The sequence below is a fragment of the Azolla caroliniana genome, unplaced genomic scaffold (genome assembly GCF_043228905.1).
Source record: "Azolla caroliniana isolate FFs.n. ecotype wild unplaced genomic scaffold, voAzoCaro1.0.p SCAF_12, whole genome shotgun sequence".
In the NCBI taxonomy this organism is placed as follows: Eukaryota; Viridiplantae; Streptophyta; class Polypodiopsida; order Salviniales; family Salviniaceae; genus Azolla; species Azolla caroliniana.
In genome coordinates this window covers 12,438,598-12,510,686 of record NW_028230447.1, presented here as the reverse complement: position 1 = coordinate 12,510,686, position 72,089 = coordinate 12,438,598, and the positions used below count along the sequence as shown (strand labels likewise).

Below are 72,089 nucleotides of genomic sequence, written 5' to 3'. Positions count from 1 at the left end.
ATCCAGAGAGTGGCCAAGGAGTCAGTTCGTTTACAACAAAACGACTACCCGGACGAAGGAAGCAGCCTAAGCAGCCTTCGGTAAGCGGAATCCCTTCTCTAGGCATTGGCAGCGGGCGAAGGTGAATCCGAAGCATTTTTGGCTTTTGAATCGGATTCGAAAGGGGAATACAACGCACATACGAACTACCGCAGCAATAATGACACCCCAAACAGACCGGAGGAAGAGGAGTCGGATACCTTGCCGACACCGGAACCAGAATTGACAAGGCTGGAACCTCTGGCACCGGAAGTCGAGCACACTTCGGAACCAGAAGTCGAGGAAGAGAGACCTTTGACACCGGAAGTCGAGGAAGAGAGACCTCCAACACCGAAAGAGGAGCAGGAAAGACCTCCGACACCGACAGAGGACCGGGAAAGACAACCGACGCCGACAGAGGAGGAGGAAAGACCACCGACACCACCAGCCCGCGTACTGACACCGGACGACGATATGTCGTTCCAATATCCCAGATACCGGGATGATCTGGACGCGGAAGCCCACGTTCATGCATTTCAGCAGACTTGGGAGGCAAACCATGTGTCCCAACACTTAAATGCGACTGAAGCAGAACACTCAAAAATGGCAGAGTTCAGCATGACCCTGGAGGGACCGGCCACCAGATGGCACCGAACACAAGATCCCAGCACCATCCCCACGTTTGAAAGACCAAATTCTTGCATTTCTTTCACAAGGAGATGGACCAACGGGAAATGGTAGACCTATTTTACATTATTTAGCAGGAGCCAACGGAGAACATTCAACAGTTTGTCATCCGGTTCCAGTAGATCCATAGTCAGCTCAGTTGGGCACCACAGGAGGAAGAAACGAAGGCCATATTCTTAGCAGCACTCTGGGAACCCTTACGAACAGTGTGCACCGTCATCGATTTCCGCACCAGCAGCATAGATCAAGTGATCGACCGAGTTCGGGAAATGGAAAAATCAAGTTCATGGCTAACCATGGGCGCAGTTCAGCGTGCACTAACGACAAATGAGGACCTCCGCTTCCGGCAAGCAATTCAATATACGACATGCCTGAATGCCAGACATTCGGCGTTGAAATGCACCATGCGTTCCCAATGCTTGCTCTGCCACTCCAGAAGTCACACAATGGAACGGTGTGAGTATAACTTGCTAAATCGGCAAGCACCACCAGTCCGGAAAATTGAACCACAAAGCAACCGGGAGGAAGAAGAAGAACACTGGCGGCGAGAGGAGCGTTACAGGCCGGCACAAGATGTCTGGTATAGCGATCGAAGAGACGCTTATGACTGGTATGACAGACAGGATAGATACCGGGACTATAATGGACGGTACGAGAGATACAACCGGGATCACTCCCCTGGTTAAAACCAACGACGGGATGACTATGGCAAGTATGACGACCAGCCCCATCACGGTTACCGAAACAAAAAGAATTTCAACAAGAAACAACATTTAAACAAAAAGGGGGGTCATCCACGGGAACCGGAAAAGGGCGCTCCAAGCAGCCAACCGGACCAAAACCAAGCACTTACCACAGGACCTCAACCGGGTGCAGGCACAAACGCCGAATCCAGCAACACCCAGAAGGCGTACTGCCGGCAGGAAGGCCACTATAGTAGCCAATGTCCTGCGAAGAGCTACGAGAAGCAACCAACGGTGAACATGGTAGACGCGGAAGTCGCAGACGTACAACAAGTCACTACAAGATCAAAAGGCTAATCCACGGAGTGGGAAACTCAAGAAGCCATCAGGAAGCAGGAAACCGAATGGGTGAAGAAGGCAAACGAGCAGAATGCAGCAGAGCTCGAACAACAAAAGGAGAATGCCGAAGAGCTCACTGGCTTAGGGCAGCCCGAAAACCCAACATGGCAGGCGTTACAAGAATGCCAAATAACGTTGTCGTTAGGCCGGCTATTGCAACTGGTACCACGCTTCACGGTAGGACTAAAGACAGGAATGACGATAGTCGACACACCACTGGATCCGGCTTTCTTTTCAAATACGGAGGAAGGACCGGCGGTGGTAGACGAGCTGTCCAGCAATTACATCCATCGTGAAAGGAAAAGAACTACCCGACACGATTATCGATGGAGGATCTGGCGTGAACGTGATCAGCCTCCGAACATGTAACACTCTAGGAACCCATGACTGGGAACCATGCCCGTTTTGGCTTCGGATGGCAGACACAAGCTCAGTACGGCCGACCAAGTTAATACGTTCGAAGTGACCATCGGGGGTCACACATTTTGCATTTCCGCAGTAGTTCTCCAGCTACAAGCTTAGGGAGCTTACCCACTATTGTTGGGACGCCCTTGGTTAAAAACAACACACATCAAGCAAAACTGGAGGAAGAATATAATTACGTTCCGGCGTGGAAAAGCGAAAGTACGAGTACCGACTTAACCACGGTCCGGTACCGGAAAGGAATCGACGCCGCTATATGCAGAATGTGTCAACATGCTGGAAGGATTGGCGGACGAAGAGCTCGATCAGTAGTTATAGGTAAATCCGAAGATTGTACCGCTGTTCGAGATTAATGTAGCCAAAGCAGTATCACCGTACATACTGCAACCGGACGGGACCGATGAGGAACATGATAAAGAAGCAATCCGGGAATTACGGCAAGCACAAGAGGCACTGGAAAGAGAAATGGCAGTGTCGCAGCGCGTGAAAGCATCCCAACTAGAAGAGGTAAACCTAGGTACAACAGAGGACGCAAGACCGGTTCACATCACCAAGGAAATGACCCCGGAGAACAAAACGGCAATGATCACACTCCTAAAAGAATTTCGCGATGTGTTCGCCTAGTCCTATGAGGAAATGTGGGGACTCGATCCTCAGTTGTATCAACACCAGATACATCTGAGTAAAGACGCCAAACCGGTAGCGCAACGGCATTACCGGATGAACCCGAATTACGCAGCAAAAGTCAAAGAAGAAATCGACAAGTTGTTAAGGGTTGGCTTCATCCGACCGGTAAAGAAAGCCACATGGCTCAGTCCGATAGTCATAGTACCGAAAAAGAATGGTAAGATAAGAGTGTCTGTCGACTATCGGAAATTGAATGCGGCTACAGTAACGGACGCCTTTCCACTTCCATTCACGGATGGAGTCCTGGACGCGTGCGCCGGTCATGAGGTGTACAGTTTTCTAGATGGTTTCAACGACTATAATCAGATACGGATGCACCCCGCCGACCAGGAGAAAACCGCTTTTGTCACCGAATGGGGAGTCTTTGTTGCCGTAGTGATGATGTTCAGACTGAAAACGGCGCCGGCAACCTTCCTGTTACACTTGCGTGTTCCTCTAGTAGCTTTGATGTGAACCATTTTCCCTATACATGGGCACTTTTTACTCTAGTGCTGGCTAGAGGTTTTTTCCCCATGTTACCACATACATGAGTCACTCATATGTGGTGGTACTTAGTACTTAGGGATATATATTTCAGCCCCTATGTTTTTTAGGAACATTCATCAATAGAGAGCTATTCCAGCCATTGCCTTCCTTGTGTGCGTGCTTCTTTCTTTGAGCTTCTTGTGTGTTTCCCACCCTTCCTCACATACCCAACAGTGGTATCAGAGCCAAGTTCTTCATCCTCTCCATCTTCGGTTGTCCGCATCGCGGTGTCGCGGCGCGCGCGCACTTTTCATTGTGCAAATCAACTTCCGAATATAGAGAAGTGTATTTCAGCACTTGGAGCGCATTTTCAGCAGGTACCCTGCTGTTTTACCCCCATTTCGAAGCCGTTCGTGTAGTCGAAATCGTCATCCGAGTGATAGTTTGTGAGCTGCATTTTCAGCACTCATTTCCGATTTGTTGAGGTAATATTTTACCACTTTCTTGTTCTTTGGTAAAATGGCAAACAATGGTGATTTGTTTGGCATGCTTCAAGCTGAAGATAAGCTTGATGGGACAAACTATCCAATGTGGTCCTACATGATGAAACACGTTCTTGTTGCCAAACAACTATGGAACATAGTGGTAGATGTAGATCGACGCCCCGCCGGTCCTACTACTTCACAGTCTACTATCACAGATACAGGTTCATCTTCGAGCACAGTGACTTCATCTACTCCACCAACACAAGAGCAACTTAGATGGGATGGAAAAGATGCTCAAGCTCATGCATTGATTGCACTTTCTGTGAAGCGTCATATAGTTCCACATATTCGGTCATGCTCTACGTCCAAACAAGCATGGGACACTCTTGCTTCGTTGTATGCCGTGCGTAACGAAGCACGTGTTGCATATTTGAGAAAGCAACTTGAGGATGTATATATGGCTGAAAATGAGTCGGTAGATGTGTATGTGACACGCATTAAAGATTTGAAAGAGCAATTGGCAAACATTGATGAGATCATTTCGAATACATCACTTGTCTCTACGTTGTTGAAAGGATTACCCGAATCTTTTCAAAGCTTTGCTACTACTATTCGTTTGGTTGCAAAAGGGAATACGGATATGTACGCATTTGATGAGGTTGTGTCTCTTCTTTTGCAAGAAGAACAATCTAGAGTGAATAGAAGTGGTTTGATAGAGGGAACACAAGCACTTGCTATCTCACAAAAAGGAAAAGGCAAGCATGGTTCAGCTTTTGGTTCTTCAAAACCAAAGCCTCAACCTCCCTCTTTCACTTATTCCTCTAATGATGGTGATTTGCAAAAGAAGAAAAGATGCAAATATTGTCGAAAGGTTGGCCATACGATTGAAGAATGTAGAAAGCTTGTTAAGCGCAATGAGAAGAAGAAGGAATCCGGTATGACCATTTCTGAAAATGTTTCAAGTGCAAAGAGTGATGAGGCCAACATGGCTCAAGATTATTGGGCATGTGTTGTTACATATCATTATGATGCATCATTGCACTCTAAATGTATGGTTGTAAGTGAGATTGATTCGGATTGGTTCTTTGATAGTGGTGCTTCAAAGCACATTACTTCATGCAAAAGTTTTTTTGCATCCTTGAAAGATGCACCCAAAGGTGGACATGTGGTGTGTGCAAACAATGCCTCTTATCCTATCATTGGAGTAGGAGAAATTGAGCTTTCGGCTGCAAATGGAGGTGTTGTCATCTTAAAGAATGTATTGTATGTGCCCGGTATCAAGAAGAACTTAATTTCGGTTCCTTTGATTGCCAAAGCCGGACTTCATGTACATTTTGTTGATGATAAGTGCATGGTTCACGATTATAGCAATGGTGATGTTATCGTGATGTCCGGTACATTATGCAATGGCTTGTACCGTTTAGATACATACAAGAGGGCTTCTCTAAATGCCTTGGCTGTACATACTTCTTCCATGGCTGAAATGGAGCTTTGGCATGCTCGTTTTGGTCACTTGAACTTCAATAGTTTGCTTCACTTGCAAAAGAAGGATATGGTTATTGGGTTGCCTACACTTGAGTCCATTGAAAAACATGCATGTGAAGGTTGCATTCTTGGAAAAATGCATCGTGCTTCTTTTCCAAAAGATAGTCATACACACACTACAAGAAAATTACAACTTGTTCATAGTGATGTGTGTGGTCCTGTAAAGACTCCATCTTTTGGAAAGCATGTATATTTTGTTACCTTCATTGATGATACTACTCGTCATACATGGGTGTATCCTATGAAAGCAAAGAATGAAGTCTTTTCTTGCTTCAAATCATTTTTAGCTATGGCTGAAAATTTTTCCGCAAATAAGCTCTTGACTCTACGCACGGATCGTGGTGGCGAATATATGTCACATGAGTTTAATGCTTTTCTTTGTGAAAGGGGTATTTTACATCAATGTACGGTGCCATATACACCTCAACAAAATGGTGTTGCAGAACGCAAAAATAGAACACTCTTAGAGATGGCACGATGTATGGTTAAAGGAAAGCATCTTCCTAACAAGTTTTGGATGGAAGCGGTTATGTGTGCAAATTATGTGTTGAATCGTTGCCCTACAAAAGCGTTGAGAGTCATTACGCCATATGAGGCTTGGAATGGACATAAACCTATGGTTAGTCATATGCGTGTGTTCGGTTGTTTGGCATATGCTCTTGTGCCATCACAACAACGTCACAAACTTGATGACAAGGCAAAGAAATGCATATTTGTTGGTTATAGTGCGGAAAGTAAGGGATATCGTTTGTATCATCCATTGACGGACACAATTATTGTGAGTCGAGATGTGGTATTTGCTGAAAATTCAGCTTTCCCTTTTCTTGAATGCAAAAAACAACCAACAGTTAGCTCACAAGATGTGTTTGATACACTCATGCCTTTGTTCCAAAGTGCTGCGCTTGACCATGGACATGTAGACCAGCCAAGTGAGTCTCAAAGGGATAAAAATTTCCAGCAAATAAGTGTTGAAAATGCACGAAATGTCCAACCAAATGTGGCTGAAAATGAGCATGAAATTCAGCCCACGCATGATGTACATATTGAAGATGCATTACATAATGAACGTATGGCTATCGAGAGGTCACAAACTATGCCGAGGTGGCTGAAACAAACTTTGCAAGATAGCAAATTGAGTGCACCTTTACTTGGTAAAACAAGATCAAGCTCTCGCCATGCATCAGGTAATTTTGTGGATTATTCTATTGTTGCAATAGCATGTAATGAGGAGCCACTTACTTTTGAAGATGCATGTGATGATCCACATTGGATGAGTGCTATGCAATCAGAAATGGATTCCATTCATAAAAATGGTACTTGGGAGTTATGTGAATTGCCAAAAGGAAAGAATGTGATTGGTACTAGGTGGGTTTACAAGATTAAACGAAAGCCCGATGGTAGTATTGATCGCTACAAAGCTAGATTGGTTGCCAAAGGATATGCCCAACAATATGGCATTGATTATGAGGAAACTTTTGCACCTACTTCACGCATGACTACCATTCGTACCGTGGTTGCATTGGCTGCCCAAAGAGGTTGGAAAATGCATCAATTGGACATAAAAACAGCCTTTTTAAATGGTGATTTGCAAGAAGAGGTTTATGTGAAGCAACCTCCTGGATTTGCTACGAAAGAGAAAGAGCATATGGTTTGTCGCTTGCATAAGGCCTTGTATGGTCTCAAGCAAGCTCCGCGTGCATGGTATGAAAAAATCCATAAGCACTTGATTTCTCTTGGCTTCACATGTAGTCCGATTGAAAGCACACTTTATGTACGCAAAGATGGGGCTGATCTTCTAGTGCTCGTTCTTTATGTTGATGACATACTCTTGACTGGGTCATGTGATGCAAAACTCGATTTTCTTATGGCTGATTTGCAGCATACTTTTGAAGTCACTTATCTTGGTCTTTTGAGCTACTATCTTGGCATCCAGTTTGTATCCGTTGAGGGGGGAATGTTTATGCATCAAGGAAAGTATGTTGAAAAACCTCTTCAGCGTTTTGACTTTGAGGATTGCAAGCCGGTTTATACACCTGTGGAGACAGGATTTAGGTTCTCTGTTGAGGATTCTAGTGATGCGTTTGATACTTCTCTTTATCAACAAGCTGTGGGATGTCTTATATATGCATGCAATACAAGGCCGGATATACAGTATGCAGTCTCCCAATTGAGTCGATTCATGCATAGCCCTGGCACTAAGCATTGGCAAGCAGTGAAACGTGTGTTCAGATATCTTAGAGGCACTTTGAGCTTGGGTCTCTTTTATGGCAGAGATACTCAGCCATGCTTGCATGCTTTTACATATAGTGATTGGGCTGGTTGTTATGATACTCGCGTGTCCACTAGTGGTAATTGCTTTTTCTTTGGAAACTCATGTATATCTTGGTTGAGTAAAAAGCAACCTACAGTGGCGACATCAAGTTGTGAAGCTGAGTACAGGGCAGTTTTCACAGCTACAGTGGAGTGTATATGGCTAAGACGCCTTTTGATGGATCTTTGCATGGAGATTGAAGTTGCTACACGTATTCTCACAGATAGTCAGAGTGCATTGGCTGTTGCACGAAATCCTGTATTTCATGCACGGACCAAACACATTGAGGTGCATTATCACTATGTGAGAGAGCGCTTTCATGCAGGAGATATTGATTTGGTATATGTGCCTACACAAGATAACGTGGCAGACATATTCACCAAAGCTCTTCCACGAGAAAAGTTTGAAGCTTTTCGCAAAGCTTTAGGCTTATTGCCTTGTGGGGGCTGATCTGTCACTCCTTGTACATGTTCACATCATTCGCTCCAGGGGGGTTTGTTACACTTGCGTGTTCCTCTAGTAGCTTTGATGTGAACCATTTTCCCTATACATGGGCACTTTTTACTCTAGTGCTGGCTAGAGGTTTTTTCCCCATGTTACCACATACATGAGTCACTCATATGTGGTGGTACTTAGTACTTAGGGATATATATTTCAGCCCCTATGTTTTTTAGGAACATTCATCAATAGAGAGCTATTCCAGCCATTGCCTTCCTTGTGTGAGTGCTTCTTTCTTTGAGCTTCTTGTGTGTTTCCCACCCTTCCTCACATACCCAACACTTCCAACGGATCATCATGGAGATTTTCGGAGAATTCATTCTGGCGTTCATGCAAGTGTTCTTGGACGACTTCGTTGTTTATAGCCAGGAAGGGGATCACCTTCAGCACCTCCGACTATGTTTGGAGAAATATAGGGTTTACCGACTAAGCCTGAACCTGACAAAATGCGTGTTCGGAGTAACCAGCGGAGCGTTACTGGGCCACATAGTGAGCAAGGACGGTATCGCAGTGGATCCGGACAAAGTAAAAGCAATCCTGGAGGCACCGGCACCAGTCATGACAAAGACACTAAGCCGGTTCTTAGGACAAATTCGGTGGCATAGCCGAATGCTCCGGTATCTGGCAGACCTGGCTACACCATTGCATGTCGCGGTAGATCAGACACCGTCCCAATGGACGGACACAGAAGACAAGGCTTATCGGGCACTAAAAGTACTATTGTCACAAGCGTCAGTGGTGCAACCTCCGGATTGGTCTAAAGAGTTCCATGTGTTCGTTGACGCGTCCGACATCGCAATCGGGAGCGTGTTTATGCAACTTACAGAACCAAAGTGGTACCGGCCAGTGTATTATGCCAGCTGGAAGCTGTCCCAAGCGGAACGTAATTATTCCACAATGGAAAGGGAGGCCTTGGGTATGATCTACAGTGTCATCAAGCTTAGACACTATCTGTTGGGAAGGAAATTTTCCTTTCACGTAGATCATTCGGCGCTCCTCTATTTGGTGTCCAAAGCATCACTCACCGGTAAGCTGGCCCGGTGCACGTTACTATTACAAGAATTTGAGTTCGAGATATTCCATCGACCCGACATACAACATATGGTAGCAGACTATTTGAGCCGGTTAGATTCCAGCAAAACCGGTGACAGCGTCCTAGACGATTTCCCGGATGCAGAGCTATTTAGAGTCACAGCAGAAACGGCAACGGATGGTACGATCACAGAGGAAGACAAGTGGCTCACCAACATGCACCAATTTCTGAGCACCGGCTTACCTCCGGAGGAGATGAACTGAGACGAGAGGAAACACTTAGCTGTTCAAAGCCAGCACTTCTGTCTATTATAGGACACGATGCACCACAAAGGCACAGATGGCATATGGCGGCGTGCAGTGCGCAATGACGAAAAGGACATAATATTGCATGAAGCACACTGCGACGTGGCTAGAGGACATTATGCGGGAGACACTACGGCAAGGAAAATATGGCAGAGTGGACTATGGTGGCCAACAACATTGAAGGATGCAGTCCGGTACGCTAAAGAATGCGACCTATGTCAGCGAATGGGCCAACCAACCGAACAAGCCAGGATGCCTCACCAGCCCGTGCTACCGTTAGAACCATTTCAAAAATGGGGGTTGGATTTTGTCGGTCCATTCAAACCACCAGCAATGAGAACCGGCAACCAGTACGTGATTGTCGCTACGAAGTATTGCACAAAATGGGTGGAAGCCAAAGCACTACGCGACAACACCGTGGCATCCATGGCAAAAAAATTATATGAATACATTTGGTGCCGGTATGGATGTCCGATAGAGCTAATAAGTGACCAAGGTGGGCACTTCTTAAGGCAAGTGGTGGAAAGTTTGACAACATTCTATGTGGTGGTGCACAAACGGAGCACTCCCTATTATCCGCAAGCCAACGGATTAGCCGAGTCAACAAATAAAACACTACAGAACATCCTTCGAAAAATCTTCAATGAGAACCGGACGGATTGGGATACAAAGCTACACAGTGCACTTTGGGCCTATCGAACGGCATATAAGACAAGTATCCGCACAACACCGTTTCGCCTAGCATTCGGATTGGAAGCAGTGATGCCGGTCGAGTTCCAGGTACCGAGTTTACGAATACAGATTCGGGAACGCCTAAATGAGAAGGAATCGGAAGCGATCGGGTTAGCCGCGCTGTGCGAATTGGAAGAACACCGGCTAGCCAACATCATGCACCTAGAACTTGAGCAGTGGCAAAGGAAAGCATTCGTGGATCGTCACCTAAAAGGGAACGAAAAGATGTTCGGAATCGGTAAGCCGGTACTAGTATTCCAGACCCAGATGGGTAAGATGTCGGGGAAGCTACGGTTTCGGTGGACTGGACCATACTGGATCACGCGTGAGTTCAACGGTTCCTACTAGTTAGGGACACTCGCCGGTAAGGTTCTGGGTAAATGGGTCAATGGGTTCCAACTCAAACCATACAATGGACACATGCCAAGAAACACATTTGAACAAGTAAAGGCCGACACAGAACCAGACACCGGTAAGATGGAAGAGATGGCAACACATTTAGCAATCAGCAAGCGCGAAGCCGGTAACAGGGAGCACGAGCCGGCAAACGGCAAGAACGACACGACGGCAAGCAATCCAGCAGCCGACAAGTCCCACAATTCGGATAAGGGTCCGATGGGACCGGATGCGAATTAACCAAACTGTTTTATTATAAAAAAATAAAAAAAAAATCAAATCAAAGTAAATCATGCAAGGGTGAGGTGTGAACGGACACATGCAAGAACAAGGAGTGAACATGCACTTTGAAAAGGTACGTAGTGGGCTATTAATAGGGTATTAAACCATTTCCACATGGCACGTCATTCTATTCTAGTACACGACGTGCACACACGCGGGTAAGAAAAACAGGCACCAACATGCAACAAGAAATCCCCACCGCATAGAAGTCTTCACATTTCGCGAACAGAGGAGCACAAACGAAGACAAGCGATTGAAGATCATATGATGCGAGCCCACGCACACAAAGCCTCCTCACACACATCCCTCACCAGCGCTCACCGACCTTGAAGAAGCCATGGACTACCAAGCACTCTCTGAAGCAGCCAAGAAGTGGCTAAGGCAACACGACTTAGAAGGTTTCCTCACAATCATGGAGGCGCCACCACACTAGGAGGCGGAGAAGATAGTAAAGGAAATCGACACAGAACTGATCACGAAAGAGGCCATCCATGCTTTGATTGGCCTTTTGGAGGGGGGCATCTTCACTATCGACAACCCTAACCCGGAGCAGCTCCGAAAATATTTTGGCGAATACTCTTTGGCCAACAAGGCCTACAGGACACAGGGAAGCGAAGATACATTATTTCGAGAGATTGCCCATGTGCTCCATGAATTTGGACATGTATACCCTTGACCCCCGTGCATGCCTCAAAACCGAGCTGGCTTAATCATAGTAACGTATGAAGGTGTGAAGGTGGACTGGCCGGTACTGATTGCAGACGGCCTCTGTGCGGCCATCGACTCTGTAACAGGCAAGGAGGGTCGGAAAATATGGACTGCAGTGGCGCAATGGCTCACCCTATTGGCATCACCTATCGAGCCTGCCAAGACCACGAAACGAGGGAGAACGACCGAAGGCACCCCGAAAACGGCTTCGAAACGGCAGCAGCTGTTGGCCTCTAAGGCACCCAAAGGGAAGGCGGCCGACATGGACAAGGCGGCAAAAGAGCACACCAATAGGAAGCGACAAGCGGAAACGCGGGAGGAGACACCGGCACAACCAATCAAGATCTAATTTCACCGACCGGTTCAACAAGAGCCGAACCCCTTAGCAGCAAAAATCAATATCGGGACTCAGAAGGAGGAAGCGGAGGAGTAACCGTTAGAGCACCTCCAGTGGCGCCAGAAGGCAAGCACCGCAGAACAGGCTAGGGAGCGTTCGGACCCAAAGAAGGATGGAACGCCTCTACCCCGCACTGAGCATCCCACACAAAGGGTGGAACCGGAACCGGTTCGGACAGAACCGGTCACAGAGCTCCCTGCACAACAAGCTATACCGGCGGGTCAAGATACGGCAAGACCCGAAATTCAAGCGTCGGCAGTATAGTTGCCTCCTGCACCGGCAGGTCAAGCGCAATCAAAGGTGGAGCATTCAACGGAGGTGCAACCGGAACCAGAACGGCAAAGTGGTCACCAACCAGAGACAGAGTTGCAGCTCGACGCAACCGGACAAGACCGACCACTGGCTAGCGGAACCAACAGCCAACCCTCCGTGTAGACACAACAACAAGGTAACGGCAGCCAATGGCTCCGGTGGATTGGAGAACAGATTGTCAGAGTGGTGCACTACATAGAGGAGGAAGAGAAAGCGCAGATGGATTGGTTGCTAGTCACAACCAGAGAACTAGAGACGGCCCGATCGAGGATCCGAAGCCTAGAACAAGACTTGGACTTGGCCACAGAAGAATTGGCCAAAATGGCCTTAACCGAACCACAGATCCAAGCACCGGTGACTCCGGTAGATGTACAGAATAAAGACACACCAGCACCTGTACATAGTAATAAGACCCCGGAGACGGAACCAGTCCCGGAGACAGTGGCAGCGCAAGCAAAAGAGCTTACTGAATTGAAAGATGAATTGGCCGCACAAGAAGCATTACGCACCCAAGAAAGGGACTTGAAGAAAGCAGCAGAAGAAGAACAAAGAAGGACTGTTGAGAACCTCCGCCAGGCAAAAGAGAATCTACGGAAAGGACATCAGGCATATGACCGGCTTAAGGAGGAGAAAGAGAAAGTGCTGCAAGAAAAGGATAAGTTGCGACAGATGGCGGAAATGGAGATTGAAAGACTTAAAGAAGAACTCTGTCAACAGAAAGATCGGGAAGACTGCGCTCGCCAGCAACTCAACAAGAAGCTGAAGCTGAAGACCGATGATTTTGAGCACCTGCACCGGGACTATAAGCACTTGGATACGGAGCATAAGAAGCAGCATGAGAAGATGGCAGAGCTCCGGCGGGAAGTTCATCGAGCCGAGACAGCGCTAGCTGAAGAACGGGCTGAAAGAACAACACTACTGGAGGAAGCCACACAAGAATGTATGGAGCTCCATAAGCAACATTATGAATAAAAGGAAAGAGCGACAATGGTATTGCAGAGGTTGCAGAACACCCACCAAAACCAATTGTCACATTACCAGGAGCAGGAGGCGGACACGATGACGCTAATCAAGCAATTGAAGGAAGAACGGCAAGCCGCGGAGGACAAATCGAAGATGGGACTTGAGCGGATCCAATTCATTTTCCAGGCATGGAGGAACAAGACAAAACGCTTGATTGATGAAAGCTCCACGCAATGGTGGGAGAAATGGGCAAAGCACACAGCCGAGCTCCAGCTGCTAAGGGCGGACGCGGAAAACCGACAGAAGGATGGCGACAACTGCTACATGCTAACAAAGGAGGACTTCACCGCCGTAAGAGACGAGTTAGCAGAAGACTTTGTAACTCGAGCGGAGGAACAATCAGCAATGATCCGACAACTGGTAGCACAGCTGGACAATGATCAACTGGATGCTCAAATCCAGTTTGAAAGCTATGAGCAGACTAGGCTACGGCAAGAAGAAGCAAGGCAGGCGGCGACCGTCAACCTCAGTGATGAGGAGCCATCACCGGGGCAAGTCAACCGGAGTCAAATTTGGCAGAGCAGCTGATGGAGGAATCACCGCCACAACCGCCGGTACCGGGAGCCGAACAGACGCCACCCAAGGAGCAACAGTCGGAGGAGCTGGAGCCGGAGCAGCAGCAGCCACAACAACAACAACAACAGATTCCCGAAGAACCATTGGACACCCTGGAGCAGAGTATTCTGGATATCTTGGACAAAGGCTAAGGGCCGGATAGTGGGATTCGACGTACAAGGTACTGTCCCACAGGCGTGCCATGTGTTACCCGGCCGGCAAAGGAGTTAAAGATCAGAATGTGAAAGGGATTGTTTATTCGGAATCTATTATAATTAAGTAGTTTATGAGACGTGAACGGACGGACCGGAATCGATATGCCGATCCGGATCCGGACTGGTTCCGAACATATGCCGGTTGGCACCGTTTTGTACTCAGCACCGGTGACCTATATAAAGGCTCGGTTACAATGTAAAACTTTAACGGATAATTAATAGAGCTTCTTGTTTTATCTTTAAGTGTTGATTACCGTTCTGTACTAATTGTTCTATCATACGCGTGTATCAAGTCTAATGCCATATTGGTAAGTAACCAATTAAGTCTGCTTAATCATTGTGTCTTAAGTTATCTCGTTGTAGCACCCCTTTGGTGAAGTGTCTTCCATAGACACCCTGTGTTAGACCATTGTCTGGCCCTAAGGAATAACAATGGTTGTCATCTTTGCCACCGGAGCAAAGGTCTCTTCGTAGTCTACCCCGTGAGTCTGCACATACCCTTTTGCCACAAGTCGGAACTTATACCGATTGACGGTGTCATTAGCATTATGCTTCACCTTGAATATCCATTGGCAATTGATTGCCTTTTGATGGGGTGAAAAGGGGAGGAGATCCCATCTCTCGTTTTTGGAGAGTGCTTGCATCTCCTCATTCATGACATCGACCCATTGTGGGTCCTTCGCGGCTTCAAAAATGTTTCCGGCTCTCGGACTGTCACCACCTTCATCATGAATGCATAATGATATGCCATTTAGTCGCCATACATCTGAATGTTTTCGTTTGGGATAGTCCCCATACATCTAAATGTATTACATCTAGAATCCCTTTGCTCATGTTCCTCTCTTTTGGGAACGGTTGTCCGTGTTGCTTGCCGAACTGGCAGGCTTCACATACACCTATAATCTCCTTCTCGGTAAAAGGTTTGAGGTCTGATGATGACTCCTTTCGATTGCATTCCTTTGAGCTTCTGACGATTAATGTGGCCGATTCATTTGTGCCACAGCTCTATGTTAGTGTTAGCTTTACAACCCTTGGCAAACATTGTTGATTTCATCTTGTGATAATCGAGGATGAACATTTGGCCTTCTCTTAGACCGCAAGCGATAATTTGGCCTTCCTTTTCGATGAAGCAACCACCATCATTGAATCGAAGTTGCATGCCTTGTTCCACGATCTAGTTGACCGAGACCAGATTCTTTGTTATAGTCAAAACATGCAAGACATTCTTGATGTAGGTCTGATTGCCCTCTTCACCGAAAGGGACATTTTTGACATGCCTAATGGGGTGGATTATGTCATCCCCTATTTCCACATAGCCAAGACGTTCGGGTTTTCACAATTCTCGGAACCAATCTTCATGAGACGTCATGTGATTGGATGCACCCAAATTGTTTGCACCATTTCATCGTCGTCAAGGCATATCTGCACCATTTCATTGTCGTCAATGTTGACAGTGATGGACCTAAGGGTGTCGCACAACTCCTTGATCTTTAAGGTGTAGCTAGCGATCGACATGTCCATCTGTTGAATATTGTTCAACTCCTAACGGAGTTGAAGCTTGCGTGCAACCATGTTCGCCACAAAAATTCTCTTGAGGTTCCCCCACACCTCCTTCGGTGTTTTGGCCTCTCAGATATAGTCGAGCATGTGATCATGAATGCATGAAGCAAGGCAGTACAACACAAGACTCGTCGTTTGCTCCCACGCTGGGTAGTCAGCATGTGTTGGGTTGGGTTGTGTTTCTTGTGCTCCTTCAATATAAATAGCCTTGGCCGACAAGGCTGTTGGTGTTATATTGAAGGAGCACAAGATTTTTTCCTCTTCCTCCATCCGAGTTCGAATAGAGCATGTATCCTTCTTGCACATTTCTCCTCATTCGTATGTGATTTTCTTCAACCAGTAGCATTGACTAGAGATTGAATGAGGGAGGGTAGTGATGGACTCGAGGGTGTTGCACAACTCCTTGATCTTTAAGTTGTAGCTGGCAATCGACATATCCATCTGTTGAATATTGTTCAACTCCTGACAGAGTTGAAGCTTTCGTGCAGCCGTGTTGGCCACAAAAATTCTCTTGAGGTTCCCCCACGCCTCCTTCAGTGTTTTGGCCTCTCAGATATAGTCGAGCATGTGATCATGAACGCATGACGTAAGGCAGTACAACACAAGACTCATCGTTTTCTCCCAAGCTGGGTAGTCGGCATGTGTTGGGTTGGGTTGTGTTTCTTGTGCTCCTTCAATATAACTCCAATAGCCTTGGCCGACAAGGTATTAGTGCATCTTGTACTCCCAAGATGTAAAGTTGTTTCTGTTGAGTTTCTCGCTGGGAAGAGCGCTTCCCATCTGAGTATTCATGCTGACGACTTTGTATGGAGCGAGTTTTCTTCTTCTTCTTCTCTTGATACGAAGTGTGTAGGTTGCTGCTATAGCGGTTGGCCGGTTCTTCGTGAACGTAAGCTTAGACACACCACATGTGTATGGGCTTGAATCAGGCTACCAATTGCTCTAATACCATGTAAGAATCGGGAGTGATTCTGTGTAGTGGAAGGTGTGTCTAAGTCTACGTGTGAAAGTGAGTAGTGACTTTCGATGTTCAAGAACTTTACCAAGGAATGTTGCAATCGAGAGTGCACATTGTGGTTGTGAGAGGAATTCATGCAAGGATTGGGCTCGATCAAAGAGATCTAGAAAGCATGGTCGAATATGATCAAAGGCAGAGCATTGTATCAAAGTGTGATACTTAGTCTCGCAAACTTGTTTAGAGCAAAGTGTGCATAGCCAACCAATCTCATCACTTGTGCCCCAACACCCTATCTCACATCGCAATTCATGTGAGCTACGTCGCATGGAAGCAATGGTTCGAATGGAAAATAACGGTATGGGCTCTAACATGTATCGATGTGTACGGTTTCCCCATTCCTTAAAGAATATAGTTTTGTGGTTAGGTGCAACATATGTACTATAATGTGTGAAGCGTGAGCCTCCACATTTGTCCCATGTCACGATACATTGGCATTGCAAAAAGGCCTCATTTATAGAGGAATCTAGTGATGCATCATGAAGCAAGTGCCTCGCATCCCATCTACCAAACCATTTTTCTATATCTTGCATCTAACCAGAACACAAAAATTTGCTTTTATACGTCTTTTGGATCTTTTTGCTTGCTTCCCATGCAATTCTAGGAAATCGATGTGGGGGCCTTTTTTAAACCTTAACCATGTATTCAACAACCCTTTTCCTAGCCATGATCTCAATAAAAAGCGATCCCGTCTCAAGGAGGAGGAGGGTGTAGGGCGTTTGTTTCTTAACTTGTAGCAACTTTGTAAGAAAATGTTTTTGGACATTTTCAAACTTCCACATAGATTTAGGTATGATATCACCCCATACTTCCACCCCATGGAGAAGAACTGATGTCACCAAAATGTCGAAAATATATTTCTTGAGGACCCAACACTTAATATCGCCAAGATTGCATGTGTTCTCAAATGCATAGTATGCTCGCTTACCCGCTTCTAAGCGGCGTGTAGCACATTCATTCCATCTATGATTTGAAGGAACTTCAAGGCCAAAATATTTGAAGCTTTCCACACATTCGAGTGGCTCATTGTTGTACATAATACGTGGTTTATCACTTTTCTGGCTCTTCACAAGCATAATCTTTGTTTTAGAGTTATTAACGCTTAATTTAGTATGCATGCAAATATTTTCCAATGCCTTCATAAGCTTTTGTGCATCTCCAAAAGTATTTGTAAAAAGCACTATATAATCTGCATATAGCAAAAGCATTATATCACAACATTCCCAATGGCAACTTCTTCAACTCATTCTTCATTTGCAAACTTTGTAACCATTCTTCCAATTCATCAATGCATAGGCCAAAGAGTGTTGGTGAGAGTGGGCATCCTTGCTTAACACCAATAGTGCTTTTGAAAAAAATTGGAAAACAGAGTTATATAGAAAAACAAGAAAATTGTATTAACAAGGAGCAAGAATAACCAACTGTAACAAGGAGGAGGAGACAGGTGCTTATGTAGTCACCTTCTCTGTATGTTCTCTTTCTATAACCACCACTTACTAAAGAGAGGTGGAGACTTAACTACACTAAATATGTGTCATAGAACTTTAAGGTTCTATGACACACTAGTTACTATATTAGGAGGTGGGGTGTTCACACACTTGTTCCCACACTAAAGTTGAGTTTGATTCTCAACACCCACACACCTCAAGAAATCATTTATACATGCCCATACCCATATACAAGAATGCCTACACTCTCACAAATATAAACTTATATACATACACTCGAACCTACACATAATCACACACTTATCCATTCACAATTACACATATCTATACACATTTATATAAATTCGTATACACAGAGACAATCAAATAAACATGGTTATATACTAACACAGAAATATGCACACACATGAAAACACAAGCACACATGAATACAAAGGAAAGATCATGTAAACTTGTGCACATCCGTTCGTAGAAAGTTGGTAACTTGAGTCAAAGGTGAGGTTTCAACATGTCATATTCGATTGACTACTCTCAGAGAACTAGTTCGCACTTACAAAAGACATTAAAAAGGAATATGACACTCATCAACTCAATTGTCACACCCATCTTCCCTAGTTGAGGCCCTTAATAGTACTACTCACATTTCACATGCATACACGACATTTCATGAGAACGGTACACGTGGTACTATAAAAAATTACCATTGGCTCTATAAGCGTCAGATCACCACAACCTATTTCTTGAAGTAGAAGCAAAAACCCTTCCATGCCTCTCCAAAATCTCCTTGTATGCCGACCCCTCTTTGGGTAAAAGGAACACGCCCACCCCCATTAACTCGAAGCTTTCCTTCTTTTGTGAAGAGGTGATCGATACCTTTCAAGAAAACGAGAATTACAGCTTCTTGGTTCCATGTTGTTAATAGTACTTAAGCATTTAAATGTTCAGAATCTCTTATGGTTATATAATTAGTGCTCTCTTGGCAGCAATGTTTGGAATTGTTCAATTGATGACCCCTTGAGTGTAGAAAAGATAAGTAATTCTTTGACAACGAAGGTGATGGTGGCTTCCAGACAATTGCATTGGGATAGAAAAGAAAGTCTCAAGTTAGAGTTAAATCGAAAGGCAAGGCTCGACTTGGTAATTGTGGACGATGTTATTTAGAGTCATGTAGGCAAATGATGCTATTTTAAGTAGTTGGTTTTATATATGGCTATATTTGTTAATCATGGAATCATGGAAATATTGGTAATGTTAATAGTGAAAAATCGATATTTATGGTGCACACTAATGATGTATAACATTAGTTGGTTAAAGATAGAGCTTGGTTAGTGACGAAGGTTTTGAATACATTGCACATTATGCAAAATGTAAAATGGTGAGTGGTGTCAGGATGACACTCTCATCTTCCATTTCATGCAAAGACATTTCTTTGGCGCGCCATGGTGGGTGGGTTGTCTATGGGGATGCTTTAAAATAACACCTATTTTGATTGGTACAATGATACAGGAAGAAGATGCCAGAGATAGGTTCATTACATGCCTAATTCTTAAAGCTATTTGATTGTTATATCGCAACATTTTGACACCCTTTAAGTGGATTTTCATCGTGTGTGTTTTGTCACATCATCATATAAGGTTGTGTTTGATTATTTTGGGTATAAGGGGATGTGGCATTATTGTGTGTGTATGTGTTAAGTAACTGACATGAAGTGATTAAATTTATAAGTTATTTAAAGAAGTCTTACTTCTAAACATTTGTGTAAGTTCGTCTTGGCCTATTGCATCTAGGAAGCCAACTCCTTGTCAATGCATACCATTGACCTCTTGCAACCACCCCAAGGTGGTCCCCAACCACTCACTATTCTTTATTATTGAAGGTACTAGAATCCTTAGACGAGAAGGAGAAATAGTGTTACCCGTGCTTGGCCCCAATGCCCGTCACCTTTACTATACTATGCAGATGAGAGGAGTTGACATATACGACGTACAAGAGGACAATCTGGGTGACTACCCCTCTTGTCTTGGTAGGATGATCATTTTGGAAGAACTCAAATATGTAATTGGGTGTCATAATGTAGTGGGTGATGGCCATAGTCAAAGCATTGTCCTCTGGGTGACTGCCCCTCTTGTCTTGGTAGGATGATCATTTTGGAAGAACTCAAATATGTAATTGGGTGTCATAATGTAGTGGGTGATGGCCATAGTCAAAGCAGGCGATGCTTTGAAGTTGGCCGTAGTCTTTGAAAGTCTTTATTTCTTAAACGACTAGAAATATGTACATAGTGAGTAAGAATTTTAGGGTGGAGAGAGAGAGAGAGAGAGAGAGAGAGAGAGAGAGAGAGAGAGAGAGAGAGAGAGAGGTGCATACAATTGTGATTATGAGCAAAGTTTGAAAATAAATAGAACTAATAATAATAATAATAGTAATTAATAATGACGAGGATGAATCATGATAATTGTATATGGAGGAGGACCTGTTACTGCTACCCTTTGGGCCACGACCCTCCGGTTCCTGCACTTGCACTTGCACTCGCAATTGCAATCCAACCAACCCCAACCTTCTCAACCCATTCATTCGTCTTCCATCCATCCATCCATCCATCCATTAATTCTCTCAATTCATTTGTTGCATGGAACTAAACCCAATCCAATCATCCACAATCATAATCCATGAACAGGAAAACACCAAACATCACGATCATGCTGATGAATGATCCATCCATCCATCCATCCATCCATCCATCCATCCCTCCTTCCTTCCTTCCTTCCTTTCTTCAACTGCCTGCTTGCCTGCCTGCTACGAATCAATCATACATACCAGTGAGTGAGTATTTGACCCCCTCCCCCCACCGCCGCTGTCATCATCATCATCTTCTTCCTCTTTCAACATAAATTTCATTAAAATCTGAACGTATCCAGCCCTACCCCTCTTCTCTCTCTCTCTCTCCCGGAAAACAACAAAGAAGAAGAAGAAGAAGCAGCAGAAGAAGAAATCCATTCTTCGAGAACCACCACGAGAACCACCACCGCAGCAGTTATGAGTGATGAAGAAGAAGACTCGACGACTTACAATATGTCTGACAGATGGAGGAGGGATGATGATGACCACCAACTTACCACAATAACAACAACAACACAGGATCAGGAGGTACCTACCACCCATCCCCCCCCCCCCCGCCTTCTCTCTCTCTCTCTCTCTCTTTCTTTCTTATATCCATTCGTTCATTCATTCATCATCTTCACCACATTAAGCCCTCACACACACACACACACACACACACACAATCTCAAGTCCTGTTGGATGTTCTCTCCAGGCCCATTCCGACTCTCCTTCCCACCACCACTACAACAACAACAACAACAACAACAACAACAACATGTACGGCCCACCAGATTATGGCGAGGAATTGTATGGGAATGGTAAGTCAGTGTGAAGTGTTTATTGTTCACTGTTTCCTTATTATAATATATATATACCTGTAATCCTCGACATGCTTCCATCTCTATTTCTGTGTCTGCTACACCCACCCAAGTTTTTCTTTTTGTGGAGACGGAGACACATGAAGATAAAAAACTAGGAATGATTCATCTGTAATACATAATGTATGTACGTACGTTGCGTCTAATATATCGTGCGTGCAGCGTGTGAATAAATAAATGAGAGTAAGAAAGTTAGTGTGGTGCCATTCAGACGATTATCATTTTCATGATGATGATGATGATGATGATGATGATGGATGTGGGTCCTCCTCACCGCAAACTCTGGTTGATCTGAGGGTAGAGTTAGAGGAAGGACGCATGGAGGTCATTTCTTTCAGGGAGGGCGATTCTGCAGAAGAGGTGGCAGAACGTTTCTGCAGGCGACACTCTGTCGCCAATCGCCTGGCATCGGTTTCTGCGTTGACCCATGAAATCATGGCCAGGCTTCCGCTACCTCATCATGCTCCTCCTGCTGCCACCAGGTATATATATATATATATATATATAAATATATAATAAATAAATATATGTATATAATACCCCTCTCTTCCTACCTTCCTCTCTCACATTCTTAACATTTTTAGTTTAGGGTAGGATGACACAGCAGGGGTCCTCATCCAACCATCATTAGTGATGATGTCCATAATGTAATGTAGGCCATTTTCCTTCAAGAAATCCACAATATATATACATACATATATGGCCTACATTACATCATCATCATCATCATCATCATCATCATCATCATCATCATCATCGTGAAACTAGGGCTCTGTAGTATTTCATTTCATTTTGGAGGATCGGTTTAATTAAAGAATAGTGTGTTTGTGCTCCCTCCACCCAGCAACAGCAACAGCAGCAGCACGGAATGTGTTGACGCTAGAAGCGCTGATAAGGAAGGTCCAATATTGAAGAAGAAGATAGAGATGGAGGACGGGGAGGTAAGGAGGGGCAATACTACTTCTACTTTTTTGTATCATGGAAAGAGCAAAACGCCGAAGCTATGCACGCACAAGCTGTGCTCCCTCAAGGCTCTTCTTCAAAGTAGTGATGATAGCAATGGCAGTAGCAATCCCAACGAGAAGAAGAAAAAGAAGAAGAGCGGGATGAACAAGCCTACTAGCAGCGTAAGTGGTGATCACCATGTGCTACCTTCCTTTGCAAGTCTGGCAAGGCTCCAGCACAATAAGTTTGGCGCAGATCAGCAGCAGAAGAAAAGGATGGGAAGCTCATCCAAAACGGTAAGTACAATCAATCATACATACATACATACACATCCATCCATCCATAGAGGAGGAGGATCAGAGGAGGGTAGTTAGTAATTAATAATTAGTAATTAGTAGTAGGGGGTGGGGTGTGGTGTGTGTTGACGGCGGCGGCGGCGGCTACCGACCGTTGTCACAACCCAACCAGCAAAACTAAAGTTTAGGACGTGCTTTTCTTGCTCTCTAGTCATTCATTCATTCATTCATTCATTCATGGGGGTGTGTGTGTGTGTGTGCGTGTGTGCTGCATGCAGGGGATGGCAGAGGAGGCTGTGTTTACACGGCTTTACGCGGAGTTCCTCTGTCAGAAGCAGCGGATGGAGGAGGAGAAGAGGGTATGTCTTCAGCAATTCCAAGAGAAGCTGGACAAGGCCCGTCCAACCTACACCAAGGTCTTCTTCTTCTTCTTCTTTAACGTTTACAACACACACCCGCCCCTCATATATAACACTCAAACAACCTATGATTCTTATTATGTATGTTGTCCATGTCCGAGTTCCATCCAATCTGGCTGAACCCTTTGGCAGTAGCATCTCTCGACTCATTTTATTTAATGACTATGTGTGTATGTGTGTATGTGTGTATGTATGTATGTATGTATGTATGTATGTATGTATGCACATTCATTCACACATATGATGAATGATATATGTATGTGGCTAATTAATTTATGGCAACACTTACAAGCACCCAATACACTTATCTATTAATTACATCAGGATTCATGCTTGCTTTTGTAATGCATTCCACTCCACTCTTCCTCAGCTTCAATTTACTTGTGCAGAAAACAAAGAGGTTAATGTTTCTGAGAGGAAGGGCAGCCAAAAGATTTAAGAACTATGGTGAGCTCCTTTATCATGAAGCACTGTACAAGGATGCAGAAAGGAGGAGGATTGCAGAGCAGAGGCATCTAGAGGAAGAATCCGATGAGCTGAAAGAGATCACTGCAACACCTGAAATCAGGTAAGTCGTATCGGTGTGATGTTGTGTTCCTTTGAAGGTCGAATTCTTGCATCGGCTTTGATAGACCGGTCATGTCCTGTCTCTCTCTCTCTCTCTCTCTCTCTCTCTCTCTATGTGTGTGTGTGTGTGTGTGTGATTTGGAACATAGCAAGTATGCGAAACAATTGAAACGACCCGACAAGTTCTGGGAGAGGCTTTCCACGGATAAATCAAAGCGTCATCTTCGTGAACTGCAGCATGAGGTAAGTATGGGCCAAAACACACGTCTTCACGACCTTTTTTGTTTTGCTTCTTTTTGTTCCCTTGTCAGAAAACCTTCTAATAAACGTTTTCCTTGTTATCTATCTATCTATCTGCCTTTCTTACAGTCCTTGGAACTGAAGCTCATGGAATGCACATTCACACCAAGGATTAACAAGAAGGAATTGGGGCAACAAGAGGCAGGTAATGCAAATCGTTTCGACCAATTGTTTTGGGATGCTGAGAATCGCAGACATCGTCAAGCTGAGTATATGCAATGGCACCCTGAAGGGTTAGTAGAAGCTTTATGTTTCTTTCCAAGGAACGATTGTTTCCTCTATTCAGAACCAAGCTTTGCATTTAATGGTGAAGTTGCATTTATATAACTAGAAATTACTCTGAAGGCTGCAGTTATTTTAGTGCCTTATAGCGAATATCTATGCAAGTTTTGAAGCATGTATGCGAAATCCCGTCTAAATTGTGATGATATTTGGGTAATGCTGTGAAGAATTTTATTTTATTCAAACTCTTGCCATTGAGAAAATTGTCAATGCCCCAATTACACCAGGATCCTAGTTGAAGAAGATATTCTTTTTTGTATGCGATATTCAATCATTCGCAATCCCTGAATGCTGGTAAAGGAATTCACGACACATTTTCTTTAGTGGATGATGATGACACATTCCTGTTTGTGAAAGAAGTTTTCTTTAGATATTCCCTGCTATTTTGATGTTGAGAGAGCAGAATTAGCAACTTCATGGTTCACCTTGTGGAAATATTCATTCTATGAGAGTGTTCTGTTCCTAAGTGTGTTGATCCACTTCCTCAAGAGTTGTTTACTTGTACCAACCAACCTAATGGTCCCCATACCACAACCTCAACCTCAACCTTAGTCCACATTGGTTTTTTTGCTCATATGTATGAATGTCAGGTTACATTTTGAACCCTTGTTTTGCCAAATGTTGGTATTGCTCACAGATTGAATCCATGTTCATTAATAGCTCTCTCTCATAAATTAAGCTTAGAATTTATGCTTCACAGTGTGCATATTTTTGTATGTTTGTGAAAAAGGCTTTCTCTGCTTTGGGATGTTTTTGCAATATGATAATCTTTTTATGGTGGTAGGGTCACTTTCCGCCCTGTGATCAATCCTCAGTGCTGTCAAAGAAATATTTATGGCCAGGATCTGTCCCACAACAACAATGTATTTAGTCGACTTCTACAGTATGCTGCAAAACTATCCGAAAAGAAACAGAAATGGCAAAAGAATGAGACAAAACCAGTGGATCCAACAACAGGACAAGAGCTTTTTCACCCTCAGACTGGACGTAAACCTAATGGAGAGGTAATGGATGTTATGATGAATGTCACAACTGCTAACAAGATGCATTAATGTATGGGCTCCCACTCGTTTGCAGAGGAAAACAGAAGCTATGCCCATAGGCGACTTCCTCTATCAGCTCAAGTTTTCTCTGGACAGAAAAAGGCAAACACTTATGGAAAAGGACATCCAAAAGGCAAAAGAACTTGCTAACTGTCAATACATCAACCCAAATTCGTCGAAGTTGCTAGAAAGCAGAAGAATGCGTCGCATTAAACAGATCTTTGATCTCCTTGACACAGATAAGGTTTGAATCTATCCACCTTTTTCTTCCTGGAACCTCAAATACAGCAGCATATAATGTAAAGTTAAAAAAGTTTCATTACACACCCCAGGTCCTTACTATGTGTGTTGTATGTCTGAGCCCATCATGGATGGATTGCACGTTTCATTTCATTTTGCAACAATATTATCTCCACAGAACGCTGTTTTGGAGGCATTAAGGTCCTCCACTTTTCTTTAGGTTTGTGTGAGACAACATGCCCAACTCAACAACAACACAATATGTCTATGTTTCAGAGAATATATTGATTGTAAGACTTTGAGGTGCACACTATGATTCTAAGACTTTGTTGTTTACATACAAAATAATTCACTATCATGGGAGGGAGGGAGGGTCATCATATATCTTAACTCTCAATGTTTTCCAGCCGTTTGCCACTCCACTCCTCACTTTGAATGACTTTTTTGGCTTTGTTATGGCAGCAAAGGAAAATCCTTGTCTGTTATTTGTTACAACCACATCATATTCCTCCCCGCTCCATCATGTGGCAATTGAATCCCTGTGCAATGTCCTTGTCTCTCTAATGGTGGTGGCCTTGTGCTTCTTCTTTATGTTAGGCCTTTTTAATAATAGAACTCCTTGAGTGAGAAAGGAGGAGGATATATTTATTATGCTTACTATAATCCGAAATATTCCTATTGAGACATATCATGATGACACCTACGGGTGCATTCATGATACTCATAACGAAAGAATAATAAAACCATTAGGCCATTCTATCGTGTGCATCCTATATTTTTATTTTATAATCTGTGTGTCCTCAGGTTTTTGAGCAAGAAAAATGAACTGGTGGGTTAAGCAACATCACTTTACTAGGTGGTGTTGATTGTGCTTTCTCTGATGTCCCTTGACACACAATGTCTGCTGCTGTCCTCCTATATATATATTCAGGAAAAGCTGTAGAAGTACAAATACCAAAACCAGTTCCAAATTTCTATTGATAACTAGTGAAAATAGCCCCAAATATCTATATGTATAGAAAGCCATGACCTGATTGAATGGTCCAAATTCCTCTCTAAACTAGCAATGGAAGTGACTGTGGATTGTCACAGTGCAGTAGGAAAGGATCCTGCCTCATTCCTAACTCACTAATAAAATCTCTTATCCATATAATTTCCTTGCCGGCTTCCACGGCTTCCATATACTTAGCTTGTCGACCACAACCTTCTACAACCTTGACTGCCCTGCATACATCATCACGTACCCGGATGTGGACCGGTTGGTATCAACATCAGCCATGTCAGAGTCTGTGAACCCTTCTAGCACGGGGTTACTTGAGTTGTATGTAAGGCATACACTTGAGGTTCCTCTCAGGTATCTAAGTATCCACTTAACCACAGCCCAATGTTCCTTGCCAGGATTACTCATGAACTGGCTGACCATTCCCACAACATAAGCAATGTCCGACCTAGTGCATACCATTGCATACATTAGGCTTCCTACAACTAAGGCATATGAGATCTTGCTCATCTCAGCTTTCTCCTTCGTCTTCGGACATTGGCTTCCGTTCAGCTTGTTGTTTGTCAATAATGTCGAGCCGATGGGCTTCGCATCTTGCATGTTGAATATCTGGAGCACCTTTGTCACATATTTTTCTTGTGACAGCCACAACTTCATTGTCCTGTCCTGGACAATGTGTATACCCAGAATTTGCTTAGCCATACCCATATCCTTCATAGCTAAAGACTTTTGCTAGGCCCTTTTTCAAGCTTGCGATTTTTTCCAGGTCCTGTCCTACCACCAGCATATCATCAACATACAAAGAGGACAAGGAAGTCTCCTCGATCATATTCCTCCACGAAGACACAGTGGTGGTCAACGTGTGTCTTGTGGCAGCCGTGTTCGACCATGATGGATTCAAATTTCTTGTACCATTGCCGGGGCGCTTACTTCAGCCCATACAAGCTCTTTCTTAGCCGGCATACAAGATTCTCCTTCCCTTTTTCTACAAATCCTTCTGGTTGCTTCATGTAGATTTCTTCCTCAAAATCTCCATGCAGAAAAGTGGTTTTGACATCCAGTTGTACAACTTCTAAGTTCATGCTGGCTGCTATGCTTAGCACTGTCCTTATCGAACCAAATATTTCGTCGAAATCCACACCCTTTTTCCGCTGAAAATCCTTCACCACAATGCGGGCTTTGAATCTGGGTGGGTTCCCGTCTTCTCCCGGCTTCAGTTTGTCAACCCACTTGTTCCGGAGTGCCTTTTTACCTTTCGGCGACTCAGTCAATTCGTACGTGTGGTTCTCATGCAAGGATTCTATCTCATCTTGCATGGCATGTAATCACTATTAGTTGTGGGCATCTTTCTTAGCCTACTCGAAGCTTTCAGGTTCCCCCTCATCGGTTAATAATACATATTCTTGTTCTGGAAATCTGCTTGGGGCCCTTCTGTTTCTTAGGGGGTGTCTCCTGCCTTGACTTTCAGCAGCCGGCTCTACATCATCCTCTTCAACCGGCTCCTCATCTGAATCGGATCTGGCCCTTTGTTCGGATCCGGTTGGATGCCATCTGGCTGATCTAGTTCCTTGTCCAGCCGGCTATCTTTTGGACGGTCCGGCTCTGGCCGGCCCGTTATGTTCATCAGTCGGCATCCGTGTTTGTATGTACTTCAACTGGTTGTTCATTTCTGGCCAGCTGGGAGGATGATCCTATCTTCTCCATCTCCCAGTCTACAATAGTTTTTTCTTTCATAAAGACTATGTCCTGACACTTGATGACTTCTTGTCAATCAAGTCCCATAGCCGGTAGGCAAACTCATCTTCACAATAGCCGAGAAAAATACACGGCCGGCTCTTGGGATTCAGCTTTGCCCTCTGGTCCTTAGCTACATGCACATATGATAAGCAACCAAACACCCTTAGATGCCGGTATGATACATCTTTGCTAGTCCACATCCTCTGTGGGATATCCCCATTTAAAGGCACTGAGGGAGGCCTGTTTATTATGTAAACAGCCTTCATCAACGTCTCAACATCAACGCCTCAGCCCAATAGGTTATTGGCAACTTAGCACGAGCCAACATACATCGGACCCTTTCCATCACAGTCCGGTTCATCTTTTTGGTCATTCCGTTTAATTCAGGAGTGTTCGGCACTGTATACTCTAACTGGAGACTTTGTGACCGGCAGTGACAGTATTCTTCGAACTGCCCTTTGTACTCCCCTCCATTATCTGGCCGGACAGTCTTCAGCTTTTGTCCGAACTCCCTTTCAGTTCTGGCCTGAAACTCCTTAAATAGTGCCAGTACTTCATCTTTTGTCTTAAGCCCACAACTTACGGCTGAAATCATCAATGAATGTGACAAAATACTGTCCACCGGCATGTGATCTTGGATCCACATAGCACACAGCAGTGTATACAAGTTCCACGGCATGTTTCCCTCTCATCGGGGGCCTAGGGCGAAAGGCAGCCCTGTTTTGCTTGCCGGCCAGGCAACAGTCCACACATATTTATCCAGATCCACATTTTTAACCTCTGGCAGGAGTTCTTTCTTGGCAAGCATCTGCAATCCTTTCTGACTCATGTGGCCACAACTCACCAGTTGTGTCGGCTGCCACATTCACCTCGTTCCGGCATAGCTGTGCATCACATACAATGTATTTTGCTTTCGGATACGAGCCACAATCAGGTTTCCCTTGCAGAATTTCCACATGCCGTTTTGAAAGCTACCACATGTCTCCTCATTGAAGTTGTTGTATAGACTTATGTCTATAAAACATCTTACGTATGCTGTTGTCTTCAGATGCATGTCTTTGCCAAACTGTATTGGCAACCACAGGTCATACAAGCATGTCTCTCATCTTCGACTTCCAAACTAATAGTTTGAGCCGGTCAGCTTGAACATCCCTCCGATGGATTCGTCCATATTCATACAACTTGGGAGGTTATGAACCAAGCTCTAATACCACTTTGTCGTGAATATGGGGTCGGCCACATCCGAAACGCAAGCCGAGACGAAATTAACAAAGAAACAAAAGCACAAAAAAGAAACAATGACATAGAGATTTTAGTGTGGAAACCCTAATGGGAAAAAACACAGGAGCCCACAGACTCCGAACAGAATCACTATGATGTGTGTACAATGACTTAAGGCCACAACCTTGAGGTGATCTTCGTCTGAACATACGGACTCACACACATACAACTCTCTCTATGTTCACACAGTTCACACCCCCATGATGCTACACTGTCACACACATTTAATGTGGTTGCCGTAGGTGTATTTATACTTATACAGAAATAAGGTATATTTACACATATGTCCACTAATTGGCTTCGGCTGAATCGGCTTCCGGCTCTCAGCCGGATTTGCCCTCAGTCGACCAGCCGGCTCTCATTCTTAGGGAGTGTCCATCTCTTCTTGTCTGGACAGATCTGCTTACGCCGACCCTTAGCGGATCGACTGGTAGGCGATCTGGCTGATATCCTGTATCCGGCTCCATGCCAGGCCGGCTGATAGCCGGCTCCTTAGCCGGTTTTCTAACTCATTCTATCCGGAGGGACCAGTTATCCCAACAGGCATAACAGACATATCCTTTCCTCAGTAGGTGGTACCTATATCTATGTCCAACTAATGTGATGAGTTGCGGATCTTTCCAGTGGTGCAACTGAATCCATGAGTCAGGTGGATCCAAGGTGCTGTAGAAAGATAATTGTTCATGGATGTTTTAGATGATAGTCTCATTGGAAGAACATCTTTGTACATAAATGTTCGATCCATGTCCTAGACTCTACTTGAATGACCTCGCTTAGTTTTTCCAATTTCTGAATGAGTTGATTGTTGTGAGAGAGGTGCTTCCAAGAAATACTGGAAGATTATTTATGCCTTAGTATCCTAGTGCTCTATACTCTACACCTAGTCCTCGTAAGTTGAGCCTGTGCTTCTCCTGTCAGTCATGGAGAAGACAGTTATGAATGAATGAATCTCTATACGAAGATAGGTATATGAGTGAATCTCCAAATCCAACTTCTCCTGTACATACTGTGCATCGGCAGTGAACCTCCTTATCCACTGCAATCGAGGGTTAAAAGACCGTGCATGATCATAGTCTGCTATAAACACAATATCATTTGCATATAACAGAATAGTAGACTTCTTGAGATTTTGAATTAGTCATGCGAACAGGAATACCTCATTTTGTAGAGGGTTACTGTAGGTGCTAACCGCTGCCGATTAATCTGTCTCAGATTTTGTTGTTAGGACATTCTAAGTTTTGAAACAATAACAGAAAATCAATGAGCACTAATGACAACATATTACTACGGTTGACATCTCCAGTCAGTTTTGAGCTACTACAGATAGTTTAAGAGTCTCAATTTCGTAGTTATCTTATCGTTCAAATTCAGTAGTTTTGCTACCCCAAGTCTTTGGAGTGCATATATGACTCCATCAAAACCCAAGTCATGCCTATCAGTTATTGTGCGGTCGTCGGCATTAATCTGAATGCAGAGAGATTGAATTTGCAGGATGGATTTATTGATTTAATGGAAGTTGATATGACGAATTTGCAAAGTGAGGTTGTAGAGGATCTTAATGAAGTAAGGCGAACTGGTTCTCACTTCAAAAGGCACCTCCCCTTGGATGAATTTACCAAGCTGATGATGTCTGTTCCGGTGGTAATTTTCATGAGATAGCTCATTTGCTTTAAACTTGTTGTGTTGGACATTTTTTTTGCTTGTTACTGATGTGACATTGATCAATAATGCTTGCAGAAGAAAAAATGGGAACATCATTTATTATTAAATCCCAGCAAGAAGCGAGCAAAAGAAGAGAACCCTAAACCCTTCAAGTTTAAAGTGAATCGACATTCTTGCCAATTAGCATCTGGCCTCAGGAACCCAGGGTATGCGCTTTCACTTTTTTGGTAGTTTTATTTAACGCTTTTAGATTTGGATGAAAATTAAAATGTCAAACTTGCTCTTCCATGTGATTTCTTGCAACATTAAAAAAAATTTAATATTAGGTTCGTAGTAGCTTTTCATTAATATATATATATATATAGTGTTGGGATATATGTGTGGATTCTCATGGAAAGCAAGCTCTCTGCAGAAATAGCCAAAATTGGTACAAACTCGTAATGTCAGAGAGGGAAAGAAGGCAGGCAAGGATAGAAGCCTTGAGGAAAGAAAAAGAGAATGAAGAGCTTGCTGAGTGTACTTTCAAACCTTCTTTGCATAAAAAGGACTGCAAAGGATCTGCAAGCGTAGGACTCTTTGGAGATCTTTATTAAACTCCATATAATAATATAATACTAACAGAACTGCAAAGTCACTGACTGGCATTCACTACTGTGCTTTCATTTTGTGACATAATGAAGTTCATCCATGGATATCCGATTAGCACTTGTACTTCTCCCCGCTCTACTGCAGCTGAAAAGGAGCAACAGGAGATTCATGGTTTTTTTTTCCAAGAAGTGGATATGGACTCATCTGGTACGTATACGTATATCATTAGTTAGTGACTGACTGACTGACTAACTATCTATCTATGTTCGCTACCTACAACATACACGGATACAGAAATTTGAGAAAAAGAATAAGAATAAATACTTGAATGAGAAGGAATTAGTAACTAACTATACCGCCCTCCCCTGCTGCTTCTGATATAGAAAATTCCAAGAAGCGATTACTCACCAATGTTTTGCTTCAGGGATCTCTCGGTAGGAGATTTTTTGTGTTTTAGTCTATCTCAAGTTCAGAATCAGAATCTCAAGTACTTATTAGCTATCGACATTCTTTAGTACCACCCGATGTTGTGGATAGGTTTACTTATATATATATATATATATTAGTTGGTTGTTCTCAAAGATGAGAAAGAAAAAGAAGTCAATATCTGTTTCTTTCTTCCTTCCTTCCTTCTTCTGCCCACCCATCCCAATTGTTAGTGCTGGCATTAAATCATGCTCTGCTGCTTGCTTGCTTGTGTAGTGAACTCGGAGTCGACAGATCCATTGCATTCCTCTTCATCTTCACCCAGGAGCTTGTTGCAGAAACTGAAACGGATGATCTCCATTTGATCAGACTGCAGAGGACGAGAAGAAGCCTCTCCTCTTCTTGGTTCGTAAAGGTGTGCTTCGTTCTTTCTTATTTCCTACTTATTTTTGTATCACTTATATATATATATATATATATATATGTAGATACATTGATTGGTATATGGTAACGCAAGACTCCAGCCAAAAATGTCTAGACCCTAACACCGATGTTAAATAAAAAGCAACTCGTGATGGTGCCTGATTTTCTTCCCCAAATGAAAATGGCAGCTTTAAAATCTCTCTCTCTAAACCCTAAACCGGTCCCATGCCTCAATATTGGCCTCCTTATGGATGCTAATTAGGTACTCTAATCTATATCTAATATCTCCCTCTTTCTGTGTGTGTGTGTGTGTGTGTGTGTGTGTGTGTGTTCTAATTAGACAAAAGGGAAGAAAGTGCTAAACTTGATTTATTATTATTGATATGTTCTCCCTTTTGGTGCACAGATGGAAGTAAGTGAGGCAGGAGTTGGATTTATCATGCCATGCTTTTTGTTTTCCGTTGCCAAGGTTCAATTTTGGTGTGAGATGGTAGTTGAAAATTATATTCACAAGAAGAAGAAGAAGAAGAAGAAGACGAATGGCAGAAATGGTCCGCCAGGTTTTGTACTCCACTGCAAACGGAATAATATCCTGTATAGACTTAGGTGATTCATACATAATCAAGTAAAGAATCAATCAATCAAGCTGGCCTTACTATTTATTACATTCTGTGGTAAAAGATTGAGCCAATCTCTTGTGGTGCACGAGAGAGAGAGAGAGAGAGAGAGAGAGAGAGATCAAAATCTCGCTCTTGCGTTCCCACCTTCAGTCTCTATATTGCAAACAAGCAATATTAACTCCTTAATTAATTATAATGGTTAACAGGCGGCAGCATCTTCTATGTTCAGAGGTGTATATCATAGATATGTATGTATATGTAATATATAAATTGATGTATTTATTCATTTCATTTGAAAATTCAATGCTCTATTTTGGATCATGAAAATTATCACGTTGTGTGTAATAGAAATTTGTTTGTTTCAATTGGAACTGATGCATGCATGTATTGTATTGCATACCTATCTTATCTATCTATCCATCCATGTAATAATATATTTAGTTAAAGAGTGAGCAAGTAGTGCATGAGGGAGGCAAACATTTGTCGAGTTTGGAGGAAGATAGAATTCAGAACGGGCAAATGAATGCGAGGACAGTCGTCCGCATTGCTTCACATTATATGTGGTGTGCATGGCATGGCCTCTTTCACATACAAGAGTACGCTTTTGTCCAAAATGAAGCAAAATTTCAATTGTCGTAACCAATCAAATCAAGCTTCTGCTTTTGTGGGTATGAAGGTGCGTGCCCCTCACGTGCATCAAATGTACAATGCTCATCTTTCTTTGGACCTGTTGGGATTTTCAAATTATTATTAGTACACAGAAAAACTCGTCCTTGTAGATTTCTATAACTCATGTGTGTTTTCTCATCATTTCCTATTATTTTCGTATACATATCGTGAGGAACACCTCAAGCCACAGAAAAACTCGTCCTTGTAGATTTCTATAACACATGTGTGTTTTCTCATCATCTCCTATTATTTTCATATACATATCATAAGGAGGAAAACCTCAAGCCATCACTCTGAGAACATGATTTAAGCTTAACATTCGATAGGAAGCCCATTGTTATCTGAGTGAGTGGACTCAAGATATTTAAAATTTAGGATTTATTAGTTTGCCCAACAATGTCTTCATATTTTCCAATTTATTGAATGGGTTGCAACTACTTTGAAGAAGACCTCTCTCCTCACCTTCACCCACCATCAGGGTGAGTGGGACTATTAGTATATACTATCTTTCACGGATTTTCTTGTTGAAGAAAAGTTGAACATGCTTTCTTATACACGTCAATCAACTTCATCTTAACACATGTATGTATATAGTTTGGCCAAGTCAACAAATAGTCTTTGTCATACTTATTACCTTTGATTACTCATTGGATACATTTATTACAAATATCACAAGAACAATGTTTCAAAAGAGAAGGAGTATCACAAAGAAAGCTTCCAACATGCTAGCATAGTGTATAAGAGTGTCTTTCTCTAACATGAGGGTCATAGGTTTGAATTTTGCAAGTGTCAAAATTGATGTCATTTGTAAGGCATAAGATAGTAAAAGTGAGATGTTTTAAAATTAACAAAAGGTTGGGAATGGGCCTAAAGTGCTAGTACAATTTACCAAATTAGTAAAAAATTGCAATAAACTAAATTGCCAAATAGTGATGAGATTCATGTAGATGAGAGCATGTACAAGAGGAGAAAAAACTGAAAACTATTTTGGGGAAAAGGCTACTCGCTTGCCTTGACTATGAAAGGAGAGTGATGGGATCAAAATTGTGATTTCTTGATCTTTAGAGCAAACATGAGTACAAATCAAAGAGTATTAGTGTGGGTTAACTACATAATTAAATGTGTTAATGGAAAGCTAATTCAATGCTTAATTATGATAGCGCGACACTAATCTATTAATGTGTTAATGGAAAGCGAATTCAATGCTTGGCAATGTGATGTTGACAAGAGAAAAGTTGCAAGCTACTGGGAATAACCTGGTGGGGTGGGGGGGTCAAAAATAAAATAAAATAAAAAATATATGGTTTATAAGTGAAGGGTCAGAGAAGAGGAACCACCGCGGCATAAGAGGGAGGGCCGCTACGGATGATGAGTGGTCAGCCCAAGAAGAAACGAAGGCTTATACATACATATATATATATATTCATTCATTTCAAAGAACGACCCAGTGCCAACTTCCAAGCAAAGCAAAAAGCAAAAAGCGTGGGAGAGGACCGAAACACAAATGGCAAAAGGAGGACGAAATGGAATGAATAGGCAGCAGTAGTCATTAGTCATGGTGCAGCCAGAAACGGAAGCAATAGAATGGCTCGGTTACCAGCAGAGCAGAACACACACTGGTAGCTTCCCATCCCATCATGGTGATACATAATAATAGTGAGAAAGGCCAACAAAGGTACTTCTCACTATTTATCACTAGGTATATAGGCTAAATAAGAAACGAGGGTTTGTGTGCCCACCAAAACATTTTTGTGTCTTCTTTTTTTTCCTACGCTGTCTCCTATGTGCTATTCACTATTTTTCTGCACGAAAAACAACAGCTCGTCCGCCTCCCGTTGCTCCTCCAACAGTGGTATCAGAGCACATGACTACGTACAAGACATTGGCTGTGGTAGAATACTACGGTACATTCTCACCACGAGATATTATATGGTCATGCTCGTAATTGATCTCGTCTTAACCATGGACACCAAAGAATCGGTTCCACAATTTATCATTAGGTTTCAAAACTTATGAGGACAGTTGGCTCAGAAAATCCCAATAGACGAACCAAATAGGATACATTTCTTGCGGTCCTCCAGGAGCCCCTCCGAACAACATTGACATTGCTCGACTTTTCTCAAAACTCGATCAAGCAGGTCATGGATCACCCACAGCCGATAACGTCACAAATGGGATGACCAAGTGTCTTTCGGCGGATCGATTCCGATCCCTTTGGCACCAAATGGGCGTAGAGAAGAATCAACCCAATTGAGTCGAACATTCAACACGTTCTCAAACAATCGACATCGACAGTTCGAAGCTTGGCTTTAGTTCTTCCAACCCCGGCAGACTCAACCTTCTATTCTCGGATTTTGCCGATTCATTCAAAACCGATATGTTCGATCCATTCTCTTTTTTGGAAGTTAGGTTTTCTTTGGTTTACTTAGGCTTTTTGGCGGCAGAAGAGGATTCTCAAATCTTGCGCTCTAATACCATGTGAATAATTACGTGTGGAAGCTTGTAGATGAAACCGGCTTCACTGAATAACAACAAAGAATATACATAGGTTTAGTGGAAAGCTTAATCACACAGAGAGAAAGAGAGCGTATGTACGCGGGAGAGACAAAGAGAGCAGAACAACTCCTCAATTCAAAATAATAGTTCTTTGTGCATACAATGTTCTACAGAACACGTTTTATACAAGTCCTTAAAAGGACTGACATGTACTTCAATGCTCATACAAGCGACTAACACAGGCTCCCATAAGCCTACATACTACGCTAGATTCATAGGCGTCGAACGGCCAACTGGTTTATACTGATCCGGATTACAATCCGACTCTCCGATCCGGACACCGGTCCGGTTCTTCGATCCAGATACCGATTCGACTCTGGCTTGTTCAGCTGATCCGGATCCGGTTGAGCTTGTCCGCTCAACAAAGCCGAATTACAACAAGCTGAGGATTTTCGGATGTGAGGCGTATGCCCTCATACTGAAAGACGACTATCGAAAATTAGAACCGAGGTCTAGGAAATGTATTTTCCTTGGCTATAAACCAAACAATGAGATCGGATACCGACTCTAGGACCCTGAACACAGACATATTGTCTGAAATTTAGACGTCGTGTTGAATGAGTCTTCGGCTATCTCAGTGAGACTACCCGACATCTGGTCCGGAGGGGGAAATTATGAAGTCGGTACCATATGTATTGACAGTAGTTTCCTTGATGTACACGATGGTCGCGACACGGCCTGACATTGCTGATGCCGTTGGAGTCGCCAACAGATTCATGCACAATCCTGGTCGATCTCATTGGAACGTAGTAAAGCATGTGTTCAGATACCTAGTGGGCGCAAAAGACTATGGCAACCTATTCAACCCGAATGACACTTCAGGCATAGTCGGATACACTGACTTAGACTTTGCCGTTTGTGTGGATAGTCGAAAATCGACAACCGTATATTTTTTCAAATTCGGCAATGAAGCGATTTCATGGAAATGAAACTATAGGAGTGCACTGCCACATCAACGACGAAGGCCGAATACGTAACTGTGTCCGATGCAGTGAAAGAGGCTCTATGGCTCGGTTGGCTAGCGTACACGTTTCAAGAAGTCGACTCCGACTCGGCTCCAGTTGTCTACAGTGACAATCAAGGTGTTGTCGCTCTATCGAAAAATCTGGTTCAGCACAACGCCTCGAAACACATCGATGTGAGATATCATTTTGTTTGGGATTGCATGATTTCAGGGAAAATCGGCCCTTAGAAGATACCTACAGTCGATAACATCGCAGATGGGATGACAAAGTGTCTTTCAACAGATCGATTCTGATCCCTTCAGCACCAGATGGGCATAGAGAAGAATCAGTCTAATTGAGTCGGACATTCAGGACGTTCTCGGACAATCAACATCGATAGTGTGAAGCTTGGCTTTAGTTCTTCCAACCCCAGTCGACTCGGCCTTCTTTTCTCGGATTTTGCCGATTCAATCAAAACCCATATGTTCGATAACTTTGTATAATCTATAACTCTTATTTATTCTTTTTTACATATTTTTGGTGTATATGCCCATTACGGGGGAGTGTCGAATACGAGTTTCTAATGGCTGTATTCACACTGTCCCTCTGGACAGTCTAGGTTTAGGACATCTTTGTAAATATGTCAAAGGGAAATTTCCCTAGCCTAGTTAGTATATAACGGGCTTTGTAATCTAGTTCAAAAGTTGTTGTTGCTATTGTTAGAGAGAGTTGTTGCCTCCATTGTATTGTAACCATCTCTTAATAAAACGGTTACATTGTGTGCCTCAATCTTCATCTCTCTCTCTCTCTCTCAATTATTCTTTGATCTTGCTTCCATCTTGCTTCTCTCTCATGTTGTTGTTGATGTTTCTGCACTGACGGTCTCAGTTCTCAACATTTCGGTCTGATCGACGCCCCGTAGTCTTCGAACATGGGTTTTACACCAAAAGTGAGAAATGTGAATTCGATCGAACCTCAATCGAATTCCTCGGCTATGTGATCTCACCCTCCGAGATCACAATGGATGCGTGCCAGGTAGCCGCAATCACCGATTGGCCTGTCCCTACTCGACTGAAAGAGGTACAATCATTTCTTGGTTTTGCAAATTTCTATAGAGTCTAACGATTTATCAACGGGTTTTCCTCTTTAGTGCAACCTCTAATCATCCTTACTAGGAAAGATACTCCATTTCTTTGGACCTCTGCAGCACAAAGTGCTTTTGATGCCCTCAAGGCAGCTTTTCTCACAGCCCCAATGTTGGTCCACCCCGACCCCAGAAGACCCTTCTAGGTTGAAACTGTTGGCCGGTCAGAAGAGCAAGGACAAGTGGGAAGGCGGAGTCGGATCGGATAATAGGAAGTAAATAATAGTATATTTATTATTCGGAGGGACGGATCCGGTACAGTTGTACCGATCCGGATCTGGACCGATTCGGATGCCGGTTGCCTAAGCGCACCGATTGTAACCTTGCCGGATGCCTATAAAAGGATCCCATGATTTGTAAATGCTTTACGGAAGAAATACAATTATACTTATTGCGTGTTTATCTTTGTCTTTGTATTATTTTACCGTCTGTGCTTAGTGTAATCATCTTACGCGTGTAACCTAGCATCCAATCCTTACCACCCCTTTGGAGAAGTGTCGGATAGACACTTGTGTTGAGGCTAGTCCGGCCAGGCATACAACACTATTTTGGCGACCACGATTCCTGCAAAGTGCAGAGGACAAACGGGGGATGGATGTCTAGACCAAACGACGACCACATCACCGAACGAGGGAGACGATACACCGAACGAGAGCAACGACGGGAAGCCCTGCAGCAAGCCGTCGACGAGATCCGGCGAGATCGGTCATTCTCCAGAACTCTTCGGAGAGTCGCAGAAGAAGCACTGCAGTTCCGGGTTCTGCAAGTCCCCGACGAAGGCAGTAGCATAACAAGCCTGCAAGAGGCGGAAACGATACTACAGACGCTCGCCGGTGGCGATGGGGACTCGGAAGCATTCACAACACTCGAGGCGGAGTTGGAAAGCGACGGAAGCGTTGCGTCCCGGTATAAAAGCAGCCACGACACACCAAATGACCCGAGGGAAGAGGAGTCAGAAGACACAGAGGAAGAAATAACCTTGGAGTTTGGTGACCGGCAATCGCCGAGGGAGGCTGACCGGATACCGACAACACCCGCGGAGGAAGCAAAGGACCGGACACCGGCAACACCCGCGGAGGAACTGAAGGAGCGGATACCGGCACCAACCGCGGAGGAACCGAAGGTTCTTACACCGACGCCAACAGCGGACAGAGAGTGGAGAGAGCAGGAGAGTCAGTTGGACGATACGATGCCGTACCCATACCCAAAGTACCGGGATGAGCCCGACGCGGAGGCACACGTGTACGCATTCCTCCAAACATGGGAAGCCAACCATGTTTCCCAAAGACTGACGGAGCCCGAAGCCGAACGATCCAAAGTCGCCGAATTCGGCATGACCTTAGAAGGACCGACGGCCCGATGGCACGCAAAGCACTTACCGGGCAGCTTTGCCACATTCGATGCCTTGAAGGCCAAATTCCTCAGGCTTTTTCACAGACAAGTTGAGCAAAGGGAATTGGTCGGGCAATTCTACACCACCCGACAGGAAGAGAACGAGACTGTGCCACAATTCATCATTGGGTTTCAGACCCTGCACAACCAACTGACGAGAGCACCACCCGAAGACGAAGCCAAAGCAGTCTTTTTGGCCGCGCTAAAAGAGCCACTTCGAACGATGTGCGGAGTCCTTGATTTCTGCACCAGCACAATGGACCAAGTTATCGATCGGGTCTTAGAAATGGACAAGACTAGCTCCTTCTTGTCGATGGGGATGTTACACCAGGCACTCCCGAAGGAGGAAGACTTGAGGTTCCGACAGGCCTTACAATGCACAACATGCCTAAATTCGGGCCACTCAACGGTAGACTACAACCTGCGGACGCAATGTATGATCTGCAACTCTCGAGCCCATACAACGGACCGATGCGAATATAACCTGTTAAACCGGCAGGCGGCACCGGTTCGACACATAGAACCGCGCAATCAGGACCCGGATGAGGATCGATTCCGGAGAGACGACCGCTACCAACGCGAACGCGGTAACAGATACGCTGCTAGAAGACGCGATAACTATGACCGAGAGGAGAAACGCAGAGATAGCTACCCCCGGGACCGGTACGACCGAGACGAATCCCCGGAATACGAATGACGCAGAGAAGAGAGGCGACAAGGGAACCGGAATTTCCGACGGTGTCGTAGTGTAGGTTGCACACTATGTGGAAATTATATTTTTGTCCCTCCGGATAGAGAATGGAGTGCTCGGTGAGAACCGGAAGAAAACGGCATACCGGCAAGGAGGAAAAACGGCATACCGGCACGGAGGAAAACGGCATACCGGCAAGGAAGAAAACGGCATACCGGCAAGGAAGAGCCGGATAAAGAGACATAAATGTAAAAAGAAAGGAAATACTCACTACTGCGCAGGGCGTGATTCGAACTCTGCACCTCCACGTTGACAAACCCCAACCTTACCATTACATTAACTTATCTTAAGTGTTCTAAATATAGATTTAATACGTATAAGACCTTTATTTATGCATACCTTTATTAAAAGGTAAATCGTGTATTTTTTTTTAATATATGAAAAAGACGAGACACTAAAGATAACTCATGCACATCTAGCGTGCATGAGCCCTATACTTAGGAAATAAAAAAGCATCACATGAACACTTTTTGTAAAAAAAAAAGCATGAAGCCATGCTTAGCTCTTCCTTCCTTATATAAGGAGGAGAGAAATATGTAAAGGGTTGTTGATTATTTGGGTTAAGTATTAATGAATACAAAAATTATTCGTGGGATTCACGATTTATACATCTACTTCTCTCTTAACACCCTAAGTACCAATTAATATAGTATACTCGTGTGATTCACGAGTTTCTTATCTTTCTCTTTGCTATTTACTCATAATTAATCTCTAACTCACGAACTTCTTTCTCCTAGTCCAAGACCTCTGTGGTTCCCACCCGACTCACGCAACGATCCGGAGCCGAAAGGCACGACACAGTTGGTGAACCCGACGTGAAAACGGGTGGCAAGGAGATGGAGGCTCAACAAGCTAACAATATGATGGCGATGTTCGAACGGATGCTTCAAGAACAACGCACGATGTCGGAGATTTCGGCATCAGTAGAGCGGCTCGTGCAACGCAACGGGCAATTTAATGGTAAGGATGTGTCGCGATATTTGCAGGACTACAAGGCGGAGATGCTCCGGTGCCGGGCTTCGGAAGGACTGCAAGTGACATCCTTTAACCGGGTGGCGACCGACGGGCTTCAAGGGAGTATCCACGGGTTGCAACAACAAAATCCGACGTGGGAAGCATTCGAAGAGGCGTTAAAGACCACGTTTGCCATCGAGGACTCCTCCAAGGCAACGCGGAGGGGATTCGAGGATTGGGTGGAAACGTCAGGTAAGGGGCTGAAGGTCCTCGAAGTGTTTTTGACATTCGAAAGTCGGTTCGGGAGGTTGTCCGCGAGAGATCAAACTATTCTTGCACCGGACAAAGTCATCATGTTTTTGCGAGCTGTGGACGTCCAGGACCGGAAAGATCTCGGAGTGCTTCTTGAGGACACGACCACCGAAAGCGGCCTCACCGAAACATGGGAAAGCGTGCGGGATATCGTCGCGCGGTACACGAAGAGGGGGCAATGGCTTGCCAACGAAGAAAAGAGGGTTTCGGAACCGATTCCGAAACCGAGAACGGGACTGGAAGACCATCAACCGAGGGCTCGGGAGATTACGGCCGAGAAGGGAGTCGACGCGTCTACGGTGGAGCAGCTGCTGAAGGAGATGGAGAATCTAAAGATCGCGATGGTGAAGAAGTCGGATGACCGCCCCACAAGCTCCAAATATACGGATCGACGGTGCATATGGTGCGATAGCGCCGAACACGATCGGAGGGATTGCGACGACCATAAGGAGGCGCTACGACGGGATCTCATCTACTACGAGGGAAACCGGATTCATTCGATGGACTCTCGGAAGCCACTCCGACCGAACTTCCGGAAAGGCGGCATGAAGAAGGTGCTCGAGGAGGAGTTAGCGACAAGAAGCAACTATGCGACAACCGCGGGAATATGTGTCGGGGAGTCATCGGGAGCGAAGGCGTCTTTCTGGCCGGAGGTGCTAGGAAACACCGAGAAAACCGACTCCAACGATATCCGAAACACCGTGGAAGGCGTCCGGGAAGCTACGGGATGGGAGGGCCCTGTCGACAAGAATAGCATATACGCCCTGTGTCAATTACATGAGGTGTATGTGGACGAGAAACGACGGCGCACGGAGGATGCGGCCGGACCATCGAAGATACCGGAAAGCTGGAACTCCGGAGGTAAGGGAAAAGAAAAGGCGACTCCGGCATTCAAGCTCGCCTCGGACATAGAACAACAAACCGACTTGAAAAGAGTGTTCGAGGAAAGAATCTTGGATAGCCGGGTAGATTTTTCGCTGCGGGAACTACTCGGAATAGCGAAGAAGGAGTTTCACGATCTTCTCGTGGATCTCGTAAAAAGGAAGAGACAAAGTACGGAGGAAAATGCTCCAAGGGTGAATGCAAATACCGTTTCAATGAACGACACCGAAGTGGAAGGCGAAATTCCGAACTCCCACTATACAAGGCCACACTGGGCACGTGCGACTACGGAGACTCCGGTCCGAATCGGCAACATCAAAGAACCCGTGCTAGCATTGATTGATCACGGATCGGAGATCAACTTGATGTCCAAGGAGTTCTACCGAAAGGGGAAGTGGCCTATAAACACCAACCATGGATGGAAGATTCGGGCAGCCACGAAAACGACAGAAGACCTATTTGCGGCTTGTCCGGATGTGACGGTAAAGATCGGGGATGTCGAAATTGACCAAAATTTCTTTGTGCAGGATGAGGTTTCACATTCTGTCATCCTCGGCCAACCCTTTATCACGGCTTCACGGATGGAGACGAAGGTGCTCGATAGTGGTGCGGCTTTTGCGCGAATTCGGAGCCAAAACGGAGGGAAATCCGTCCAATTCCTAACGGTGCCGGCAAATCACGAAAGGAACAAGAGGGAACTCTTGTCCCAAGTGAGAATGGATTTTTAAAGCGGACTGTTGCGGAGTGGGGAAGTGATAGTCCGAGAAGCCCTGATACCCCACACAGGAAGAAAACTCTCGGAGCAAAACAAGTACGAATCGGCCTGGATGGGGCATCTACGTACACGGCCGTAACCGGAGGAATGAAGAAACAATACCGACAAGTGGAGGATAAGTTACGGTCGGCATCAATAATAAAAGAAGACGAAGAAATCGTGGGAGTGATCGAGGAAGTGTTCTATGGGAATACACTACAACGGCTTGAAGAGCTTGCGGAAGATAAAAGCCAAGGGAACCGGGTAGTCCCGGTGGAATCGGTCGAGATGTACGAGATCGTTGCGAAAATGGGGCCGGATGCGCTCCGCAAAGAAGAAGCAATGGTAAGTACGAAATACAAGACCGTGGAGAAGAAGGTGAAACCGGCCGCGGGACCACTACCCGCCGATAGCGAACAAAAGAAGAAAGAAGTCTCGGGAGATCCGACACTTCGGAAGTCCGTGGATATCGGACATGCCTTCACAGATGAGACCCGGAAGAAACTTCGGATCGGTGGAGGTGGGTTCCTCTTACAAGAAGAAGAAAAACGGTTTCAAGAGATGTTGGAGCAACATGGCAAAGCATTCGCGTTCACATCGAGGGAGATCGGATGCATTGATCCAAAGATAGTGGAGCCGATGGTGATTTTCACGATTGATCATGTACCGTGGAACCTGAAGCCGATTCCGGTGCCACGGGCGCATATTCCGAAAGTCATCGACTTGCTCAAGGAGAAGGTGGCGATGGGGATTCTAGAGCCATCAAGTGCTCCGTACTCAAATCGATGGTTTACGGTTCCGAAGAAGAATGGGTCACTCCGATTCATCCAAGACTTGCAACCGGTGAACAAGGTCACGATCCGGAACTCGGGAGTCGGTCCGATAGTGGACGAATTCGCGGAAGCTTTTGCCGGACGTGCGATATACTCCATCGGGGACCTATACTCGGGGTATGACCAATTCCAACTAGCAGTGGAGAGCCGAGACATCACTACCATGCGGACACCGATAGGACTAGTTCGAATGTGCACACTACCACAAGGAGCGACAAACTCGGTTGCACATATGATGAACGCGATGAACAAGGTGCTTCGAGATTGCATCCCGGAGATAACGATGCCGTTTCTAGATGACATTCCGATGAAAGGATGCGCAGTGGAAGAAAAAGATGAGACTATGGATGATCGGGGATGCCGAAAGTTCGTGGTCGACCATATTCATGATTGCGAGAAAGTGTTGCGAAAGCTAGAAGATGTGCACCTAACACTTTCCGGGGAGAAATCGGCATTCGGGCAAGAAGAAATATTGGTGGTCGGACATCTATGTGGACCCTACGGCCGAAGACCGTCACCAACAAAGATCGATGCGATTCAAGCTATGAAGGAAGTATGTGAGTCAACATCGGAAGTCCGAAGGTTTCTGGGTGCGTGTGCATTCTATCACATATGGATTCCGCACTATGCACATATAGCGGACTCGCTCTATCACTTGTTGCGGAAAGGTAAGAAATTCGAGTGGAAACCGGAACACACTAAAGCCATGAGGAAGCTCAAGAAGACACTATGGAGGGCGGAATCACTTAAGAAGCCAAGCTACGAGCGGCCAATCATAGTAACGGTTGATACAAGTCCAACCGGTATCGGGTGGGTCATCAATCAAGCCGACTCGGATGGTTCGCGGTATCCGATCCGATTTGGAGCAAAGGTCCTCAACGAAAGGCAACGCGGATATGCACAAGTCAAAAGAGAATTGTGGGGAGTCGTGTCGGCGATAAAATCGGATCGGGATTATTTGATCGGAGCTGAAGTGGTGATCGAGACGGATTGTCTTCCGATACTCGGGATGATGCGGTGTTGTACGATACCGGATGTGGCTATGCTAAGGTGGATTGCATATGTCAAGTCACTTAATCCGGAGGTTCGACACATCTCGGGGAAGGACAACGCGGTAGCGGACATGTTATCGAGGGCGCGGTTTGAAGACGACATAACCGAATCAGATAATGAAGAAGTTTCCGAAGACTACTTCACGTCAGAACACATATGCCGAGTGAACGTGATCCGAGAATTCCGGGAAGAAGAATACGAGGGGGAAACCTTGATGATCGGGAAGATGCTACAAGAGGTCGAGGATTCAACCAATGATAAAGAGAGGAGAACCGAGATCCGAAGGAAGAAGAGGCAAGTCCAAAAGTTCTTCTTGGAAAACGGTTTAATATGGAGGACGCCGAAAAGACCGGATGGGATACCACTTCGAGTAGTCGGGACGAAAGAGCAACGAAACCGGATAATGTCCGAGTTCCACGAATCCGATTGGGCTGGACATCGAGGAACATGGGCAACTTTTGTGAAAATCAAGCAAAGATATTGGTGGAAGAACATGTATAAAGATGTCGCGGAGTTCACAGAAAGCTGCGAGAAATGTCAAGTCTACTCCGGGGTCCGACACCGAGATGAGCTGCATCCGACATTCTCACCGACAATCAACTTCAAGTGGATGGTCGACATTGTAGCTATGCCGACCGGGATTGGACAAAAGAAATACTTGGTGTTAGCTCGAGAGGATCTCACAAACCAAGTTGAAGGTCGAGCGCTTCGGAGGAAAACGTGTGCCGCGGTGTGCCAATTTCTTTTGGAAGAAGTGTTTTGTAGGTACGGCTGCGTAGGACAAGTGATTGCGGACCGGGGAGAACTCGACTCGGACAAAGCTAGGGGATTCTTCGCCAAACATGGAGTTCGGTTAACGTTGACAACGGCCTACAATCCGGAGGCCAACGGGAAGATCGAACGAGGACATAGTCCGATCGTGAAAGCACTTGCGAAGGCATGCGACGGAAGGGTGAAGGATTGGCCACAAATGCTTCCGTATGCACTATGGGCGGATCGGACGACGCATAGCTCCGTGACCGGTTACATGCCGGCAGAACTCATGACCGGACAAGCACCGGTAATGCCAACGGAAACCGCAATCGCGACATGGACAATACTACCGTGGAAGAAAGAGATGAGCCGGGAAGATCTACTAGCGGTCCGGATACGACAACTGGAGGGAAGACCGAAAGATGTAGCGGAAGCGTCACGCCGACAACAAGAAGCACGATTCCGGAACAAAAACCGGTTCGACACAAAGCACCGACTACGACCGAGGAGGATTGAAGAAGGAGATTGGGTGATCGTATATGATAGTAGCTTGGACCATCAACATACAACGATGCGGAAATTCGCGAAAAGGTGGTTCGGGCCGTACGAGGTTCGGAAGGTCTTCGACAACGGGACGTACCGACTGTCCGAGTTGGATGGAACAATACTACGAGTGCCTATAGCCGGGAAGCGGGTGAAGATTTTCAAGAAGCGGACCGACGACAAACCTTATGTGATCCAAGTCGAGGCCGACAACGAGGAGCAATGGGACGAAGACCACAATGATGCGGGAAGCGAAGAAAGTGGATTACAACTCATAGTCGACATAAGGGGAGAATCGGAGGAAGCTTCGGATGAAGACGGATACGAAGAATCAAGAACTTCGGCACATACCGGAGGATGTGCGGGTTTGGAGGGGGCGAGTGTCGTAGTGTAGGTTGCACACTATGTGGAAATTATATTTTTGTCCCTCCGGATAGAGAATGGAGTGCTCGGTGAGAACCGGAAGAAAACGGCATACCGGCAAGGAGGAAAAACGGCATACCGGCACGGAGGAAAACGGCATACCGGCAAGGAAGAAAACGGCATACCGGCAAGGAAGAGCCGGATAAAGAGACATAAATGTAAAAAGAAAGGAAATACTCACTACTGCGCAGGGCGTGATTCAAACTCTGCACCTCCACGTTGACAAACCCCAACCTTACCATTACATTAACTTATCTTAAGTGTTTTAAATATAGATTTAATACGTATAAGACCTTTATTTATGCATACCTTTATTAAAAGGTAAATCGTGTATTTTTTTTTAATATATGAAAAAGACGAGACACTAAAGATAACTCATGCACATCTAGCGTGCATGAGCCCTATACTTAGGAAATAAAAAAGCATCACATGAACACTTTTTGTAAAAAAAAAAGCATGAAGCCATGCTTAGCTCTTCCTTCCTTATATAAGGAGGAGAGAAATATGTAAAGGGTTGTTGATTATTTGGGTTAAGTATTAATGAATACAAAAATTATTCGTGGGATTCACGATTTATACATCTACTTCTCTCTTAACACCCTAAGTACCAATTAATATAGTATACTCGTGTGATTCACGAGTTTCTTATCTTTCTCTTTGCTATTTACTCATAATTAATCTCTAACTCACGAACTTCTTTCTCCTAGTCCAAGACCTCTGTGGTTCCCACCCGACTCACGCAACGATCCGGAGCCGAAAGGCACGACAACGGAATCAGAAGCGTGGATTTTTCCGAAGAGAGGAACGTCGGGAGGCAGCAAGGAATGACAACCCGGTATCGGTACCGGATAACCGAAAAACCGAAGACGACCGCCGAAGTATACCCACCCCCCAAACCGGGGACAAAGGAGAAACGAGCAACAGTCACAAGGTGTATTGTTATTACTGCCGTAAGGAGGGACATTATAGTAACCAATGCCCAAGCAAAACCAATGACAAGCAGCCGGCAGTCAACATGGTTACAGCCGAAATAACGGAAGTGCAGCAAGTCACAACCCGGTCAAAGGGGAAGGCCGACGAGTGGGAAGCCTAGGAGGCAATCAGAAAACAAGCGGCGCAATGGATCAAGAAGGCCAATGAACAGAATGCGGCAGAAGTAAGAGACCAAAATATGCCAAAAGACGAAGAAATCATACAGCGAGGAGAAAAACCGACATGGCAAGCGCTCCAGGACTGTCAAATCGTGCTGCCGTTAGCACGGGTACTACAGTTGGTGCCACGGTTTACGGCAGACTTACAGGCATCCGTGAGCAAACCGAAGCCGACGCCAGCACCGGCATTCTTCTCCAACCCGGAGGAAGGACCAGCTGTGGTCGATACAAGTAGCCCGACGATCACGGCAATTGTGAAAGGAAAGGAAATTGCCGGAAAAATTATTGACGGAGGCTCCGGGGTAAATGTCATCAACCGACAGACATGCGACAACCTGGGCATCCGGGAATGGGAACCATGCCCCTTCTGGTTACGCATGGCTGATACCAGTTCAGTCCGACCGACCGGGCTTATCCGGGATTTGGAAGTAACGATCGGAGGCCACGTATTTCGGATATCGGTCGTCGTGCTGTAGCTGAATGTACAAGGCACGTACCCCCTACTGCTAGGACGACCATGGCTACGAACAACGCATATCAAGCAGAATTGGCAAAAGAACATGATCACATTCCGGCGAGGGAAAACAAAGGTACGAGTAGCAACGCAACCACGGGTGATCGCCAGTAAGGAAGCAAGTCCATTGTATGCGGAAAGCATCAACATGTTGGAGGGATTACCGGACGAGGAAGTCGATCGGTACCTCGAGGAACACCCACGAATCGTCCCACTATTTGAGGTGGATATCACGGCGGCAGTAGAACCGTACATCACGACGCCGGACGAACCGGACCAAGCTGCGATCCGGGAACTGCGACAAGCGCAGGAATCCCTAGAGAGGGAGATGACGATATCCCAGAGGATAAAAGCATCTCAACTAGAAGAGGTGGACCTCGGCACAACAGACAAGCCCCGACCGGTAAAAGTCGCAAAGGAATTGCCGAAGGAAGAAAAGAAGGCAATGGTAGCATTATTAACAGACTTCAAGGATGTGTTCGCGTGGTCATACGAAGACATGCGAGGACTGGACCCCCAGCTCTATCAGCACCAAATTCACCTAAGTACGGACGCGAAACCGATCGCTCAACGCAGGTACCGGATGAATCCGAATTATGCGGCGAAGGTGAAGGAGGAGATTGATAAGCTCCTCCGGGTCGGATTTATCTGACCGGTCAAGCAGGCAACCTGGCTGAGTCCGATAGTGGTGGTCCCGAAAAAGAACGGCAAAATCCGGGTATTTGTGGACTACCGGAAACTAAATGCCGCAACGGTGACCGATGCGTTTCCACTACCATTTACGGACGGGGTGTTAGATGCGGTAGCCGGCCACGAAGTTTACAGCTTCCTGGATGGATTTAGCGGTTACAACCAAATACGAATGAACCCGGCCGACCAGGAGAAGACAGCGTTCGTTACGGAATGGGGAGTGTTCGTCGCGGTCGTGATGATGTTCGGACTAAAGACAGCCCCAACGACCTTTCAAAGGATAATAATGGAAATTTTCGGGGAATATATCCCCGGTTTTATGCAGGTCTTCCTTGACGATTTCGCGGTCTACAGCCGGCACGGAGAGCATCTCGATCACCTCCGGCTGTGCCGCGAGTACCGGTTGAGTCTGAACCCGGCCAAGTGCGTCTTTGGAGTGGCAAGCGGCAACTTGCTGGGGCACGTGGTGAGTAAGGAAGGAATCGCGGTAGATCCGGATAAAGTAAAGGCGATTCTCGAGGCACCGACACCAAATAACACAAAGGCTTTAAGCCGGTTCCTGGGCCAAATAAGGTGGCATAGCCGGATGATACGACACCTCGCAGACTTCGCTACACCATTGCATGCCACTGTACACAGGGTACCCTTCCTATGGGCGGAGACGGAGGAGAAAGCCTACCAAGCGCTGAAGGTTATGCTGTCGCAAGCTCCGGTGGTGCAACCGCCGGATTGGAGTAAAAGCTTTCACGTCTTCGTCGACGCGTCGGACGTAGCAATCGGCAGCGTTCTGATGCAACTCACGGAGCCGAAATGGTACCGGCCGGTGTACTACGCAAGCCGGAAACTCTCAAAAGCCGAACGGAACTACTCTACGACGGAACGAGAGGCATTAGGAATGGTGTATAGTGTCACAAAGTACAGGCACTATCTGCTCGGAAGGAAGTTTTCCTTCCATGTCGACCATTCGGCACTACTCTACCTGGTCTCGAAGGCATCCCTGACGGGAAAAATTGCACGATGGACACTGCTGTTACAGGAATTTGAATTCGACATTTTCCACCGACCCGGGGTGCACCATGCGGTAGCGGACCACCTAAGCAGACTCGAATCCGGAGAAGCAGGGGACGACGTACAAGATGAGTTCCCCGACGCCGAGTTGTTCCGGATCACGACGGAACTGGCAACGGATGCAACGGTAGCCGATGAAGACAAGTGGCTGACCGAGATGCATCAGTTCCTGAGCACCGGAGTACCCCCGGAGAACATGGACCGCGATGAAAGGAAAAGGGTAGCAGTAAGAAGCAGACATTTCTGCTTGGTTGGAGACACCCTCTATCACAAGGGGGCAGATGGCATCTGGAGACGAGCAGTGCGGAGCGATGAGAAGGATCTAATCCTCAGGGAAGCCCACTATGGAATTGCCGGCGGGCATTATGCCGGCGACGCAACCGCTCGGAAAATATGGCAGAGCGGACTGTGGTGGCCCACCACCCTTAAAGATGCCGTGAAGTATAGCAGAGAATGCGATTTGTGTCAACGATTGGGCCAACCCACGGAGCAGGCCCGGATGCCACACCACCCGGTCTTGCCATTGGAACCATTTCAAAAGTGGGGTTTGGACGTTGTCGGTCCCTTCAAGCCACCGGCAATGCGAACCGGAAATCGGTATGTCATAGTGGCGACCGACTATTGCACCAAATGGGTGGAAGCGAAGGCCTTATGGGACAACACGGCCGCTTCCACGGCAAAGTTCCTGTACGAGTGCATATGGTGCCGGTATGGATGCCCGATCGAGCTTATAAGTGACCAAGGAGGACACTTTCTCGGGCAGGTAGTAGAAAGCCTGACGTCATTTTATGCGGTGGTACATAAAAGGAGTACTCCCTACTACCCTCAAGCCAATGGACTAGCGGAATCGATGAACAAAACTCTGCAGAACATCCTACGAAAAATCGTCAACGAGAACCGGACCGACTGGGATACGAAATTGCAGAGCGCGCTATGGGCGTACCGAACAACGTACAAAACCAACATCCGGACAACCCCGTTCCGACTAGCATTCGGCTTAGAAGCGGTCATGCCGGTAGAGTTCCAGATTCCCAGCTTACGGATCCAGGTAAAGGAGCGCTTAAGTGAGACGGAGTCCGAACGAATCCGGTTGGCGACGTTGTTGGAATTAGAAGAAAACCGAATAGCCAGCTTACTACAACTCGAATTGGAGCAAAGGAGGAGAAAAGCTTTCGTGGACCGACACCGGCGTGGCAACGAAAAGGAGTTCGAAGTCGGAAAACCGGTGCTACTGTTCCAGACACGGATGGGGAACATGCCGGGAAAGTTGCGGTTTCGGTGGACCGGACCGTTCTGGATCACCAAGGAGTACAATGGGTCGTATCAGCTCGGCACGTTGTCTGGAGAAGTCATCGGTAAGTGGGCAAATGGGTTTCGGCTAAAGCCGTATAAGGGACATATGCCAACCAACCCGTTCAAGCAAGACCCGGTAATCCGACACGATGAGGAACCGACACCGACAGACGCTACTGCAGAAATCCGGACCGAGGAAGAACCGACACCGATACCGACAAAGACTATCCCGGAAAGCCGACAGAAGGAGATTCCGGTATCAGCACGAACCGACCCGAACAAATCGGGCGGGACCGGAAAATGACGTGGTCCAAAAAAAATAAAAATAAATTAAAGTAATGATGATAGGGAGATCACAAGAGGTGGGAGCGCCACCATTCAATGAAGAGGCGCCATGAAGTAAAGGAAGACGTGCGCGTACTTGCTATTTAAAGCATAGAACGTGGGCACCGACGTACAAGGTATATGCACACGCGGCAACCAAGAAAGGACATACTAATTATGGCGGGAGATAAACATGCGCGGGAACCGAAAAAGGGCGGCTCGAGGCAAAAGCCACTATATAAGACACAGGCCTGCGAAGGACTTACTTTTTACGAATTTTCCTACACACAGGCGCAGAAGCACAGAAGAGCGATCCGACGCACAGAGCACACACATCCCGATCCCGAACAACAGACAACAGAAGAAGAATCCGAACCAATGGCACTGTCGAAAGAGGCACGCCAATGGATGATAGAGAACGGGTTAGAAGGATTGCTGCGGATCGCCAACGCTCCACCACACGCAGAACCGGAGCTGGCAGCAGCATCGATTGATTTATCAGAAGTCACGGAAGGAGCGGTGCAGGCGCTCACGGGGATAAAAGCAGGAGGACTTCAAACGATCGAAAACCCTTCAAGTCAGATCCTGTTCGAATATTTCTGTGAGTATTCCATCAGCAGCAAGGCGTACCGAACACAGGGCGGAGAGAACCTTCTGTTCGGAGAAGTGGCCCGCGCCATGATGGAGTACGGATTCGTGAATTCTCGTCCCCCGGCCATAGCCAGGTACCGGGCAACGTTCGTAATTGCAACGTACGAAGGATTGCAAGTGGACTGGCTCCATTTCATAACCGAAGGATTGAAGGAGGCCATCAAGAACCTTGTGGAAGGAAAAAAGCCATGGGTCGGGATAGCACAATGGCTAACGGTGTTAGTCCCACCGGTACTCCCCATCAAACAAAAGAAAAGAGGTCGGCAGGAGACGATGCCGAAAAAGGTCACAAAGCGCCAACAGATCCTGGAGAAACACACCCCCGGATGGACCCAGGAAGAAGCATAACAACGAGAGGAAGGACCATCCCGATAGCAACAGGAACCAGCAACAAAGGCAAAACCGGCAGGAAAAGGCAAAGGAAAACCGGCGAGGAAGACCAACAAGGAACCGGCCGAGGAAGAACCGGTAGCGCTCAAACCAACCAATATAACGCTGCGACGACCGGAACCGGAACTGGAACCAGAACCAGTGGACTTTATACAAAAGGTCCGTCTGGTAGCCGCACCGGAGGAGGAAGTTGAGACGGAAGAAGACTCATCCGAACCACTGGTAAGACTCCCAGCAAGACAAGGTCGGGAGAGACGGGCGAGAGGACTGGCTGCACCAGTTGACAGAACTCAATAGAGGGCGCAAGGACCACCTCCAGTAGCCGGGGCGGAAGTAGTACTGGAACCCGCACCGAGGGAAGCAGTACCGGAACCAGTTTTGCCGGACTTCAGAGAACTGGTCATTCCGGAGAAGAGGAATGAACAAGCACCGGAGCCAGAGAAAAGGCCGGAAAAACAGCCTGAGTTAAGAAGTAGAAGTGAGCAATGTTACTCCGACACGGGAAGAACAAAGCCACAATGGCTGAGATGGCTTTCGGAGCAGGTGTCGAGAGTAGCGGACCAGTTAGAGGAAGAAGAAACGCGTAGGCAACACCTGACGCATACAACAACCTATGAGTTGGTCGCGCTCCGAACACAGATCCAGGAGTTGCAAGGGGAGCTGTTGCAGGCGAGGGAAAGAATTCAACAAGCACAAGTTGTCCCCGAGCCGGTTGGGACAACAAGGAAGCAACCAGAACCGGAACCGGTAGCCTTGCAAACCGGCCTGAGACCGAAAAAATAATAGAAACCTTGCGAGAGGAGTTAAAAGCTCAGGAGGCATTAAGGGAAAAAGAAAGGGAGCAGCGGAAAGCGGTGGAGGACGACAGACGAAGAATGGAAGAAGGCCTCCGGAAAGGCCGAGCCACTAATGACCTGTTGGGATTACGGTCCCTCCGGATGGGATGGTCAGATGTCCGGGAATCGGGAATGAAGACCCCGGCTACGGAGCCGGATGATGAAGACCCGGTTACGGAGCCGGATGATGAAGACCCCGGCTACGGAGCCGGATGATGGAGACCCCGGCTACGGAGCCGGATGATGAATGTACCCGGAGAGAGAGATCCGGATGCGGGGACATATTTGTGAATATGTTTGCCAAGGGCCCTCGAGGCTATATTTGTAAATAGCCCGAAAGTCATATGTGTATAAATATGACTTAGGGCAAACAGTTTTGTAGTTGTTGCTCATTTTCTGTTTTCCACTTAGAGGGAGCGAAGTGAGAGCAGCCGAGAGAGAGAGTGAGAGAGAGAGAAAGGAAGAGGTCGACGCCTCTGTGTAATACCGCCGCCTGTGGCGAGGACAGCGAGCTCAAGGTCGTCGCCTTGCAGCTCGCCATTGTACATTTACTGTGTATAGTGATAGTTGGAGTCTTGCACTCCCGTGGTTTTTCCCGTCTAGGGTTTTCCACGCTAAACCCTGTGCATTCGAGTCTCTCTCTATGTTTTTCGATTTACTGCTGCATTGATCCGTGTTTCCTCGGTTGTGGCCGAGAGGTGAAGGTTTTGAAAGCGTCAAATCCCAACAATCTGGTATCAGAGCGACTGCAGTGCAGAAAATGGAAGGCGGCAGCAACGGGCAGCCGGGGATGATAGTGCTGAATGCGCAGAACTACGCCGACTGGAAGATAAAGATGGAGGATCTGCTCATCGTTCGGGACCTGTATGAACCGATCGACAGGTCGGAAATACCCAAGGGGGTACTTGAGACGGAATGGAGGCTTCTGAACCGGAAAGCCGTTGCAACCATTCGGCAATACGTCGACGTGAGCGTTCTACAACATGTGGCGAACGACACCAACGCATATGAGATGTGGCAGAAGCTGTCGGGCCTCTACGAGAGGAAGAATGCGTTGAACCGGACCTCCCTGATGAGGAAGATAGTGAACCTCAAGTACCGGGACGACGAGAGTATGGTGGAACACGTAAGCACGTTCATGGGATTCGTGAACCAGCTTGCAGCGATCAAGTTCCCGTTGGAGGATGCAATGCAAGCCATCATCCTGATGTGTACATTGCCGGCAAGCTGGGAGAACTTGGTGGTGACTCTCAGCACCTCCTGCACCGAAGATAACTTGTCCTTACAAACGGTAAAGACAAGCATTTTGAACGAAGAAGCGCGTCGAGAGATAAAGAACCGGCCTCCGATCCGAAGATGCTGCTTACCGAATCGGATCGGGGAAGACAACGGAACCGGAGTCCGCAAAGACGGGAGAAGTCGGGGACCCGGTCGCAGTCAAGAGGAAGGCCCACATGCTTCCACTGTGGGAAGCCGGGGCACTTCCGAAAGAATTGTCGGCATTACCGAAAAGACAACGGAGCCGACGACACCGATTCGAAGAAGTTTTCGGAACGGAACGGTGTTTACCGGGGAGCCACGGACCGGAATGGTTCGGATCGGCGAGGGCAGGACCGAAAAGGAACGACGGCACTCGCGGCAAGTGAAGAGGAGATCATGCTCATCACCGAAGAAGGTGAACTAAACATTGCCGGCGATGAGACTACCTGGGTGGTCGATTCCGGAGCGTCGTTCCACCTGACCCCGGAAAGAAGATACTTCTCATCCTACACAGCCGGTGAGCATGGCTGTGTTCGGATGGGAAATGAAGGTACGTGCCGGATTGCCGGCATAGGAGACGTGTGGTTGACAACCTCGACCGGATGCAAAATGTTGCTGAAGGATGTCCGACACGTTCCGGAGGTTCGATTGAACCTGATTTCGGCCGGGAGGCTAGACGATGAAGGCTACACAGGTAGCATCCGGAACGGCGTAATGAAGTTCAGCAAGGGGAGCCTGATAGTGGCTCGGGCCCGGAAAGTCAACACACTGTACCTTATGAGTGCCTGGTTGTGTCCGGAGGAGTTGAACGTGGCAGCCGACACTGCCGGTGAGCTGTGGCACAAGAGACTGTGCCACATGAGTGAGAAGGGGATGAAGAGGCTTGCAGAAGACAACCTTATTCCAGTGAAGCACGTGCACCTGGAGAAGTGCACCGATTGCCTGGCCGGTAAGCAGAACCGAACCTCCTTCCACTCAAGGCCACCGACGAGACGTAGCGCACCATTGGAGTTGGTGCACACTGACGTGTGTCAAGTAGAAACGAAGTCACATGGCGGAGCCCAGTACTTCGTGACATTCATTGATGACCACAGCCGGAAGCTGTGGACGGCACCGTTGAAGACAAAGGACCAAGTGTTGTGCGTCTTCAAAGAACTCCACGGGAGAGTGGAAAGGGAATCCGGCAAGAAGCTGAAAGCGATACGAGCGGATAACGGAGGGGAATACCGGGGGCAGTTCGAGGAGTACTGTCGCTCGAAGGGAATCCGGCTCGAGTTTACTGTGCCGAAGACGACGGAACTGAACGGGCTGGCCGAGAGGATGAACCGGACCATAATGGAGAGGGTCCGGAGTATGCTGGCGCATGCGAAATTACCCAAGGGGTTTTGGGCTGAGGCAATGTCGACGGCGACATACGTGATAAACAGATCACCCTCAGTACCTTTGGACGGAGACACGCCGCAGAGAGTGTGGACCGGTAGGGAAGTATCCTACCGGCATCTGAAGGTGTTCGGGTGTCTCGCATATGTGCATGTGGCAAAGGACCGGAGAGGAAAGCTAGATCCAAAGACCCGGCCATGCATATTCCTCGGTTACGGCGATGACGAGTTCGGCTACCGAGTATGGGACCCGGTCGACAAAAAGATATTCCGGAGTCGTGATATCATCTTCATGGAGGACAAGACACTCGCCGACTGGGAGTCGGAGAAGAAGATGAAGAGCTCCAAGTTGACCGGTGAGGATCAACTCTACGAGGAGCAGTCCCGACCGGCAAGGGACCGGTTAGCACTCGAGGATCCGGCCGAAGACGGTGAAGAAACAGAACCGGCCAAGGAAGATGAAACTGATACCGGAACCGGCCCCGATCCCGAAATGGATTCGGATGAAGAGGAAACGGAGGAGCCGGTTACCGAAGCTCCGGAACGGAGATATCCTCTAAGAGAGAGAAGGGCCCCCCGGAGATTTCCGGAACCAGAGCATGTGCTGCTAACCGACGAGGGGGAGCCGGAGAGTTTTGAAGAAGCAAAGCTTGACACCCATAGCCGCAGGTGGTTAAGTGCCATGCAGGAGGAGATGGATTCCCTGCATGAGAACCACACATATGAACTTGTGGAGTTGCCGAAAGGAAAGCGGGCACTTCGAAACAAGTGGGTGTTCAAGCTGAAACCGGGAGATGCCGGAAACCCCCCGAGATACAAAGCCAGGATCGTGGTAAAGGGGTTCCAGCAGAAGAAGGGCGTCGACTTCGACGAGATATTTGCCCCGGTAGTGAAGATGACCTCCATCCGGACGGTGCTGAGCATAGCGGCAAGCATGGACCTCGAGGTAGAACAGATGGACGTGAAGACGACATTCCTTCACGGTGACCTCGAAGAAGAGATCTACATGCAGCAACCGGAAGGATTCGAGAAGAAAGGGAAGGAGCACCTGGTATGCCGGTTGAAGAAGAGCCTTTACGGACTGAAGCAGGCTCCCCGGCAATGGTACCGGAAGTTCGACTCTTTCATGACCGACGAAGGGTACCACAAAACACAGTCCGATCACTGCGTGTTTGTGAAGAAGTTCGAAGGAGGAGACTTTCTAATACTCCTCCTGTACGTGGACGACATGTTGATCGTCGGACGGGACCAGGTCAAGATACGGATGCTGAAGAAAGCGCTTCACCGAACCTTCTCAATGAAGGACCTGGGTCCGGCGAGGCAAATACTAGGGATGCACATCATCCGGGACCGGAAGAAGAAGCAGTTGTGGCTGTCACAGGAGAAGTACGTGACAAAGGTGCTTCACCGGTTCAACATGTCGGAAGCAAGACCGGTCGGGTCAACCCTCCCGGCAAACTGCAAGTTGTCCAGCAAGCAAAGCCCCAAGACAAAGGCTGAGAAGGAGGACATGATGAAAGTACCATATGCCTCTGCCATCGGAAGCTTGATGTACGCAATGGTGTGTACAAGACCGGACATAGGATATGCAGTCGGAGTGGTGAGCCAGTACATGAGCAATCCCGGCAAAGAGCACTGGAACGCGGCCAAGTGGATACTCCGATACCTGAAGGGCACGGCAAACGTGTGCCTCCGATTCGGCTCCGGTAAGCCCGAACTCGACGGCTTTACCGATTCGGATATGTCGGCTGATGCAGATACCAGCCGGTCCACATCAGGGTATGTGATGACGTATGCAGGGGAAGCTGTTTCGTGGCAGTCGAGGCTGCAGAAGACGGTTGCATTGTCAACCACGGAGGCGGAGTACATGGCGGCTGTTGAAGCCGGCAAGGAAATGATATGGATGAAGGACTTCATTAGAGAGCTCGGTATCCGGCAGGCGGAGTACCGACTGTACTGCGACAGTCAGAGTGCCATCCACCTTGCCAAGAACGCGGCCTATCACTCCCGGACGAAGCACATCCAGCGAAGATATCACTGGATCCGGGAAAGGATAGAAGACCAGGAGTTCGTGCTGACGAAGATCCATACGGACGAGAACGGGTCAGATATGCTGACCAAAGTGCTCACACCCGACAAGCTGGAAGCGTGCCGGAAGAGGGTCGGACTGGAAAGACATCCCATGCCGAAGTGAAGGGGGAGTTTGTTGGGATTACGGTCCCTCCGGATGGGATGGTCAGATGTCCGGGAATCGGGAATGAAGACCCCGGCTACGGAGCCGGATGATGAAGACCCGGTTACGGAGCCGGATGATGAAGACCCCGGCTACGGAGCCGGATGATGAAGACCCCGTTACGGAGCCGGATGATGGAGACCCCGGCTACGGAGCCGGATGATGAAGACCCCGGCTACGGAGCCGGATGATGAATGTACCCGGAGAGAGAGATCCGGATGCGGGGACATATTTGTGAATATGTTTGCCAAGGGCCCTCGAGGCTATATTTGTAAATAGCCCGAAAGTCATATGTGTATAAATATGACTTAGGGCAAACAGTTTTGTAGTTGTTGCTCATTTTCTGTTTTCCACTTAGAGGGAGCGAAGTGAGAGCAGCCGAGAGAGAGAGTGAGAGAGAGAGAAAGGAAGAGGTCGACGCCTCTGTGTAATACCGCCGCCTGTGGCGAGGACATCGAGCTCAAGGTCGTCGCCTTGCAGCTCGCCATTGTACATTTACTGTGTATAGTGATAGTTGGAGTCTTGCACTCCCGTGGTTTTTCCCGTCTAGGGTTTTCCACGCTAAACCCTGTGCATTCGAGTCTCTCTCTGTGTTTTTCGATTTACTGCTGCATTGATCCGTGTTTCCTCGGTTGTGGCCGAGAGGTGAAGGTTTTGAAAGCGTCAAATCCCAACATGACCGACTGCAAGAAGAAAAAAAAAAGCTGTAAAAGGAGAAGGACCGACTGCGTCGACAGGCCGAGCAGGAGATAGAGCGACTGCAGGAAGAACTCCGACAACAGAAGGACCGGGACGACCGGTTAAGAGCTCAGGTGAGCCGACGCCTGAAACAGAAGACGGAGGACTTCGACCGACTCTACCGAGATCACAACCAGGCCGAGTCGGACAACAAGAAACGGGCAGCAGACTACGACCGGCAAATAGAGAAGCTGAAAGAACAGCTCAAAGAGACCCGATTGGACCTGGCTAAGACAATGGACGAGGTCAGTGCCAAAAAGGAAGCATTGTCGGCAGAAATAACCCAAGAAACGGAGAGAAGGAAGGAATTAGAGGCGCTAAGGCGGGAAAAGATGGATCTGACCAAGATCCAGAATGAAGAAAAGGAAAGATCGACCTTCACGATCAACAAACTGCAAAGTGCCTATGAAAAGCAGAAAGCGGATTACGAAGCCCAGGCTCAGATAATGGCCGACATTATAAAACAGGCAAGGAAGGAAAAGCAAGAAGCTTATGCGCATGCTAAAGTGGGGGTTGACCGGATCAAGCTCATCATGTCATGTTGGAGTACCCGAGCTCAGGCAAGCATCAACGAAAGTAAGGAAAAGCTATGGAAGGAGTGGTCACAACAGGCAGCCGAGTTGCAGACACTCCGAGCTGATGCCGAGAATCGGAGGAAGACCGGTGACAAGTTCTACAAGATGGATGAAGAAAGTATCGTCGCCATTCGGGAAGAATTGTCGGAGGATTTCTACGCTTTAGCGGAAGAACATCTCAAAGAAATCCGAGGGTTGGTAGAGAGGTTGGATGACGGGCTGCTCACAACTCAATTGGAGTTGGAGAAATACGAGCAGGACCGGTTACGACAGGAAGCCGAGGGAAGAACGATGCCAATCACTATAAGTGAGGGAGAGCGACCGGCTGAAGCTGAACCAACCAACACCGAACAACCCCGACAAGGAATACCCGAAGAAGAACTTCCGGTCCAAGAAAATCAAGAAGAGCAGGTACAGACCGATGCCGGGGAAGAAGAAGAGCTGAGACCGGAAAACACCGGAGCAGAGGAAGAAGGCGCACCGAACCGACCAGTTGAGACCGGAGAAAGCGACACTGGTAACAGAACAGACCCTGGAACGGAGGAAGAACAGGAAGAACCCAGACGAAGCGGTGAGGAAGCACCGGCACCACAGAATCAAGCAGAGCCGGAGCAACAAATTTTTACGGAACAGCCAACCTAACCGAAGGTCGGAGACTAGGCAGGCAAGGAACAGGAATTGGAGGAAGAGGCACCACTTGACACCTTCGAGCGGAGTTTGCTCGATATTTTGGAGGAAGACTGAGGCCGGGAGTGGGTTCGAAGTGCAAGGCACTTTCCCACGGGCGTGCCATGTGTTGGCCGGTCAGAAGAGCAAGGACAAGTGGGAAGGCGGAGTCGGATCGGATAATAGGAAGTAAATAATAGTATATTTATTATTCGGAGGGACGGATCCGGTACAGTTGTACCGATCCGGATCCGGACCGATTCGGATGCCGGTTGCCTAAGCGCACCGATTGTAACCTTGCCGGATGCCTATAAAAGGATCCGATGATTTGTAAATGCTTTACGGAAGAAATACAATTATACTTATTGCGTGTTTATCTTTGTCTTTGTATTATTTTACCATCTGTGCTTAGTGTAATCATCTTATGCGTGTAACCTAGCATCCAATCCTTACCACCCCTTTGGAGAAGTGTCAGATAGACACCTGTGTTGAAGCTAGTCCGGCCAGGCATACAACAGAAATCGACGCCTCCGACTTTGCCATGGGAATTGCCTGTCCCAACCAGACGATGATGGTACCCTACATCCTATTGCCTTCTACAACTCAGGAAATCCATTATCAAACCTATGACAAGGAGCTTGCAACTATCATCTATGACTTCGCCGAATGGCGGCCGTATTTGGCTGGGGACCAACATTATATCCAAGTGCTGACCGACCATAAGAATCTAAGTTGTACATTGAATCAGAGGCATGCCCGATGGTCGTCTTTTCTTGATGACTACGACTTCGAGATCTTGTTTCGACCCAACATTCAACATGGGAAAGCTGATGCTCTCTCTCAGCAACTTGATTTTGCATTGCGCCCAAGGGATGATGCATATTCGCAACAATCCCATTGTTTGTTGAGGCCCGATCAACTTCAGATGTTCGCAACCCGCATGTTGCATGAGGATTCTTTGCTCAACGAGATCGCCAAGGTAACCATGTCAAACCCATTCACCACGGAAATCATGGCCCGCCTCAATGCCTCATCCTAGACATGAAAAACTCATATCTTAACCAATTTACAACCCAGGATGGGTTACTCTATCGTAATCACCTCCTATATGTTCCAGAAGGATCGTGTCGCACACGAGTACCTCAAAATTATCATGATGATCCTTTTGCTGGCCACTTTGGGGTCACGAAAACACTGGAGTTGCTACCTTGGGGGTTTTGGTGGCTCCAACCTTGGAAATTTGTCAAGGAATTTATCAGGAATGTAGTAGGAACCTTACCAATTGAACTACATCTATCTATGCATTATTGTATAAGATTCAACTTATTACAATGTAGTTTAATCACTAGAACTTTAAAGAAACTTCTGCAGAAAGCATCTTCATGTACTCTCTATAAGTTTCCTAGCTTACATGCATACCTCCACATTCTTGTATAAATACTTGGCTCGATGGATGTTACTTCTACAGGAATTTGATTTTGATATCCATCACATGCTAGGAGAATAGCATGGGGTCGCCGACTACTTGAGTCGACTCAAGTAAGGGGAGCCAAGCCAGGAGAATAGCACGAGATCGCCGACTACTTGAGTCGACTCAAATCAAGGGAGCTAGCAGCGAGCGTACAAGACGATTTCCCAGATGGAAAGATTTTCTGAATTGACTTAGCCAATTTTGGTAATCAGCTCCTGAACGCCGAATACAAATGGATGCACAATATGATATGCTTCCTCTCTTCGGGCCTACCACTTGTCAACATGACACCTGATGAGAAGACGTGCTTGGCAATCCAAAGACAAAAATTTTGCTTACTCCATCACACATTGTACCATAAGCGCGCAGATGGCATATGGCATCACAGGTGGGCATTATGCGGGAGAGGCATGGCCTTTGGTGGCTGACAATGCAAAAGGACACGGTAAAGTTCCATCGCCGATGTGACTTATGCTAACGAATGGGACAACCGATGGAACAAGCACGAATGGCTCACCAGCCCATCCTACCACTCGAACCTTTTCAGAAGTGGGGTATCGATTTTGTGGGACCATTCAAACCAGGAGCAACACGAACGGAGAATCGCTAGATCATTGTCGCGACCGATTACTGCACCAAGTGGGTGGAAGCGAAGGCACTCTGAGAAAACATGGCCAAGACAATATTCTTCTACGAGAATATTTGGTTTAGGTACGGGTGCTTGCTCGAATTGATACGTGACCAGGGGAGCGACTTTATCAACAGATTGGTATATAACCTCACGAGTCACTACGTCATGGTTCATAAGAAGAGTACGTCTTACTACCCACATGCAAATGATGTAGATGAATCGACTAACAAGACACTGCAAAACATCTTGAAGAAGATTGTGAACGAAAATCGAACGGAATTGGATTAGAAATTGAAGAGTGCTCTTTGAGCATATCACACAACCTACAAAACAAGCAAAAAATCGACCCCGTTTCAATTGGCATTTAGATTGGAGGAAATCATGTAAGTTGAATTTCAAGTGCCGAGTTTGTGAGTTCAGAAAACTGAGCAATTATCGAAGACTGAGTCCGAACAACAGTGGCTAGAGCAACTGCTCGAGCTTGGCGAAGCACACATCACGAGCCTATGCAAGAGCGAACAAGATCAACGTAGATGCAAATCATTACGTCAATCCGCACCGAAAAGGTAATGAACAATCATTCGGCATAAGCAAAGCAGTATTGGTCTTTCAGAGAAATGCCAGAGAAACTATGGTTGTGATGGACGGGAACCTATTGGATTGTGGACGAGTTTAACGAGACGTACCAGATTGGTACCTTAGCCGGTGACATAATACCAAAATGGGTCAACGGTTTCCGACTAAAACCCTATCTCGGGCCTACACCCATGAACCCATTCCAAGGCGACAACCAAGAACACCACAGATCGACAAATGTAGGTGACATGGTGGATGCCAACCACATACCGCCACAATTCCGGGAGGAATCCCATTTATCCTAACTTGTAAATTAGGTGTAATTATGAAAAAAAAACCCATCAAGTAGAGTTATAAAGAGCGAGAGAATAAGAACTTCCCTTGAAGCTCTAAAACCGTGCCCATCTTTTGTCTCTCTTCTTGTTTCATATAAGAACTTCCATTGAAGCTCTAAAACCGTGCCCATCTTCTGTCTCTCTTCTTGTTTCATATCTGTGTTGTTTGCTATACATCTCTTGAAGGTCCTTATAGTACACATTCTTACACATATCTATTCATATACTTTCATCAAGTCGTATTAGAGAGACCTTGTTGTCTAGCAGCAATGAAAAGCAAAAAAGACTGAGAAGAGAAGCTACCTGGCTGAAAGAAAAGACAAACTCAACAACATCTACTTCAAGTAAAAGAATGGCGACACAGTCTGACACGAGTGTGGAAATCCGGAAGTTCAATGGGAAGAACTTCGCCCTCTGAAAGGAAATGATGCAGGATATACTCATCATTCGATGACAAGTTGAAGCTATAGGGCACACTACCAAACCAGCTTCAATGTCTACAGAAGAATGGCGATCTATGGACAAAATAGCCAGATGGACCATTCGAATGCATTTCGCTAAGAACGTCTATTTCAGCATGACCAAGGAGACAACAACATTATTATAAGAGTTAGTGTGCGGAAGCTACGACACAAGAGGCTCAACCGGATAACAACAAAACACAGAAGTCAAGGTTTAATGGAAAGCTTCAATGCAGTATGGGGAGAGACAAAGTTAGAGAAGACTAGTAAACTCAATTTCAAAAATACTCAAAGACTCTGTGTTGCTCTGTGTACATACAACGGTGCTTCACAACACTATTATACAAGTCTGTGAAGGACTAACTAGAGTACTGACAAGTACTTTAATGCTCATACAGAGCATCAAACATTGACTCCCAAAAGTATGCCTACGTACTAGACCAGGGTCCTACACCTCTAACGGGCTACCGGTTACAATCCATTCCGAATTACGATCCGGCTCTCCGATCCGGCTCCTGGTTCCGGATACTGATCCGACTCCTCCGTGTCGGTGTCGGCTTTGGCCGCCTCCTTGTCTGCTTGTCCAATTGATTCAGCTCCTCCAAATCAAACATTTTGATTGAATCGGTTGCTTCCGATATACTTCGACTCTTGACCGAATCGGTTGTCTCCGATTCGTCCTCTTTTCTACCCTTGACCACATCTGCCCACGTTCTAGTCTTGGGATTCGCCTAATCGGATGTGTCTTATTTTACTTTACCGCCTCTCTTGCCCTTCTCGGCTTTTCCGTCCCTTGGCTCAGTTGGCTCCGGTTCCAGCATTTGTCTGACTAATCTCCACTTTTTTGATCTTCTTGCACAAGTTCATTTGTCCTTGGCTCTTTCAACCAATCGGAACATTCCGACTTCTTCGATCGTTCCGAGATCGAATTCGTCATCCGATTCGGCTTTTTGGACATCATCATCTGTCTCCTCCTTTGTCATCCTCCTTTTCGGCTTTATCTCTCCCCCTCAAGTTCGGCATATCGAGGTGCTGGAGACCAAACACCCCCGAAAATGGCCGCAACTTGTCTAGGCCGAGAGGTTTGGTGAAGATGTCGGTAACATACACTAGTTCGACTTCATCGGAGAGAACTCGTTCTTGGAAAAAATGGTAATGCACCTCAATGTGTTTTGTCTTGGCATTGAAGATGGGGTTCTTCGCCAGTTGGATGTTGCTGAGGTTGTCGCAATAGATTGTCATCGGATCAGACACCTCCACCTATACATCCTTCAATAACCGTTTGAGCCAAATGGCCTCGTATGTCGGGACAACTAGCCCTCTATACTTGGCCTCAAAGCTCGACAGTGCTACTGTTAGTTTCTTTTTGCTGCTCAAGGTGATCGGGACACTTCCAAGTGAAAACGCCTAATCAGATGTAGACCTATTGTCGTTGATGTTTCCAACCCAATGGACATCCATATAGCCAACAAGTTGTTCGATATGTCAGCCCAATAAACCAACCCCCGGTCCTTGGTGCCACTGACATACTGGAGTATTCGTTGGGCGCACTGAAGGTGATCCACGGTCGGATGCATCATGAATTGACTAATCAGGACAATCGGATAGTTGAGGTCTGGTGGGGTGATGGTCAAATAGATAAGGCTTCCAACTATTTGTCGAAACCGTTTCGGATCGCATGTCGTTCCGGAATTAGGGCGAAGCTTCACATTCTTGTCGAGAGGAGTCGAGACGGATTTGCATTCCCTCATACTGTATTTGAAGCGTATACTGAACACATAATGGCGTTGACTGATCAAAATGTCTTCTGGGGTGCGGATCACTTCGATCCCCAGGAAGTCATGAGGTCCCCGAGATCCTTCATTTCTAACGATCCCATGAGTTTGGACATGACTCAGTTGATTTCTTCCGAGTCGGCTGTGGCGATGACAAGATCATCCACATAGAGCAAAATGGTCATCGGCCTGTTCCGACCCTACTGGATGAAGAGTGAAGAGTTTGATTTGGACGAGGCAAACCCCATTTGATGCAGTCTCTGCGTGAATTTTGCATTCCATGCTTATGGGACCAATTTGAGTCCGTATAGGGACTTCTTCAGTCGGCAAACAACCGACGTGTTCATTCTGGACTGAAATCTGAGGGGTTGAACCATCTATACATGTTCCACAAGGTCTCCTTGTAGGAACATGTTCTCTACATCCATTCGATGTAGATGACACCCCTTCGCCGCTGCCACCTCAAGTAAGACACGAACGATCGTCATCTTCGTGAACGTCTCATCGTAATCGATGCCATGTTGCTGCATGTAGCCCTTGGCCACCAATAGAGCCGGATACGGTGAGGATACCGAACAGGCTGAAGAAGAAGTAGAGGAAGCCGAATCCGGAACCGGCCAAGACCCCGAATCGGATTCGGATGAAGACAAAATGGAGGAGCCGGTTACCGAAGCCCGAAGCCGGAGATATCCTCTCAGAGAGAGAAGGCCCCCCGGAGATTTCCGGATGCAGAGCATGTTCTGCTGACCGATGAGGGGGAGCGGGAAAGCTTCGAAGAAGCAATGGATGACGCCCACAACCGCAAATGGTTAAGTGCCATGCAGGATGAGATGGATTCCCTGCATAAGAACCATACGTACGAATTGGTGGAGTTGCTGAAAGGAAAGCGGGCACTCCGAAACAAGTGGGTGTACAAGTTGAAACCGGGAGATGCCGACAACCCCCCAAGATACAAAGCTAGGATCGTGGTGAAGGGGTTCCAGTAGAAGAAGGGTGTGGACTTCGACGAGATATTTGCCCCAGTAGTAAAGATGACCTCCATCCAAACGGTGCTGAGTATAGCGGCAAGCATGGACCTCGAGGTAGAACAACTGGACGTGAAGATGACATTCCTTCACGGCGACCTCGATGAGGAGATCCACATGCAGCAACCGGAGGGATTTGTGGAGAAAGGGAAGGAGCACCTAGTATGTCGGCTTAAGAAGAGCCTGTACGGACTAAAGCAGGCTCCCCGACAATGGTACCGGAAGTTCGATTCCTTCATGACCGATCAAGGGTACCACAAGACGCAGGCCGATCACTGCGTGTTTGTGAAGAAGTTCGAAGGAGGCGACTTCCTGATACTCCTTCTGTACGTGGACGACATGTTGATCATCGGACGGGACCAAGCCAAAATACGGATGCTGAAGAAGGCTCTCAACCGGACCTTCTCAATGAAAGACTTGGGTCCGGCAAGACAGATGCTGGGGATACATATTATTCGGAAGCGGTCAATGAAGCAATTGTGGCTGTCACAGGAGAAGTACGTGACAAAGGTGCTTCAGCGGTTCAACATGTCAGATGCAGAACCGGTCGGATCGACACTTCCGGCAAACTGCAGGCTATCTGGTAAGCAAAGCCCGAAGTCGAAAGCAGAGAAGGCAGATATGATGAAGATTCCATATGCCTCTGCCGTCGGGAGCTTGATGTACGCAATGGTGTGTACCCGACCGGATATAGGATATGCAGTCGGAGTGGTGAGCCAGTTTATGAGCAATCCCGACAAAGAGCACTGGAACGCGGTCAAATGGATACTCCGGTATTTGAAGGGCACTTCAAATATGTGTCTCCGATTCGGCTCCAGAAAACCTCAACTTGACGGTTTCACCGATTCGGACATGTCGGCTGATGTGGATACCAGCCGGTCTACATCCGGGTATGTAATGACATATGCAGGGGGAGTTGTTTCATGGCAGTCGAGGCTGTAGAAGCTGGTTGCATTGTCAACCACGGAGGCAGAGTATGGCGGCTGTGGAAGCCGACAAGGAAATATTATGGATGAAGGACTTCATCAGAGAGCTTGGTATTCGGCAAGATGAATACCGACTCTATTGCGACAGTCAAAGTGCCATCCACCTTGCTAAGAATGCGGCCTACCATTCCCGGACGAAGCATATCCAGCGAAGGTATCACTGGATCCGGGAAAGAGTAGATGACCAGGAGTTCGCGCTGACGAAGATCCACATGGCCGAGAACGGGTCAAATATGCTGACCAAAGTGTTGATACCCGACAAGCTGGATGCATGCTGGAAGCGGATCGGACTAATAAGACACCCCATGCCGGAGTGAAGGGGGAGTTTGTTGGGAGACAGGTCCCTCCGGATGGAAGAGAGAAGAACAGACCCGGTGAGAACCGGATGAGGAGTACTCGGCTACGGAGAGCCGGATGGTGCAGACCCGGTGAGGAATGCTCACCGGAGGAAGAGACATATTCGTAAATATGTTTCTGAGAGTCCATTGAGGCTATATTTGTAAATAGCCGAAAAGTCATACTAGTATAAATATGACTTGGGGAAAACTTTTAGACTGTTGTTGTTGTCATTCTTGTTGGTGCAAGAAAAGAGAGAGCGCGTAACTGTGTACAGAGAGAGAGAGAGAGAGAGAAAGAGGTCGTTGCCTCTGTTGTAACCGCCGCCTGTGGCGAGGATCGTGAGTAGGAGGTCATTGCCTCCGTGAACTCACTGTTGTACATTCTAACATAGTGATAGTTTGCAGCCTGTGTGCTGCTGTGGTTTTTCCCTTAGTTTGGGTTTTCCACGTAAACATCCTGCGTACTCTTCTCTTCTTCGTGTCATGCTTTATTTCTCGTTTTCTGTGTATGATTCTAAGCTTGGTTGTGGCCAAACGTTGCGTATAAGGAGCCTTGAGTTCCCGTCAAGAATCCCCTAGCTTTATCAGAGTCAAGTTCTCCCCGATCCGCAATCACTTGTCCTACGCACCCGTACCTACAAAACACTTCCTCCAAAAGAAATTGACATACCGCAGAACAAGTTTTTCTTCGTAGCGCCCGACCTTCTACTTGATTTGTGAGATCTTGCCGAGCTAACACCAAGTACTTCTTTTGTCCAATCCCGGTTGGCATGGCTACAATGTCGACCATCCATTTGAAGTAGATCGTCGGTGAGAATGTCGGATGTAACTCATCTCGGTGTCGAACTCCAGAGTAGATTTGACACTGCTCGTAGCTTTCCGTGAACTCCGCGACATCTTTGTACATATTCTTCCACCAATATCTTTGCTTGATCTTCCCAAATGTTTCCCATGTTCCCCGATGTCCAGCCCAATCAGATTCGTGAAATTCGAACATTACCTGGTTTCGTTGCTCTTTTGTCCCGACTACTCGAAGTGGTATGCCACCCGGTCTTTTCGGCTCCCTCCATAAAAATCCAGTTTTCAAGAAGAACTTTCGGACTTGCCGTTTCTTACTTCGGATCTCGGCTCTCTTCTCTTTATTGTCTGATGATTCCTCGATTTCTCGTAGCATTTTCCCGATCAACAAGCTTTCTCCCTCGTATTCTTCTTCCCGGAATTCTTGGATTACGTCCACCCGGCATATGTGCTCTGAAGCAAAGTAGTCTTCAGAAACTTCTTCATTATCGGATTCGGTTATGTCATCTCCTAACCGCGCCCTTGATAGCATATCCGCTACAGCGTTGTCTTTTCCGGAGATGTGTCTTACCTCCGGATTAAGTGACTTAACATATGCAATCCACCTTAGCATAGCCACATCCGGTATACTACAACACCGCATCATCCCGAGTATCGGAAGACAATCCGTTTCGATCACTACTTCAGCTCCGATAAAATAATCTCGATCCGATTTGATTGCCGACACGACTCCCCATAATTCTCTTTTGACTTGCGCATACCCGCGTTGCCTTTCGTTGAGAACCTTTGCTCCGAATCGGATCGGATATCACGAACCATCCGAGTCGAGTTGATTGATGACCCATCCGATTCCGGTTGGGATTGTATCAACCGTTACCATAACCGGTCGGTCATAGTTCAGGTTCTTTAGAGCTTCAACCCTCCGCAGTGTTTTCTTGAGCTTCCTCATGGCTTCGGTGTGTTCTGGTTTCCATTCGAACTTCTTCCCCTTCCACAACAAGTGATAGAGCGGGTCCGCAATATGTACGTAGTGTAGAATCCATATGTGATAGAATGCACATGCTCCAAGAAAACTTCGGACTTCGGATTGTGACTCGCATACTTCTTTCATAGCTTGAATCGCATCAATCTTGGTTGGTGACGGTCTTTGGCCATAGGGCCCACAGAGATGTCCGACTACCAATATTTCTTCTTGTCCGAATACCGATTTCTCTCCGGAAAGTGTTAGATGCACATCTTCTAACTTCCGTAACACTTTCTCACAATCATGGATATGGTTGACTATGATCCTTTAGCATCCCCATTCATCCATAGCTTCATCTTTTTCTTCCACCACACACCCTTTCATCGGAATGTCATCTAGGAACGGCATCGTTATCTCCGGTATGCAATCCCGAAGCACCTTGTTCATCGCATTCATCATATGTGCGACTGAGTTCGTCGCGCCTTGTGGTAGCGTACACATCCGGACTAAACCTATCGGTGTCTGCATGGTAGTGATGTCTTAGGTCTCCACGACTAGTTGGAATTGGTCATATCCGGAGTATAGGTCTCCGATAGAGTATATCACGTGACCGGCAAATGCTTTTGCAAATTTGTCCACTATCGGACCGACTCCGGAATTCCGGATCGTGACCTTGTTCACCGGTTGCAAGTCTTGGATAAATCGGAGTGACCCATTCTTCTTCGGAACCGTAAACCATCGATTTGAGTACGGAGCGTTTGATGGCTCTATAATCCCCATCGCCACCTTGTCCTTGAGCAAGTCGATGACTTTCGGAATATGCGCCTGCGGCACCGGAATCGGCTTCAGGCTCCACGACACATGGTCAATCGTGAAGATCACTATCGGCTCCACTATCTTCGGATCAACGCACCCTATCTCCTTCGATGTGAAAGCAAATGCTTTTCCATGTTGTTCCAGCATCTCACGAAACCGTTCTTCTTCTTTTTGTGAGAGGAAACCACCTCCACCGATCCGAAGTTTCTTCCGGGTCTCATCCGAGAAGGCATGTCCGATATCTACAGACTTTCGAATTGTTGGATCTCCCGAGACTTCTTTCCTCTTTTGTTCGCTATCGGCGGGTACCGGTCCTGCGACCGGTTTCACTTTCTTCTCCACGGTCTTGTATTTCGTACTTACCATTACTTCTTCTTTGCGGAACGCATCTGGCCCCATTTTCGCAATGATCTCGTACATCTCGACCGATTCCACCGGGACTACCTGGTCTTCTTGGTTTTTACCCTCCACAAGCTCTTCAAGCCGTTGTAGCATGCTTCCATAGAACACTTCTTCGACTATCCCCACGATTTCTTCATCTTCTTTTATTATTGATGCCGACCGTAACTTACTCTCTACCTTTTGGTATTCTTTCTTCATTCCTCCGGCTACGGCTGCGTACGTTGATGCCCCATCCGGACCGATTCGTACTTGTTTTGCTCCGAGAGTCTTCTTCCTGTGTGGGGTATCAG

At 46.5% G+C, this 72,089-nt stretch overlaps 1 protein-coding gene across 1 annotated transcript; it reads left to right on the top strand.

Annotated features, from left to right (window-relative positions):
• Positions 1–21,838: 21,838 nt before the first annotated feature.
• Positions 21,839–32,892, top strand: LOC147857146 (uncharacterized). The gene is made up of 13 exons (XM_087328138.1): positions 21,839–22,143; positions 22,506–22,902; positions 23,181–23,318; positions 23,711–23,889; positions 24,038–24,131; positions 24,258–24,421; positions 25,255–25,474; positions 25,548–25,757; positions 31,263–31,409; positions 31,509–31,639; positions 31,846–31,999; positions 32,114–32,228; positions 32,724–32,892. The coding sequence occupies exons 1-13, from the start codon at positions 21,839–21,841 to the stop codon at positions 32,810–32,812; spliced, it is 2,343 nt and encodes a 780-aa protein (XP_087184264.1). The 3' UTR covers positions 32,813–32,892.
• The last annotated feature ends 39,197 nt before the right edge of the window (positions 32,893–72,089 follow it).

What these genes read in the sequence shown, in the direction of transcription:
- LOC147857146 (XM_087328138.1), top strand. Translation starts at nt 21,839, where the DNA reads ATGAGAGTAAGAAAGTTAGTGTGGTGCCATTCAGACGATTATCATTTT. An exon ending in TCTGGCCTCAGGAACCCAGG is followed by an intron (nt 31,640 to 31,845) that starts GTATGCGCTTTC and finishes AGCTCTCTGCAG; the next exon opens with AAATAGCCAAAATTGGTACA. An exon ending in ACTGCAAAGGATCTGCAAGC is followed by an intron (nt 32,000 to 32,113) that starts GTAGGACTCTTT and finishes GACATAATGAAG; the next exon opens with TTCATCCATGGATATCCGAT.